The sequence below is a fragment of the Durotheca rogersii genome, assembly GCF_024521655.1.
Source record: "Durotheca rogersii strain YMJ 92031201 chromosome Unknown GGS23scaffold_72, whole genome shotgun sequence".
NCBI lineage: Eukaryota > Fungi > Ascomycota > Sordariomycetes > Xylariales > Xylariaceae > Durotheca > Durotheca rogersii.
Genome location: NW_026251303.1, coordinates 9,116 through 81,204, shown reverse-complemented (window position 1 = coordinate 81,204; position 72,089 = coordinate 9,116). Strand labels below are relative to the sequence as shown.

Here is a 72,089-nt window from a genome sequence, read left to right as displayed (position 1 = left end):
TTTATAAGATACGTAAAGATCGCCTTAGGATCGTTAATTACGTTACCTCGTTCTAGCTATACGAATTTACGTTTAACGTTAGCTTAACCTAGTTTATCGGTAATCCTAAAACGGTACTTTAGGACTATAACGATAACTCTTTAAATCGTTTAATCCTTCGTAACGTTATTAATACGCTCCTTAATAGTTTTAATCGTAATCCATTTACCGATCTTCTTAATCTTATCGTCGTCGCTTATACGGTAGCGGTTAAATAATCGATTTACCTTTTCTAATTATTAGGTTATATTATATTTATTAAACTTAAGCTTAAGATAATCGGTAGGGTTAAGGAACCTAATAATTAATATTACGATAATCGGGGTAGCTACCGGCATATTCTAGCTATAAAAGGCCTCGTTATTACTATTTTAAAATAATGCTATAGGGATTAACGGAATAAGTATAGAGCCGCGGGTAAGGGGTAGTTAAGTAGGAGTTTTATCGTCGTCCTCCTCCTCTTCGGGCGGATATAAGGACGGAAAGCTACTATCGACTCTTAAGGTCTTTATTAATAGTTTAGTCTTTATTACTTCAGGTCCTAACGGCGATTTATTCCGTTTCCTAGCTACGGATTCCGTTTAATCTATCGGTACGAGGTATAAAATAGAAAGGGAAGTAGTAAGGGTCTTATTATCTAATATAGGGATAAAGGTATAATAATTATTATCTATATCCTAATACTTTTCCTTTAATATAAGTATATTATTATTTATTATACTATCCCGATCGATAGGATCCGGGTATTATACGAGCTTCTCTAGTCGGCTAACGCCTAATTAAAGTACGATACGTATTCCCTAGATTAATAGTTTAATTATTATAAATAAGTCGACGATAATCCCTTCTATTAAGGTTTAAAACTCCTAACGTATAACCTTCGTTAAGGTAATACGTATAAGGAATAAATCCCGAGTAAAGGATCGCGTTAAATACGATACCGGTTATAGCTATAAGCCGGTTTCGATTTAACGGAGGCTATTTAATAATATTAGCGGTATTACCGCTAGGCGTCGTTTTACGTCTATGTTAGTACTTCTCGTTATACTAACTATTAATTAGTAATATAAGGCTAGCTTATATATAGGTATACCTATTAACTCGACTTTAGTTCCGTTTTCTTAATCCTTTATATCTACGTAATCTTATTAATATTAATTCCTAATTCTCTTTAAAATTATCGGTTACTAGTAGCTATTAGTTTATTAATTCCTATCTATGCTATTAATATAAATATCTATATTATATCGTATACTATATCGTCGAATCGCTACGCCTAGGTATCCTAAAATACCTTTAGTATAATAAGTTATTAATATCTATATATTTAATTTATATCGATTAATAGGTTTAGAGGGAAAAGAAAGCTATCGTAAGGTCGGCTAAGGCATAATTATTATTAGCCTTTATCCGCCCTTAGTATTAATAAGGGAGTAGCGGGTCGTATAGGTTATCGTAATTTATATTAAGGCGTTCGTACGTCCTCTATATAGCAGGTAAATAATTATAAAGGGACTGCCTTAATCGCTATAAGCTTTATTTATTCGTACGAAATATACTATATTATTAGCGGTTCGAGGAAGCGGTTAATATCGAAGGCTAAGTACTATCCCTAATAGCGGTTATATTACGACGAAAGTTCTCCCGGGTTTTACGGGTTCCTCCGTATAAGTAGGTAAATAACGATACGAGGAATGTCCTAATCGGTATAAACGCGGTTTAGTCGTCGTATTATATCGTAATATCGATAGCTTATTAATATTATAAGTATTAAGGGCTAGGTATTATCCTAGTAACGGTAGTATCGTTATAAAAGTTCCCGGGCTTATACGTACCTTCTTATAGTAAATAAATAACCATAAAGCGGAATACTTTATTTAACGTAAAACGCGGGCTACTTCGCGGGTTAAATAGCGGCGCCGACGGCGATCGGTATCCTTTAAATCCTAGTAACGTAATAAAAACTCCGTAAACTAAAGGTTAAGGGGTCGAAAAAGTTATAAGGTAATCGCTACTAAAGAGGAGCAAAGCGTACGCGATACTAGAAACCCGGATAGGTTTATTCGAAAGTATACTCTATCGAAGACTATAATACGTACGATAGTCTAAGATAAATAAAACTAATATCGCTATATTAATCGAAAGGTAAGGAATCTAATGTAGTTATCGTATCTTAGCTATATCCCTTAGTCGTAGAGATGTAGTAGTCGCTAGCCCGAAGGCATAAGAGGTAAGGGAAGAAAAGGGGTAAAACGCAAAAGTTACTTATTCGGCTATAGCGGTACGACGAAGTAACTTAAGCGCCTATAATTAAAATAGATATATTAATCGGAGAACGACGAATCTAATAATAAAAACGAATCTTTAATTAAGGTAAAAATAATAAAGATAGCAATCTAGCTAGGTAATGAACTAGATAATAAGCATAGCATGTCCCGTACTTACGGGAGCTATAGTTACTCTATATAGGCATAAGGCCTATCGTAACGTATCACGTAATGCATTAAGAGGGCATGTCTTACCGTACCACTACAGTACGTACTTATTACTTTATTAAGAGCATATAATAAGAAGCTATAAGCTAGCGTATCTCTTATTATAGCTTTATACGTATACGGGGGAACGCGCTTTCCTAAAGCGTTAGCCGTAAGGATATATTTAACTATATCGTCGATACGTCTCCCTTCCTCCCTCTCTTTTTCTTCTTTAGGTATTTTATTTCGAAAACCCCCTCCTATAATTATTATATTCTTATTAATCTCTAGCCTACCTTTCTTATTATTAATTTAAATTCTTATTTTTACCTTTAATTTAAAATCTTTTCTTTTCCTTTTCTTAATTCTTTTTTTTATTTTTATTATATCTTCCCCCCGCTCCGCCGGAATCCTTTCCTCCTTTTCCCTTTCCTCCGTTTATAGAAACGTACGTCGTACCGATCTAGCCGACTTAATAGAACTCCTACGGGAGATTTATAATAATAAAGATAACTAAAGTAATATAAAGAAGTATTAGTTTAATACTTTAGATAATTACGATTTAAGGAGGAGCTAAATCGAGTTAGGATCCGATATAGTCTAGGCCTTCCGGCTATCCGTTAATCGGCCCCGAACCATAAATTAATAGTAATAAGAATAAATAAAGGTAGCCTTAATTAACTCTTTCGTTTATATCGCCTATTACGACTACCTTACTAACGAAGATATCCGTATCCTTTATATTATAATAAACTACGACCTCGAAGATAAGAAGGCGGCCTTCGAAGTAAACCCGTATTAAATAATAAGCTACCGATCGGTAGAATCGTTCGACTTCCTAACCCGCCGGTACCTCTTCGATAACCCCGCCTTTATTTTAATCTTTACGATCTATACTGAACAGGAGCAGCGTGGGCACGCTGACGGAGGCACGAAACGGCTACCCAACTGCCAACAACTGGCCCAGTGCCGATCAACCAAGATCACAGCTGTAAACAGCTGTAATCGGTTGATCGGCCAGCTGAAACGGCAGCTAGGAAAGGGAGACTAGAAACGGCAAAGAGAGGATGGCTAGAAAGGCATGGCAAGAAACGAGTAAATGGCTGTAGGTCGTGATGTCTACAGGTCTAAGTCTGGCTAATGAAAATATGAGTACGCAACCTATATAAATATACATCGAAAAGGCTACGTGGCCTAGATCCACCGTACTACTACAGCCTCCCTAGTTCAATTAATCCGCAAGGAGTAATTAAACTCCCCATATAACAACAGGTGCGGTAGCTCTCGTTCCTATTAAACCTAATCAACCTAATCCCGATTAACCCTGATTAACTAAAAGCTAGCCAGTTTAATTAAAGGCTAATAGGATAAGTTAGGAAGAAACAGGGTCAACTAGGAACAATTGCAACAGTAATAAGTAGGTGGTGGGGTGGGTGACTACAACCGTGCCTAACTGTGCCTGATCCTAATTAATCCCGAACCTATTCAATCGCTGCTAACTGGGAGCTAAGCTAGTTTAATTAACGATTAACAGGAAACAGGATAGATCAATTAATAAGAACAACTGGGCTGGCGGAGCTGTAACTATAAACTAACTTAATCAACCTATTCCTAATTAACCCTAATTAATTAGGAGCGAGCTAGGTCCATTAGGGCCATTAAGAAATAACAGGAATCAATAGTTAGGAAATAGGAACTATAACGGGCAGGTAAAATAAGCGTAGCTCCCGTAAGAAACAAAGAAACAATCCCATACGATACAACGTAATCCCGTCCTTCTCGTCCATGACTGGCTTTGCCGATCCTTTTAACTAATTCCTGATCCTATAAACTAACTGATATATCCTATTCATGCCCGTTTCTGACTCGTTTCTGGCTGTTCTCGTGTAACCGTTCCTATATTCGTCCGGCAGCATCTACCGGGCTTTCCTTAACCCTCGATCCCTCCCCTGTACGTAATTCTAGGGGCTCTAGCTCTTCCTACCAACCACATATCGGTAAGGGCGACAAGAGGGGTCTCTAGGCATTACTATTCCTATAGCTGTTCTTAATCTTCTAGGCTATCTTATTTAATATCTTATCTATCTTATATCGCGGTATCGTCTATATAGGTCTTTCGCGCTAATCGGTAGGTCCCGATCAGGTTCGTAGGTATAAGGTATATCGGTATCTTCTTGGTAATTAAAGGCATCGTGGTACCTATCGGTTAGGGAGGAGAAACCTCCCTAGGTACCGTAACTGGCTGGAAGGGATAAAATAAGGGCGATTAAAATGGCAAGCCTCTTACGGTTGAAATAGATCGATCGGTAAAGAACGGATGCCTTCAAGCTCGTGCGAGGTTGTAAAAAAGGGTAGTAGCGGTAACGGTATTAAATCAACTGAGAAAACGGCCATCTAGGTACTGTTAAAAACGAAGGCGAAACCGGGTAAAACGGGTATAGCTCCTTTAAAAGAGATAACTAAGAAACGAGAACAGGGATTCCTACTAATCGGAGAACGAGCTTTTAGGTAAGTTAATCAAAAGCTAATGGGAGGGCGTGGTTATAATGGTCGCCATGGTTATCTGCCCTCCCTATTAATCCTGACCTAAAAAGCTAAGGCCAAAAGCCACGAAAACGGCTCTGGAGCCACGAAAATAGCTCCTAATTAACTGAAAATCAGGGAATCTCCTAATCGACGAATCCTAAACCTAATAACTATAAAAACGGTCGCAAAAGGTCACTCCTAAGATGAGGTAAGGTTCGAGCTACTGGGTGGTCGCTACTAAACAGGAGCAGCGTAAGTACGCTATAATGGAGGCACGAAACGAGGACTGCCTAACTGCTAATAACTAGCCTAGTACCGATCAACCAAGATTACAGCTGTAAACAGCTGTAATCGGTTAATCGGCCAGCTAAAAACGGCAGCTGGGAAAGGAGAGACTAGAAAGGCAAAGACGAGGATAGCTAAAAAGGCATAGTAAGAAACGAGTGAATAGCTATAGGTCGTGATATCTACAGGTCTAAGTCTGGCTAATGAAAATATAAGTACGCGACCCATATAAATATACATCGAAAAGGCTACGTGGCCTAGATCCACCGCACCACTACAATACGGATCTAGTAAATCCCGAACGAGCTATTACCGATCCCTCGAAGTTCTCTTAGGCTTATTTCGCCGTAGCGCTTTACCTCCCTAAGCTGCGAAAACTATATAGCTTTAATATAGTTAGGAACGGCGCCCTCGATCGGGCGGCGTACGCGCTCGGTTAATTATAACGAACTTAAGAAGGCGGTAGCCTCGAACCTGATATAACCCCTTAATCCGCTTACTACGTCGCGTTAGTAAACTAATAAGATAACTTTAATTACGGGTTTTAAAGCGGCATTTTATTATATCTTATCTTTAAACGACCGATCGAAGGCGCCTACTAAGCTTAAGAAAATAAGGAACTTAACCTCTTTAATATTATAAGAGAATACGTAGAGGTAATAAAGTAATTTTATAACGTTTAGGTTTTAAAGGAAGGAGTTAGTATCGTTAAGCGTCTTCGGTAAGCCGTAAATTATTAAAAGTAAATTAACCTTATTAACGTTATAACCTCGGCGTAAAATACGCCGATCGGCGAGCCCCCTAACCGTAAGTCCTCCGTTCGGTTTATCGCGTAAGCCGAAGTCCGCCGTTTCTTTATAGCCTTAATACCTAACCCCTCTTACTTCCTCGTATTAGCGAACGTAAACCTCTATTATAATAACCTCGTTAAGGTTATAACGCGCCCTCTCCCTTCTTCTAGACCAGAAAGAATTAAGGCTTTCTAATCGGGAAAGACCTCTATACCGTATAGGTAAAGAAAAGATACCTAATTAACCCTCGGAACGCGCCCTTTCCCTTACTATTCCCCTAACTAAGAAGGCTAGAACGAAACTAAGAAGAAGGTAGCCGAGATAGAAAAGGAAAACGCCGATCGAGTTAGATCGGCGAAGGTAAACCGGGCTAAGTTAGCCGTAAAGTAATAAAAAGGCCCCCTAATAATATTAAACGAGAAATTAAAGATACGACGGTAATAATTAAATAATAACTAATAAAATAAAGTTTCGCGGTAGTTTTTAAGGGGAAATATTAATCGGGATATACCGTATTACCCTTTTTAATTTAATTATCCCTTACGGTATAATTAAATTAAGGAAGCTATAATAATACGGTAAAATATATCCTCTTAATATATTATATAATACGCTACGATAGGCCTTATACCTATATAAAGTAACCATAGCTTCCATAAGTATAGGATATGCTATACTTATTATTTAATTTATTACCTAGCTAGATTATTATCTTTATTATTTTTACCTTAATTAAAGATTCGTTTTCATTATTAGATTCGTCGTTTTCCGATTAATGCATTTATTTTAATTATAAGCGCTTAAGTTACTTTGTCGTACCGCTATAGCCGAATAAGTAACTTTTACGTTTTGCCCCTTTTCTTCCCTTACCTCTTATACCTTCGGGCTAGCGACTACTATATCTCTACGATTAAAGGGCATAGCTAAGATACGATAACTATATTAAATTCCTTATCTTTCGATTAATATAGCGGTATTAGTTTCATTTATCTTAGACCATCGTACGTACTATAATCTTCGATAGAGTATACTTTCGAGTAAACATATCCGGGTCTCCAGCATCGCGTACGCTCTGCTCCTCCTTAATAACTATACCCGTTACCCGCTACTAATGGATATAACGTAGAATCGGTTCTACTATAAGAATAAAGAGCGACTATACTACTTCGAGAACGGAAACCCGAATAAGCTAAAGTTAATACTAATCCTAGGATCGATTATTACTTAAGCTAAGCGTAAAGGCGAACCGATCGCTTATTATATTTTATTTTACGTATATTAAAGTAAGGAATCTCTAGAGTAAGTACGTAGTATAATATATTACTATCTAGCCGGGAAGCTAAAGCTTATATCCCTCGACTTACGATACTTTAAAAACGAAGAAGTAGCGCTAAAGCAAGAAGAAATACCAAGAGCTATATCGGAAATTAACGTTATTTAAATAATCGAACGTAAATATAACTACGAATTATACGAGACTAAGATCTTAGGTTATAATTAAACTAAGGGTCTTATCGATAACGAAGGTATTTACTATAATAAAGATATTATTAAAACAAACTTAATTAAAGTTAACGTAATTAAGTAAGCTAAAGGTCCTAACGGCGAGTATATCGAAAGAAAAGTACCCGATTAAGAGGATATAAAAGTTCTATCGTTATAACCTAAGCGTAAACTAACTAAAGCCGATAAGAACGCTACTTCGAATACGAACGACTAAGTTAAGAAGGCGAAGACTATTAACGAGCTATTAAGAGAGTTTTAATTAAATAAGATTAATAAAAATAATAGAAAACGCTTCGAGGTTTCGTAGAACGACCTAATTAAGTTTATACCCGGGTTTTCGGAATAAGTAATTAAGTACCTTACGATACGCGCTATAGAGATTAACGAAGGTTAGCCTAATGTTATTAAGATTATAAAGAAATAGGTATAAAAGGATTAGAAAGAAAGCGTTAAAATACTTAGCGTACCGTAAATTACCGCCTCGTTTACCGATCCTTCGAATGAAATATCGGTAAATTCTATTATCGCGAAGTATATTAAGAACTATATCCGGCCTTTTTTTAAGCTAGTAGTTAACGTAAGACCTAACGGAAACGAAGCTTTTATATTTACGGTAATCGATATAGGAGCGTAATCTAATATAATCGTAAAAAGCTATGTAAAGAAATAACGTTTCCTTATAACCGGTACTAAAGCGATATAGCGAGGTTTTAAATCCTTTATAAAGACCCTATATATAGGAATAATCGACGGTCTTATTTAGTTTACCGATTACTACCTTCGCTTACCGACTTACGTCGTTAAAGATAGGTTTATTAGTTATCCTTTATTACTTGGTATAAACTTTATCTTTTAGTCTCGTATAAAACTTAAATTCGACGGAAATACCTTCATAGGAACCGTTAACTTTAACTCGGTACGGATAATAATTCCTCTCGCTATCGACTTAAGAAGCGATACGTTATTAAGCCTTATACTCGGCGATTAGGAAAACTAAATACCATTAATATCTTAGGCCGCTTTAATAACGTATATAAGCCAAAAACGCGTTCCTAGCCGAGTACTTGAAAACCGACGCTAGCCTTTAAGATAAAATTAATTATACCCGCTTTTACAACGACGATATAAAGGTAATACCTATTTCTAAAGCTAAGAACTTATCGGCCCTCGAACTTAGTTTAGATAAAGGAAATAAGAAGATCGCTAGATTAAGCGACGAAGAATTCCTTTACGTTTTTAGTAAAGCCGTTATAAAGGTAATTCGATATACGACGTAGGAATCGAAATAATATAAGCGAGACCTAGCCCTTATTTCGGAATTAGCTTATTAAGTTAAACGTACGTTTTTAGTTAATATTATATATAAACCTAAGTCGCGTAAAGTTTAACCCGTAAATAACGTACCGTTAAACGGCTAAACGCCGCTAGGAATATTCGATTAAAAAGATTAAGTATTAAAGGAAATTAAGTCGAAGTACGAACCGCTAAAGATATTATAACGCGATAAATCCTATAAGAATATCATATTAAGATTCGCTAGTAATCCCCGAGGTATTAAATTAATAACGGAAAGACTTAACGCTATTAAAGTAGGTTTATTAAATACGGAACTAACTAATTAAGAGAAAAACGTACTTATTAAGATCTTATACCGAAAAGAGATAGCCTTAGCCTAGGATTTCTTTAAAATCGAGAAAATCCGACCTAAGGTTTACTCCGATTATAAGATTAGAACGGTACTATATAACGCCTAATAAGCTAAGGATATCCTTATTTTAATACCCCTTAAGGAACGAGTAATCGAAGTCTTACGTATACGATTAAAGAACGGAATCTTAAAAGAGAGTTACGGTTTCTATTAAAATACGTAATTCGTAGTCGAAAAGAAAGATAATAATTTACGACTTATTAACTCTACGATAAAACTTAACGCCTAGATTATTCGCGACGCCTTCTTATCCCGAGATAGAGACTCCTTTACCTAAGAATTCGTTATATATTTAATCCTTATAATCGTCGACTTTTTCTTTAGGTATGACTAAATAACGCTAGCGGAAACGAACCGTAACCTAACTACGTTTGCTACTCCTATTAGCCTTTTACGTATAATAACTTTATTATAAGGCGCGACGAACTTAATTACCGCTTTTTTTCGAGCCGTTATACGAATTCTTTACGATTTAGTTCCTATTAAATGCGAGCCTTTTTTCGACGACGTTAGTATTAAAAGACCGGTATCGAAATACGATAACTAAGAGGCTTTTCCGGGAATACGACGCTTTATCTTAAAGTATATAGAGAATATCGACGCCGTTCTTTTAAACTTCGAATTAATTAATATTATTACTAGCGCCGTTAAGTCTACTTAGTATAAAAGTAATACGGTAATCGTCGGATATTTATACGGTATAAACGGTAGGAAGCCCTCGGAAGCGAAGATAGTTAAGATTATAAAGTAAAAGTTATATAAAAATATAAACGAAGTAAGGTCTTTTATCGGTATTACGGTTTTTTTTAGAATATAGATCGATTATTACGCTATAATCGTTAAACCCCTCCTAATATTAATACGTAAGAAAATATATTTTATCTAAGGTATCGATTAATAATATATTATAGATTCGCTTAAGATTACTTTTATTAACGTATCGGTATTAATTATTTTAAACTATACTATCGAATAATTAATCCGAATAAAAGTCGACGTATTAAGAAACGGTTAAGGCTACGTATTAGGTTAAGATAACGATAAAGGTAACTTTAAACCTTCGAGATACGAGTTAAGGATCTAAAGAGGGGCGGAGTTAAATTACGACGCTACGAAACGAAAGTATTTAGAAATCGTTAAGTTCCTACGACGGCTTCGAAACTACCTTTACGGCATCTACTTCGTATTTAAAACTAACGCTAAAGTATTAATCGCCTAGCTTAACGACGGATTCTTTAGTTTCCTAGGCGCTATCCTTACTAGGTAAATAGCTTATATTAAGATATTTAGCTTCGATATTTAATATATATCCGGTAAGAGATATTCCGTTACGGACGGTCTCTTACGTAAACCTAACGGCCTAAGCGACGACGACGACGATTAATAAGAAGGCGATATAAAAGACTTTATTAATATATAGCTTAATATAATATACGTAAATATAATCGTATTATTTAACGTTATCGAATAATCTAACGATAAAGCCCTACCGCTATAACCGCCGGAAGAATAATCGATAAAGTCGTAAGAAATAGCAACGTTTTTTACGCGATTTTAATTACTTATCCGATTAAGGGATAACCGATTAATAGGATATTAAAAGCGATAGATCCGGTTTAAGAAGGAAGCGTTTAAATACGTCGTTTTAAAGGATATCCTATAAAGAAAGCCCGAGAAATATAAAGGAATGCGACGAGTTATCGACTATAAGAAATTACGTAAAGCCGTAATTAAAGATTACTACGAGGATTTCGGCTATAGGGGACGTATTTCGACCTACGATCGGATAGCTAAACTATATTATTAGCGCGGTATATTCGAATACGTCGCCCGAGAGGTTAAATCGTATCTTAGATATTAAAAAGAAAATAATACCCGGAAAGTCGACCCCGCCTTATATAACGAACTAATTAACGTTCTTATTTATTAGGTAATAAACGTAAAGTATATATATTACGTAAAAAGCTACCTATATATAGCTCTTTATTTCTTCTCTAGTTACTCGCTTACCTAATATAGCTCCTAATTCGCTTATATAATATAACTCGTAGTTTCTTATCGTTTATATATAGGTAGCTCGTATTTCCTTTATTTATTTCCTTCCTTCTTAAATAGTTAATTAATTTACCTTCTTCTTCCTACTTTCCGTTATTCTTAAGAAGTAACCTTAATACCTACGTAGCTCTCTCGATTTACGTAATAATTATAAGCCCGGTAGTTCTTTTAAGAAGCTAGGTTAATTAAGGTTTTATTATATAAGCTTTCGAGTAATCTTATTATTTATTTCTATCTCTTTAATCTTTCGATTAATCGTTCTTCTTTTAAATATCGCTTTCGTTTATAACGCTTTCGTTTTCCTTTCGAGTAATATATTTATAGCGACTACTAGCATTAGCGGAGACTTCTTTGTTAAGAAGGTATCTATTAAAATTAACCTTTGTAACTTCGACGAACATTTACGATAGTTTATTACTTTTTAAAACTACGCCGAATAATTCGATATCTAAAAGGATTATAATAGGCTATGCCTATAGTAGGGCCCTGGCTAGTGCTAGGGCATAGTATGTAATCAGGCCCTTAGCACCTACGGCGGATAAGGCTAGCTATCGTAAGTGCGGCCTATAGGGCATACTTTCTTCCTTTTTTTTCTCGTTTAGCTTTAGTTTATTAACATACGGTTTTTACCTAGCGAATAGCTCGTAAAACCGTAATAAAAAGCTAGACCTACCTTCTTTTATCGTTTTACGGAAGTAGTAGTATCGAAGCGAGCGGAACCAGTAGTAAGAACGGCGATATAGCCCTTAGAAAAGCGGTATTAAGCTAATAGTCGGAGAGGCGGTATTAGTTTTAGATATACGCGCCGGCGGTACCTACGAAAGAGGACCGACGATAGCAGCAGATTAGTATCTTAGTACGCGGGATTAGTAATAAAAAAGGCGATACTATACGGTAGAGTTAGTAATCGGAAAGGCGGTATTAGTATGGATATACGCGCCGGTAATACTTACGGACGAGAACCGATATAAAATAACCTGAAGAAAACGACCGATAACCCCGAGAAAACGTAGTTTAGACGGTAATTTCGAGATAAAAGAACGACGAAATCGACGAAATCTACGGCTAAAAACGGCGGAAAATTTTTTTCCGGAGAAAGATAATAAAGCGCTAGAGCATAGCGCTTATCGACGAGTTAAAAACGCCCGAGGCGTAATATAAGGAAGGAACGGCGTTAGAATAGCGACGAAACGATAGGTTAAGCTAGGATAATAATACTTCGATAAGGGCGCTAGAGGCGCTAGCGGTTTACGGAGAGGCCCTAGGCCTTTTAATAGCAAACGGAAGGGCGCGTTCCCGCGCGTCCTTAGGCGGAGTCCTTTAAACTCCGTTAGCGGTATACGGATAGATAATAATCTTTAAACGAATCGGACGGCGTATTTTAATACGTTTTCTAACGGATCCGACGGAATCCGCTAGCGAAAGATAAACGATAGTCTTTAAACGAATAAGGACAGCGTATTATTAGTACGTCTTCCGGCGGAGCCTCGCGGCTTCGCTAGTAGTACGGATAAGCCCCTAGCCTTTAAACGGTAGTAAATAAAAAGGCGCGCCCTAACGCGCTTTTAGGTAGACCTTTTCGGGCTCCGCTAATAAACGGAAGATAAACGAAGGTCTTTAAACGGCGGTAAACGGACCGACGATTCCGTAGCTACGGGAGCTAGGCTAAACCTAGTAAGCGTTTATATACGACTTCGTACGCGGGGCTTTAGAGCTTTACGGTTTAATAAGAGGATCGGAACTAGCCCCGGGGAATAATAATATCCCGGGGAACGAAGATAGTAGCCCGGGGAGCGGATAACGTAACCCGGGAGACGGAAACGGCGGCCTTAAGGAAATGATATACCGGGGGGTTAAATAATACCCGGAACGCCGGTAGTACCCTAGGAGGAGAAGGAAAGGCTTTCGGGAGGGAATAGCTACCGGGAAGGCGTACCCGGTAAGCGAAGAAACCCGGAATATCTACGGAGGAAAAGGAGGAAGGAGAAGGAGGAAGGAGTAAGAGGAGGAAACCCCGGGATATAATATAACCGCCGGGAAGGAAAGGAAAGAAATAATAACCCGGGGAGCGATTAACGTATCCCGGGGAACGGAGGTAATACCTAAGGATACGGTATATATCCTAAGGCGTAAGGAAGGAAAACGGATTAGGTTATTAGGGCTAAACGCCGAAGAAAAAGGGCGGTAGGACTAGACGCCGAAGAAAAGGGCGGTAAGGCGTACTTTTTTTTTTTCCGGGAGGGGACCTTATATAATGGGCTATGCCTATAGTAGGGCCCTGGCTAGTACTATGGCATAGTACGTAATTAGGCCCTTAGTACTTACGGCGGATAAGGCTAGCTGTCGTAAGTACGGCCTATAGGGCATACTTTCTTCCTTTTTCTCCTCGTCTAGCTTTAGTTTATTAACATACGGCTTTTACTTAGCGAACAGCTCGTAAAACCGTAACAAGGATATTAACCTTAATACGAACGATTATAAGCTAAGCTCGGCGATACTTCTATCGCTCGAAGAGTTTATTATTTAGGAAAAGGAACGAGCGAGGAAGTAATACCTTTAAGTTCTTTACGAATAGGTTAAAAAAGATCCTAAGACTCGTAAGGTAGAGCTAAAAGCTTTAACCGAAAACCCGCGTTACCTTTTTATCGAAAAGTATAAGTAATTATTCGAATAAAATCGCTCTTAGAAGTTTTAAGTTACTATCGCCGGTAAAAGTTACCGAGCTTTTTATTATTAGATTATATCCTCGGTTTTTACTAATTACTTCGAGCTCGTCGATATATAACTTAAAGCTTAAGGACTTAAGCCGAACGTTTAAAATACTATAAGACTATTCCGCGATTACTTTACTTCTATCTTTATTATTACGTAAACGTTCATTCGCTAGGAGTATCGCGAGGTCTTATAAAAGATAAAGGCGGATACCTTTTACGGCGAGTAATTCTTTACCGCTTGGAATAACGCTTATTACCGAGCTCTCGCTTACGATATTAACGAGATCCGAGGCGTACTCGAAGCGAAGGACTTCCTCGAAGCTATTAAAGTTAAAATCGCTTTAAGCTAAGTTATTCGCGCGATTATTAAATTAATTACGGCGGACCGGCTTAAACGATAATTACTTTCCCTTATAGAGCTAGGTAAAGTATTCGGAGCTTTTATTTCCGAGGATAAGAAGATACGTAAATCGGGCCTTTATATCTTAGCTACGTATTAAAGAGTTACTTTAGGATATAAAGCCGGAGGGATTAGCGTTAATAGCTTTAGTAGCTCTAGTAACTCGACCGATAACGCTAAAGCTAATAAGTATTTATATAATAAATAATATCGTTAGGCTTTAGAGGCATACGCTAACCTTTAATTCGTTATTACCGGTAAAACGCTACGATAAATTTCGTATATGCCTAACGACGTAAAACTAGTTATTAAATAACGGTATAACTTAAGCGACTTTGCCTTATTCTGAGTTCTTATTAAGAGCGACGGATAAAAGGTTACCGTTCTTAATTAAGGTAGCTCTTCCGGAATTAATTTACCTCGGAATAAGCGTAATAAGAATAATAAGTAATCCGGTAATATTAACGTAACGGTAATCGACCTACGTATTATTTATATAACCTTTAGCGTAGGGGTATTTTTTATTATGGATCTAATACGATACCCCCTCTTCGAAAGTATTATCTTCGATAATTACGGAGCTATTTACCTTATTAATAACCGGGATTTATTAATTAAAGGCTCGTTCGCTTCCGCTAGAAACGGATAAACTATCGAAGCTAATATTATAAGCTTTCCTATTATTAGTATTAATACTCGCGTTATTAACAACTACCTTTAGGATAAATCGGGTAAGCTTACGATCGACCTTACGCTTAAAGACGTTATTTTCGTTAAAGATTTTTATGTTAATATTATTTCTGAAGTAAAGCTTCTTGTTATTAATATCTAGTATTATGGTTTTAATTACTTCTTTCGGAAGGGATTAATTAAGAACGGGTTTATTATAAGAAAGCTCGAACGTCGTTATAACCTAGTGTTCTTTAAATTTAAGTAATTTTCCGTTTATTCGTAAGTTCTTTCCGTAATATCGCTACGTACGCTTATAATAATATTATATAGCGTAATATCGTTCGTTATTATTCCGATTATTAAAAGAAGAAAGACCCGATAAAGAAAATCGAAAGATTAAATAAAACCGAGAGAAGGCTTCGAATAATTCTAGTACCTTAGAGCTAGGTACCTTAGCCCGGAGGCGCTTAAAGTACTTATAAAGCATGCCTAGAATATCGAGATTAACGGTATGCCTACGCTTAAGTACGAGTATTATAGGCTTACGATAGATAAGAAAGTAATCTCGCGCCGATTATTATTACATCGTTCGTTACGTCCTTTTTAACGTATATACTAGGATTTATTTAACTTTTTAAAAGAATACGACGGCTTTAAATAAATACTCGTTATTAGAGATAAATATAGCGGAATGCTTTAGATAAAGACCCTTAAGAGTAAATAAAGTTATTTAGTTACGAAGATTATTCGATTTTTTAAAAGATAAGTACGACGATAGTTCCGCTTTTCGATTTATAAGTTTCGATACGATAACGAACGAGTAGTAATCGGGATTAAAAGCCTAACCGGATATAAGATCTAGGCTTAGGAAAAAGGCATTAATTTCGAACTATTACCAGCGAATATTAAAAAGTTAATTAATAAGGGTAAGAGAGCTAGATAGTTTATTATCGTTAAATCGATTAAAATAAGGATAGGAGTAGGGTTCCTAAAGAAGCTATGGCTTAAGTACGTAAAGGCTACGGTATATTTAATAAATATAAGCCCGAGTTATATATACGATCTTTACTCGCCTTATAAATTACTTAATACTTAGGTTACCGTTTACTTTAGATGATATATACTTACGCTTATAAGGAAACTAACGAGCGACCTAAGGTTAAACTAATACGGAATTTATACGTACGGGTATCGCGCGTATCCTTTATTAGGAAAACGCGCTTAAGATTTCGATAGAAGAGGATTTAAAGTTAAACCGAAAGCTTACGTTAGTTATTTAATTAGATATTATATATTTAACCTATACCGTATATAGGTTCCTAGACTAGGGAAAGTAATACTAACTAGAGATATCGTTTTCGATAAAGAAACGTTTTATAATAAATCCGAAGAGCTATAAACCGAAGAGCTCGCTTAAGAGGAGCTAAACCGGATCGACCTTACGGGTAAAGTTATTAATAATGTAACGGAAGTTATTATCGAAGCTCTAGATATCTAGGATTCGTAAGCTTCCTTTATTATAGAATTTATTAACGAGCTACCTTAACTCGGGGGTAACGAGCTTATTCCGTGCGATAGTTTAAATATAATTTAGTTTATTAACCCGAACTCGGGAGTAAGTTAACCTAAACCGGAAAAAGCTCCGGAAGAAGGAGAATCCGTTACTTTAATTTAAAAGAAAGTTAGATTTATAAACGATTAACCTTTAAACGATTAACCGTAAACGCCTTTAGACGTTCCGATTTAATTTATAAAAACATCCCCGGAATTATTCGATTAGGAAAAAGAGATATAAGAATAACTTAAGGCGGAATCCTAAGCTCTAGAGCTAACGGAATAAGGGAGTAAGGAGAAATCGGATTAACCTAGTAGACTATCGAGTCTTAGGTTAATATTAGAGTTTCCTTCGGGACCGTTTAATAGCTAGAAAGCTTTTACGGGAAGTTCTTTACGACTAAAGCGAGGTATCGTAACAAAGAATCGCGTAAAAACTAATACCGATCGGATAATATATTATCCTAACGAAGCGACGATTAATAAAGAGCTTAGTATCCCTTAAAATCGAAAGCTATTTACTTAATCCGAGCTTAACTAACTATTAAGTTTATTTTTATTATCTAGAAAAGAGCGGAGGAAATATAACCGTAAAGTATATTCCTTAGTTACGTATTATAGCCGGAAGAAGCGAGGAGAAAGTCCCGAAGGAAAGGGATTAAATAAAGGATAGGCTAGTATCGGCGCCTTTATATCGGGTATAACTTTGAATAAGTTAATCGACTTAACGAGCGACCGAAATTAATTCGAATTTACTTCTATATTCTTACTTAATTAGCTCGACGGAACGTAAGACGACTAATCTTTTATTACGCTATATTTAATTATTATAGCTACCTTTATATAGGTATAAGCCGAGCGATTAAGCGTAGCGCCCGGTAAGATAATAATCTATCGCGATAAATTAACTAAGCTTTTAAAAACGTAGAAAGAGCTTAATAATTACCCCTTAGGGAATCGTTTTAAGGAAAACGCTAGGTTGGAAATAGATACCTTCTTAAGCGTTAGGATTTAGAAAGTTATTAATCGCGATTAAGCTTAAATTAAACTAATACCGTTAAAGTAAGTTTTCGATTATAAATTCGATAAAGATAACTATCTCGATAAATATAAATCGCGTTTAATTATGCGAGGAAATCTTCTTCCGAAGGGGTTACTCGAATTAACGTATATAATAACGCTTGTAGTAAAATCTTTCCGAATAATAATAATAGTCGCGGCTTATTTTAATCTTAAGGTAGATTAATTCGATATTAAGAACGCTTTTCTTAACGTAGCTCGACCGGAAGACGATCTAATATTAATCGAGCTATTAAACGGATTTAAATAAGAAGGGAAGTACGCGCTTATTATAAGAGTAGTATACGGGTTTCGAGACTTATCCCTACTTTAGTTTAAGGAACTCGAGAGTACCTTTATCCGTTTAGGACTTTAAAGTTCTCCGGAAGAGCTATATATATTTTATATATTAATAAAGGAAGTATTCGTATTAATATACGTCGACGATTTACTACTTATATACGATAAGAGTAATAATTTTATGGCTTAGAAGATAGCTTAAGGGTTAAAAACTACCTATATAGTAAAAGAGTTAAGGCTAGTAAGCTAGTATTTAGGAATTCGGGTAATACGTAATTACGAAAACCGAATGATAACCTTAATATACGACGCCTACGTCGAAAAGATCGTAAGTCGCTTTAATTTAACGGATAATAACTAGTTCCTTATAATACTACTACCGATTATCGAGCTTATGAAATTTATAAACGTCGCGTCGAAGTAATAAATTAAAGAATATTAAGAAAAAGTAAGGTCGTTACTTTATAGCGTAATTATAATCCGCTCGGACGTAGCTTTCGTTACGTTATAACTCTCCTACTTTCTTACTAACCCGGGACCTTAGTATATAAAAACCGTTAATTAAGCGATTAAATACCTTTATGTTACGCGTTACCTTAATATTAGGTATAGGGGTAAGAATAATAATATATAAGCGCTATTAATCGCTAGCGATGCTTCTTTCGTAAACGATTTAGAAACTAGAAAATCGTTATAAGGCTATATTATATCGCTCTTTAAAAGCCCGATAATATAAAAGGTAGCTCGTTAAGCTATAGTTTCGACGTCGATAACGAAAGCTAAGCTCCTAGGATTAAAGTATATAGCTAAGGAAACGATAGCTTTTAAACGCTTCTTTAGAGATATTACCTTAGATCTAAAAGGATTATAGATTATCTATAGCGATAATTAATAAACCATTAAATTAATCATAAAAAATAAGGAAAGAGTTAATATATAAGGCTCTGTTATATAGATATATAATATTTATAGCTCCGATAAGAGCGATAAAAGGGCTTCTTCGAGGTATTTTATTTACCTATAGGATAGATACCGGCGGATAAACTAACTAAAGCTTTTCTTTGTTAATTATTCGAGTACTTTAAATCGTTATTTAACCTTTAAGATATAAGAGGAGAGATAACGATATTAAAGCTTTTAAATAATACGAAAGTAACGTAGGATTTTAGTTTAACTATGAGAAAAATTAACTTAGAATAATATACTTTACTCGAAAGCGACGTAGGGGTATTAATCTAAAAAAGAATCTATACGTAATAAGACTTCTTCCCTTAACGAAAGAATTAACTTATATAATAGAATTAATATAATACTTTTAAAACTTCTGAAACCCTAATAACTTCTAGAGTTACCGGCTTTAGTACTTATTCTAGGGTTATATTTATTCTTTAGATTACTTACCTTAACCAGAGCTAAAGTACGGCTGGTTTTATTATTATTAAACCGTATATAATTATTTAAAGCTTAATCCGGTAATATCTAGATTCATAATAACGGGAATAAAGCTTTAAGCTAAAGTAATTCCTCGTTTAATATTAACTTATATACTTTAATGGAAACGAATAAACCGGCGAGGAATACGGGTAACTTATTATCGGTTACCTTTATTACGGGTGCGATTATTACGAGTACGGAAGCTAGGAAGGGAACGGGTCGGAGTTAAGACTTATTTACGTTTAGTAGGAAAGCTATCGTTTTAAGCGAGAGTATCCGTAGTCGCTTATTCGCGTAAAATTTCGCTAGTAAGCGGTAATATAAGCTAACGCTATTACTCAGGATAATACTAACGAAGTAGTTCTTTTATTTCCTCCCGAAAAGCGGTAGTTTAAAGTAATATAATTAAAAAAGCGACTTACGATAAAGAAAGCTTAGAATTTATTACCTTAGAGTTAGTATTTATTATTTAAGCGGCGATAAGCCGCTAAGTAAGACGTATAACGCGAGGGTAATTATAATTAATTAACTTACGACGAAAGCTTATATAATTTTAAGGGATACTTATAAAGCTACGTAAGAATAGTTACGCGAATAACGTAAGTAACGATTAATAAAAGCTAGAGATTAGAAATACTTTCCCGTCGAACGATACTAAGTAGCGTTATTAATATACCGATAGTAAGGGATATTATTACGCGGGCCGTATTCCTTAGTAATAACGGGAAATAGCGAGGCTATATTATTATTAGCTCGGGTAACTCGACCGATTCCTTTAAATGTAAGCAATATTTCGGTAGTTCCTTAGGAGCTAGATCGTATTAGAAGTTCTCGAGAAGCGCGAGTAATAAGGGTAAAGCTTAGCTCGGTTAATTAACAAATAATAATAGGAGTAACGATAGGAGTTAGTTCGAATTTAAAAGCGCTACCTTTATTAAAAGCTTACTCTTTAGGCGCGAATATAAAAAACGGAACCGAGCTAGGAACGAGAGTTAAAATAACGGTAGCGCTAGCGCGGTAGCGCTTTTTAAGGCTCGGTATAGTATCGTTTACGATAAACGAACGATTATTAAGCTATCCGTAGCTTAAAAGAAAACAGGAACCGCCGGCTTTCGTTAAACGGATAAGCGTCGGCGCGACGGCGGTAATAATAATAAAGGAATTATCCTTCCCGCCCCGAGCTTTCGTAAGAATACCTAAAGTATATAGTAACGACTTTATAGGTATTTTATATTCGTTAATGGTTTCCTTAAGAGCTATTAATACGGCGGCGGCCTAGGCTTTCGAAATAAAAGCGATTATTAGCTTTTATTTAACTATAATAATCGGCGCTTAGCGGAATCTCGGGGTAATTTAAATAACTACCTTTAAGTCGCTCCCGGAGTCGCCTTTTATAAAGTTATCCGTAATTTCTACGTCCCGAGGTATAAACTCGGAAGTATTACTATTATTATCTAGCTTTATAGCTTCGTATTCGCGAGTAACGCGACGGACCTCCTTTCGCTTTAGATCTTTACGTACTTATTCCCGGTTAATATATCGAGCTCGCTACTTTCGAACCTTACCTCTAGAGCTATTATCCTTACGAATCCGTTTACGTATAACGGCTTTAGGCTCCGGCTTAACTAAGAAAGCTCGAGGGAACGAAGGAATACGGCGGATTATACGACGCTCGAGGAAACGTAGCTCCGTAATATTTCATACTATAACTAAACCTCGGCCGGAAATTTAAAGTAAATAATTAATTAAAGGCTTATAACTTATAATAACTATAATACGAAAGCTAACTTATATATCGGTAAATAAATTACTTTCCCTTATCGCGGTATATAAAAAGATTATTAATACCGGCGTTAAAAAGGAAGCTACCTATAATAACTACTGAAATATACGTATTAATTACGATATTACGGATAAAGCTATTAAAGCGAGCGATAATTATATCGAGGAACGTATCGCGTCGCTCTTTAGCGATATTAGGAGTAATAATAAAAATAATCTTAATAGCCGCTAGAATATCTAGGATAACGGTAGCTTTTTTTATTAAAGAAGATTAAGTAATTAGCTTTACGTATTCGGCCGAAGGTCGGTCGCGCGTAATAATATCGTAATTCCGCTTTTCGACGAATATTTAAGCGTAGTTACGGAATTAGCTTATGCCGTCGCTTAATATCTTAACCGCGTTATCGATACTAGTAAGGATTTCGTAAGAGCTAGGACGATCGGATATTCTATCGAGCTATTAGCTTTTAATTACTTATACCCGTATTAATATTATAAAAACGTAAGCTTATCTTACGCCTCGCGCTTATTATATTAATATATAGCTTACGTTAATATCCTATTATAAGTTCGCTACGAAAGCGAGCGATAGTAAGGGAGTATTATAGTTAAAAGAAGACTTACTTAAATAAAGTACGAACGGATAAAGTAATATATAAGTTATATTCGTAATCGAAAGTAATGGGGAATTAAAAAGAAGCGTATTTAATTAGCTCTAGATATGCCTTTATAAAAGAAAAGAGGAGAGGGAAAGAGCTACTACGAGAGAGTAGGAGAATTTTCTCTTATAGTATAGGAGCTCGAGTATAGGGAGAAACGTTACCGGGTACTAACCTAGTAAAGTTACGAAAGGATTCGCGTACGATAATAATAATATAAAGCGACGTAATAAGAGCCCTTATACGCGTATAATAAATACGATAAATATACTTAATTAAGAGCTACGATATATTTCTTTTATCGGGATATTAGGAAGAGTTAATATAATTATTAATTAAGAGAATACTTTAAGTTATTAGGAGTATTATATAGAAGCGTAAGTAACTAAAGCGACGAATAAATTACCCCGGAGAATTAGCGAAGCGAATAAGGCTCGAGCTAACCTAGGACTTTTATTAGAAAGGTAGCTAAGCTAATTATCGCGAGTCCTTTAGCTAAGCTATTATTATGGTTTAACTAAGCTCGCTATCGCGAGCCTAGCTAGGGGGTATATTACGTAAAGAGCTACCTATATATAGTTCCTTACTTCTTCTTTAATTACTCGCTTACCTAACATAGCTCTTAGCTCGCTTATATAATATAGCTCGTAGCTCCCTATCGTTTATATATAGGTAGCTCGTATTTCCTTTATTTATCTCCTTCCTTTTTAGATAGTTAGTTAATTTACCTTCTTTTTCCTACCTTCCGTTACTCCTAAGAAGTAACCTTAGTACCTACGTAGCTCTTCCGATCTACGTAATAATATATTAATAAATAACGGATTTATCGTAATAATCGAAGTACGAAACGAACTATCCGGTTTTCTCGAAGCCCGAGTCATTAAAAAGATAGATTCTAAGACGATCGCTAAGTTCCTTTAGAAGTAAATATTTCTATAGTACGGCGTACCCCTAGTAATTAAGTATAATAACGGTTCCGAAATTAAAAAGAAGATCCGCGAAGTAATAAAATTAATCGGTACTAGAGTTAAAATCGGTACTACCTATTTCCCGTAATCCTAAGGTATAATCGAGGTTAGGTATAAAGTAATTCGTAGAGATCTTATAAAAGGTATAAACGGTAATAATCAGGAATAAACGAACCTATTAAGGGTAATTATATAAATAGATAAAACTTCGACGCGCTTATACGGAATATCGCTATACGAATATTATAATATATAAGCGTAAGGTTATTATTCCGATAGAAACCGTTATCCCGACCTAGCGTATTATAAATTAAAAAAATATCCCGGACCGAGAATCGCTTTTAGCTATACGCGTACGATTAATTAAGAGACGTTAGGAAGATATATTAGCCGTAGTTAAGGTTCTAGCGGCTAAATATAAAAAAGCTACCCGGTACTAGGACGAGAAAAACGCTTACCAGATACGAAAAGAACCCTTAAAAACCGACGACCTCGTGCTACTATACGATACGTTACGATATATAAATAAATCGATAGCCGTAAAACTAAAGTACTATTAAAAGGAACCGTACCTAATCGCTGAAAGTCTAGGCTATAGTCGTTATAAACTTAAAGAACCGGATAAATTTACGCTATTATACCTAGTTTTAGGCTATAAATTACGGAAATTTATTTAAAATACTAACGGGTTTTAAAAGCTAGAGAACTCGGAGGAAGACGAATAGATTATACGCTTACTACCGACTAAATATAAGGACTAGGAATCGACGACTATTAACGACCCCTAAGCTAAAGGAGGCCTAAAGCTTATGCCCTCGGTAATCGACGACGAAGAAGAAAAATGATTAGCCCCGAACGATAAGGCGCGAATTATAATAGAAATACTAAATAAGAAGCTTAAAGGATACGAAGTTATACCTAACGATAAACCCGGATTAAGAAGATCGACCCGATTATATAAATAACCGTCCTACCATAAAACGATAAGGCTATAGTACCGTAAAACGACCTACCTATACCGATCGAAGAGTAATAAAACCTAAGAGCTTAAGATATAGTCGCTTTCTTAAGTAGGAAAGGAAAGAAGTTATTCCTATATAGTTATTAAACCGGTAGCTTATATACGAAATTAGTACCTTAAATTATGATATTAAAAAATACGTTCTTCCTTATTTCTTACCTTAAAAGAAAGTATGTCTCTATAGATTATTAACGCCGATTAACGCGTTTTTATACTTAGATAAGTTATCCTTTGCGTTTATCGTTAGAAATCCGGGATATTAATATTCTAGTATTATAAAACTATTACATTTTAATATAGGTATATTTTAATATTTAAAGAAAAAGTAAGGAAAGTAATTTATATTAATAAAAGTAAAAGAAAAAAGGAAAGAAAAGGAATACGCGTTTAAAAATAAGCTAGAAGTAATATATATCCGCCGATTAATACCTTTCTTTTCCTCTTACTCCTCATATCCTATCCCTTACTTATTAGTTACTAAGAAAACTAAAAACTTACTTACTCTCCGACCCTCGGAACGTAGCGATTTTTAAGTCTATTATAGCTAGTAACTCGTTACCCGTTACCCGTATCATAAGCGGATATACGGCTTAGCTTAAATTCTTTACTAAAGGGAGGTTACGATTTATCCTCGCCCGTAGGTAGGTAAACCGCTTATCCCGAAATTTATAACGTATTCCGTTAATAGAAAAAAGGTAGATACCGTAGGAGTACCTAAAGATACGATCGAAGGCTAAATATTAATAGGAAAAGAATAGCTATATACCCGCGTATTTAACGGTATCGGAAGAAGCGAGCCGGCGCTCGTAGTACTAGTAGGATACCTCGTTAAGTACCCTATATTATTAAACGAATAAACTAACGACGTAACGAGGGTTCGTCGTTAATCGACGGAAATATTTATTAACGGGGCCCTTATTATTAATCTTTATAAATAACGTCCGACGGCGAGAGGATTAAACGTAACGGGTAAGGGATATAATATAGCTTTAGAAGTAAATAACCTCCTAAAAATCCTTACTTAGGATTTCTTACGTAATATACCGGCCGGCCGCCGGCCTACCTAGAAAATAAAACCAAACGTTATAAATTATTTTACTATTAATTAATTTAGCTTTCGATTAATAGATCTTATTAATATTAAAAGCTATATACTTAGCGTTATTAGTTTATTACCCGAATTCCTTCGATACCTCGGAACTACCGGCCGATAATTACTTTCGGGCTTTAGTTTAAGGGACGGAAGTACGGGATATACGGTACCTACTAAGGCTTAAGGATTAGCCGATTAACGTCCCGGAATTCCTCGGTAAAGGATAAGTAATAGAAGGATTCGTTAGGCTATTTATTTATTAGGTTTACCGGCAGCGGCATCGACTTAGCCCGCTAATGCGTTATGGCCTTCTTTTTATCGTCCTTAGCTTTCTCGGCCTTCCCGGAAACCTCGGCGATCTCTTCGTCGGTAATCCCCGTAGCCTTAAGCTATTCGAATAGCTTAAGGGCGAACGCCCGGTCTAGTTTCAAAAGTTCCTTTTAGAAGGTAGGGTTTATTATATATATATATATAAGAGAAAGAGAGATAGGAACGACGAAATTATAAATCTAGAATTAAGAAAAATCGAAAAACGAATTAAAACGAAGATAAAGGGCCTAATAAGAGGAAGAAAGGAAATAAATCAGAACCGTAGAATGGCGAAAAATAAGAGGAGAGGTCGGACGAAAACGAGAGAGTCGAATACGTTACCTAGGTCGTAAGTACCGTACTTAAGAGAGTCTCGATAATACCTACCTTAGCCTACGTTTAATTACGAGTCTACGAACGTACGTATTTATTACTTTATTAAGAGTATATAATAGGAAGTTATAAGCTAACGTATCTCCTATTATAGCTCTATACGTATACGGGGGAACGCGTTTTCTTAAAACGTTAGCCGTAAAGGTATATCTAACCATATCGTCGATACGTCTCCCTCCCTCCTTCTCTTTTTCCTCTTTAGGTATCCTATTCCGAAAACTCCCCTCTTATTATTATTATATTCTCATTAATCTCTAGCCTACCTTTCTTATTATTAATTTAAATTTTTAATTTCATCTTTAACTTATTCTTTTTTCCCCCTCTCTTTAATTCTTTTTTATTTTATTTTATTTTTTACGATATCTTTCCCTCGCTCCGCCGGCGTTCCCCTCTCCTTCTCCCTTCCTTCCGTTTATAAAAACGTACGTCATATCGATCTAACCGACTTAATTAAACTCCTATAGGAGATTCACGGTAATAAAGATAACTAAAGTAATATAAAGAAATACTAGCTTAATACTTTAGATAACTACGATTCGAGAAGGGGCTAGATCGAGTTAGGATCCGATATAACTTAGGCCTTCCGGTTATCCGTTAATCGGCCCCGAACTATAAACTAATAATAATAGGAATAAATAAAGGTAGCCCTAGTTAACTTTTTTATATACCTCGCCCGTTACGACTACCTTACTAACGAAGATATCCGCGTCCTTTATACCATAATAAGTTACGACCTCGAAAATAAAAAGGCGGCCTTTAAAGTAAACCCGTATTAAACGATAAGCTATCGATCGGTAGAATCGTTTAACTTCCTAATCCGTTAATACCTCTTCGATAACCTTACCTTTACTTTGGTTTTTACGATCCATAGGAATTTAATAAACTCCGAACGAGTTATTACTAATCCTAAGAGGTTCTTCTAAGCCTACTTCGCCGTAGTATTATACCTTCCTAAGCCCCGGAAACTATTTAGCTTTAATATAATTAAAGATAGCGCCTTCGATTAAGCGGCGTACGCGCTCGGTTAATTACGGCGAGCATAAAAAGACGGTAATCTTAAGCTTAATATAATTCCTTAGTTTATTTATTACGTCGCGTTAATAAACTAATAAGATAGCTATAGTTACGGTTTTTAGAGCGGCATTCTACCGTATTTTATCTTTAAATAACCGATTAAAGTCGCGTACTAAGCCTAAGAAAATAAGAGGCTTAATTCCCTTAATACTATAAAAGAATACGCCGAGGTAATAAAGTAATTTTATAACGTTCGGGTTCTAAAGGAAGGGGTTAGTATCGTTAAGCGTTTCCGATAAGCCGTAAATTATTAAAAGCGAATTAATCTTATTAACGTTATAATATTCGTTTAAAGTACGCCGATCGGCGAATCCCTTAGCCGTAAATCTTCCGTCCGGTTTATCGCGTAGGCCGAGGTCCGCCGTTCTTCCGTAGCCTTAGTACCTAATCCCCTTTACTCCTTCGTATCGGTAGATACCGACTTATGCTACGACGACCTCGTTAAGGTTACGACCCGCCCCTTTCCTCCTTTTAGCCTAGTAAGGATTAAAGCTTTCTAGTCCGGTAAGACCTCTATACCGTATAGGTAGAAGAGAGATACCTAATCGACCCTCGGGACGCGCCCGCTCTTCTGCTATCCCTTTAATTAGAAAGGATAAGCCGAAACTAAGAAAAAGATAACTAAAATAAAGAAAGAATACGCCGATCGGGCTAGATCGGTAAAGGTAAACTAGGCTAAGTTAGTTATAAAGTAATAAAAGGGCCTCCTTATAATATTAAACGATAAGCTAAAGACGCGGCGGTAATAGTTAAATAATAGCCGGTAGAATAAAGTTTCGTAGTAATTTTTAAGGGGAGATATTAATCGGGATATACCGTACTATCCTTTTTAATTTAATTATCCCTTACGGTATAATTAAATTAAGGAAGCTATACTAATGCGGTAAGACATATCCTTTTAATATATTACGTAATACGTTACGATAGGCCTTATACCTATATAAAGTAATTATAGCTTCTGTAAGTACGGGTTATACTATACTTACTATTTAATTTATTACTTAATTAGATTACTATCTTTATTATTTTTACCTTCATTAAAGATTCGTTTTTATTATTAGATTCGTCGTTCTTTAATTAATATATTTATTTTAATTATAGGCACTTAAGTTACTTCGTCGTACCGCTATAGCCGAATAAGTAACTTTTACGTTTTACTTCTTTTCTTCCCTTACTTCTTATGCCTTCGGGCTAGCGACTATTATATCTCTACGACTAAGGGGTATAGCTAAGATACGATAATTACATTAGATTCCTTATTTCTCGATTAGTATAGCGGTATTAGTTTCATTTATCCTAGACTATCGTACGTACTATAGTCTTCGATAGAGTATACTTTCGAGTGAACCTATCCGGGTCTCTAGTATCGCGTACGCTCTGCTCCTCCTTAGTATTTAATAATCGTTATTACGAACTCGTATTTCCCGGGGTCTAGGTAAAGGCCGGCTTCGTAAAAGCGCTTTAAAATTATACGTACTTTAATTATATAGTTCTTATAGGATCCGCTCGTATAAATAAGGATATCGTTTATATAAGCGCTAACGAAGTCGTTGAGAAACTCCTTTAAAACGTTATTTATATATCTTTAGAAGGTTACCGGGGCGCTTATTAATCTGGAGGATATTATTAGCTATTCGAATAAATTATATCGGGTTTTAAACGCCGTTTTAAATTCGTCGCTTTCCGCGATACGGACTTTATAAAAGGCCGCGATTACGTCTACCTTCGTAAACTACTTTACTAACGTAAGGTTACGTAAGGTATCGCCGATAAGCGGAAACGGGTAGCGGTTTCCTTAGGTTAAGCGATTTAACGCCCGGTAATCGTAATAAAATCGGAGGCTTTCTCTTAGCTTACGGGCGAAGAGAACTAAGGCTTCTACTTCCGAATTACTAGCCTAGATAAACCCCTTATCTAATAAGTCGCGGAGCGTTTTCCGTACTACCAGAAGCTCTTTCCGGGATATCCCATATAAAGAACCCTAAGGTAATAGTTTCTCTCTTCCGTCTAGTCCTTTTTTAATATCGATTTTATAATTAACGCCTAAGCGATACGGGGCGAAACGGTCGGCTTCTTCCTTTTTCTATAGCGGAAATAGGTCGTAAAACTCCCATAGGATTATTTCTCGTAGCTCCGTCTCCGTTTTTACAGGCTTCGGCTTTAAGGCTTTTTTTATATCTATTAAGGAAGTAACGAATATCGATATACCCTCCGTATCTATTCCTTTTCTCTTACGGCGGCGCATCCTCTTAGCTAAGCCTATAAACGTATTAGCTAATACGTACTAAGCCTCTTCTAGCTCTTTCATAAGCGGGGTCGTACGTTCCTTTCCCTTATATTATACGCTTATTCGTACTCTTCCGTATTATAATCGATTCTCGTATAAATACGAAACTACCTCGTTATATATCTATTACGGTTTTCCTAGAATTATTAGGAATTCTAGTAACGGAATAACGTATACGTATATTAACTACGTATACTCGTTAATCTCTAGGGCTATATAAGTAATTCCTTAAATTACTACTTCTTTTATAGCGCTTAAAGCGCCTTTAATACTACGGGAAGGGATAGGAATAAGGAATAGGTTAAGGGATTTAAATAAGTCCTTATTAATAGTTATAAAATATAAGTAACCTTCGTTTATAAGGGCTTCCGATAGCGACGTTTTATTAACTATAACTAATAATAACGAGGGGCTGCTTTTTATTTTATCCTTATAGGTTTTTTATTTATTTATTACCTCCTAGCTAAGCTCCGTCGCTCGATTTTATAACAGAGTTATTCTTTTCCCGCCGTTATATTAACTAATATATCCTTTAATTCTTTTAGTAATAATTTAATAACTTACGTTATTCGTACCGGTACGAACGGGAACCGCCTTTAACTACTCGGGCGAGTAACCGGTAGGTAGGGGTAGTCCTTAACCTAGTACTAGCTAGCGCCGTAGCGGAAGTAACTATCCTAGACCTTTCTTTTTTCGTATTCCTCTTAAGGTACCTACCTTATCCGTCGGATATTATTATTATATCCGTTATTAGACCCGCCGTAAGCTTAACGGAGCCTCCCTTACGATTTAATAAAGCCTATTATAATCGTATCGCCTTAAGTATTTATCCGAGCGCAGTCCGAGCGTTAGGTAACGGATATTAATTCGTAGCTCGGGGTCGTTAAGTAGCGCTTATTTTCGCCTAACTCCCTCGCGAGCCGCTTAAATTCGGTAGTTTATTCGTAGCGCGATTAAGTAAATTTAAGCGATAAAAATATCGTAATCTTAAGATATTTAAATCGGAATTAATATATTTTAAAAATAGTTAGATAGTATTACTTTTAATTACGTTAGCTTATTATCGTTATCCTAGCTAAAGCCTCTAGCGTTTATTAAGACCTCTTCGAAGTCGGATAAGAAGCTCTCGAAGGTTTCCTTCTCTTTCTACCGTAGTTTCTATAGTTTTTATTACGCGTCCTCCTTAACCTAAATATTATCGAACGTTTCTTTTATATATCTTAGTAAGTCTTTAGGTTAAAATCCGTTCCCTAGACCGCCGGATTTCTAGAAGTATTTTATTTTCCGCTACCGATCCTCGGGTATCGTACCGAAAATAAAGTACCATATCGCGTTATTATTATCGAATAAGCCGTCTAGAGCGTCGATTAGGATTTTCGCCTATAGCTTTTCTAAGTAGAAGTAAAACGATATAACCTTCCCGTCTTATTCGTACTACTTAAGAGGTTTTCGTTAAGTTCCGTTTACGTCCGTAAGTAAGGTAACTATAACCTTAGGTACGGGTACGAGTACCGGTAGTACGGATATTAAGGAATTACTTCGTAGGAAATCGGTTATATATTTTCTTATGGAATTTAAGAAATAAAGGTCTTATAATAATACGTAATAAGCTAGCGTCGCCTCTTAAGCGCTCGATTACGCCTAGGCCTTAGACTTATCTTCCGTTATCTAGAAGTCGGATATCGGATATTTAAGTACTAACCTTACGGAGAAGATAGTATAGTTTTTTATTACGGTTTTAAGAGCTATTCGCTAGGTAAAAGGATATAAATTAAAGGAATAAAGCTATACGAGGAGGAAAAGAAAAAAAGGTACGCTTTACTAAGGCCGCGCCTTTAGGAGCTGGTTATATACGGGAGGAGCGGTTACGTACTGAATAGGAGCAGCGTAGGCACGCTAACGGAGGCACGAAACAAGGGCTATCCAACTGCTAACAACTGGCCTAGTGCCGATTAACCAAGATTACAGCTGTAAATAGCTGTAATCGGTTGATCGGCTAGCTGAAAACGGCAGTTGGGAAAGGGATCTAGAAAAGGGTAACGAGGATAGCTAGAAAGGCATGATAAGAAACGAGTAAATAGCTATAGGCTGTGATAGCTATAGGTCTAAGTCTAACTAATGAAAATATGAGTACGCGACCCATATAAATAGATATCGAAAAGGCTACGTGGCCTAGATCCACCGCACCACTACAGTACCCTGGTGCTATACCAACTAGGGTTCTATGACTAGGCGCAGCTCATTACATAATCGGAGTAAACCTTAAGTTAGATTTTTCCGATTTTAAAGAAATCCTAAGTTAAGGATATCTCTTTTTAGTATAAGATCTTAATAAATACGTCTTTCTCTTAATCAGTTAATTCCGTATTTAATAAACCTATATAAATAACGTTAAGCCTTTCCGTTATTAATCTAGTACTTCGAGAGTTACTAACGAATCTTAATATAATATTCTTATAGGGTTTATCGCGTTATAATATATCTAACGGCTCGTACTTCGACTCAACCTCTCTTAATATTTAATCCTTTTAATTTAATATTCCTAACGGTATTTAGCCGTTTAACGGTACGTTATCTATGTATTAAACTTTATGCGACTTCGGTTTATATATAGTATTAATAAAAACGTATGTTTAATTTAATAAATTAATTCCAAAATAAAGGTTAGGTTTTATTTATATTATTTCGATTCTTACGTCGTATATCGAATTATCTTCATAACGGCTTTACTAAAAACGTAAAGGAACTTCTCGTCGCTTAATCTAACGATTGCCATATCTCCTTTATCGAGACTAAGTTCGAGGATTAATAAGTCCTTAGTTTCGAAGATAGATACTACCTCTATATCGTTGTCGTAAAAGCAGATATAGTTAATTTTAACTTGAAAATTAACGTCGGCTTTTAAATACTCGACTAGGAACGCGTTTTTAGGCCTATATACGTTATTAAAACGGCTTAAGGTATTAATAGTATTTAGTTTTCTTAATCACTAAATATAAGGCTTAGTAGCGTATCGTTTCTTACGTTGATAACGAAAGGGATTATTATCCGGGCCGAGTTAAAGTTAACGGTTTCTATAAAGGTATTTAATCGATATCTCTAATCTTATTATAATTATAATTTCGTATCTTATAGAACTTTATAATTACAAATATAAGGAATTTATCAGTCAAGCGTCTTACTTTCTAGAGAAGCTCCCCGTCGTCGTTTACGAGCTTAGAAAGACGTTTATAGTTTATGAGATAGGTAAAAATCGCCTCAAGATTATGAATTACGTTACCTCGTTCTAACGTTACGAGTTTTCGTTTAATGTTAATTTAACTTAGTTTATCGGTAATCCTAAAACGATACTTTAGGGCTATAATGATAACTCTCTATATCGTTTAATTCTTTACAACGTTATTAATACGCTTCTTAATAATATTAATCGTAATTTATTCTTCGATCTTCTTAATTTTATCGTCGTCGTTTATACGGTAGCGGTTAAATAGTCGATCTACTCTCTCTAATTATTAAGTTATGTTACGTTTATTAAACTTAAGCCTAGGATAATCGGTAGGGTTTAGGCATCTAATGGTTAATATTACGATAATCAGGATAGTTACCGGTATATTCTAACTACTAAAGGACCCGTTATTATTATTTTAAGATAATACTATAGGAATTATCGGGATAAGTATAAAGCTACGGGTAAGGGATAGTTAAATAGGAGTTTTATCGTCGTCCCCCTTCTCTTCGGGCGGCTATAAGAACGGAAAGCTAATATCGATTCGTAAGGTCTTTACTAATAATTTATCTTTACTATTTTGGAGGCCGATAGCGATTTATTCCGTTTTCTAGCTGTAAATTCCATTTAATCTAACGATACGAAGTAGAAAGTAGAAAGAGAAATAATAAAGATCTTATTATCTAATATAAGGGTAAAAGTAAAATAATTATTATTTATATCCTAATACTTTTCTCTTAATATAAATATATTGCTATTTATTATACTATCTTAATCAATAAAGTCCGGGTATTATACGAGCTTTTCTAATCAGCTAACGCTTAATTAAAGTACGAGGCGTATTCCTTATACTAAAGTTTTAATTATTATAAATAAGTCGACGATAATCCCTTTCACTGAGGTTTAAAACTCCTAACATATAACCTTCGTTAAAGTAATACGTATAAGGAATAAATCCTAAGTAAAGGATCGCGTTAAATACGATACCGGTTATAGTCACAGGCCGGTCTCGATTTAATAGAAGTTATTTAATAGTATTAACGGTATTACCGTTAGGCGCCGCTTTATACTTATATTAATATTTCTCGTTATATTAAATGTTAATTAGTAATATAAGGTTAATTTATATATAGTGTAGTAGTGCGGTAAGACATGCCCTCTTGATATATTACGTAATATATTACGATAGGCCTTATACCTATATAGAGTACCTATAGCTCACGTAAGTATAGGCTATAACATACTTATTATTTAATTTATTACTTAATTAAATTACTATCTTTATTAATTTTACTTTAATTAAAATTTTTTATTATTATTAAATTCGTCGTTTTCTGATTAGCATATTTATTTTAGTTACGAACGCTTAAGTTATTTCGTCGTACCGCTATAACCAAATAAATGACTTTTACGTTTAGCTACTTTTCTTTTCTTACCTTTTATACCTTCGAGTTAGCGACTATTACATCTCTACGACTAAGGAGTATACCTAAGATACGATAACTATATTAAATTCCTCGTTTCTTAATTAATATAACGATATTAGTTTCATTTACCTTAGACCATTATACGTATTATAGTCTTCGATAAAGTATACTTTCAAATAAGCTTATCCGGGACTCCAGTATCGCGTACGCTCTGCTTCTTCTCAATAGGTATACTTATTAATTCGACTCTAGTTCTATTTCCTTGATTCTTTATATTTACGTAGTCTTATTAATACTAATTTCTAATTTCTTTAAAATTATCAGTTCTTAATAGCTATTAATCCATTAATCTTATTCATATTATTAATATTAATTATAGTTATTAACACTATATATAGGTAGCTTTATATATAAGTACTAAGTATATCATAAAGATTTTTACATTTTAATTTAAAGAAAATTTTATGTTTTTAAATATTTAGAAAAGTTATTTATTACTTACTTTTATTTTTACTTTAGCTTGTTCTTTCATTTATTCATTCCCTCTTCTTTTCTCTTTCCGTCTCCCTCGATATATATTTTTTTTCTCTTACCGATCCTTTATCGGCACCGCACTACGAGGAGCTGTTGGGATCGGATCGGCTCCATCTTGACTCTGGTTGGAATCCACCTATTGCGCCTACCTCTGGGGTCTCCCTTATCTGCTTGAGCTCAGCTCGTGGTCTGTTTTCTGCTTCTCTTTCTTGATCCTACGCATTGAACGTCAACTGGATCTTCAGTCGCTCGTTGCAGCAGTAGTCGTTCGGCTAGCCACCGCCCTCTTAATTTCTCGATCCCACATTTATGACACTCGATTTTAACAACTGTTCTAGCCAACCCCCCCCTTCCCCTTCCCCCTCCCCTTTTTTTATTATACTCAAACCTGTACAGCCGCCCCAACCATACGGAACCCCCCCCCCCCCTAATCTCGAAGCTACACCGAGCCAATTCGCGTCGGATCGTAATTCTCGTTTCGTATCGTCTTCCACGCCGTATAGCACATCCTTGATCGCAATATGTCGAACCAGCAGTCTCCTCCTCCTCACATCGATCGTTACGTCGTCATCCACGTTGCTACCACCTGCGATGAACACGGTGTCTACGTAACGAAGGACTCTGCCGAGGTAATTGAACTCGGCTGGATTCTCCTAGACGCCAAGTCGCTCGAAGAGGTATGGAAACACGAACAGTGGGAATGATGCAACTTGTAGCTTTGTTACCGGAACTACCGTATGCTGACGGTCCTTTTCTCCCTCGACGTTAGATCCACCGCGAAAGCGTTCTGGTGAAGCCAATCAACACACCAATCACCCCTTTATGTAGTAAGTCGTCAGTACGGGTAATGGTGATGAGGATGGCCACTTAGTCATCGACGGGAATCAACACTACAGGCCCCTTGGAGCTAACGTATGCCCCCCGTGCTTGTAGCTAGCCTGACGACTCTTACATGGGAACACGTTCGAAATGCTGGAACTTTCCGAGATGCGGTCAACCGGTTTGATGCTTTTGCTTCTGAGCATCTAACCTCACAAAATCTCGATTTTGTTTTCGTCACCCTGGATGCTTGGGACCTTCGTGTTCAGCTTCCTCGAGAAGCGCGAGATAAGGCTGTCGTGCTCCCGCCCTACCTCCAACACTCGAGAACGTTCGACCTTCGTACCGAGTACCAACGCTGGCAACAGCACCACCCCGAGTCACTCCCTTTTGGGCCCTCAATGCTCTCGAACATCTGCGCCGCCCTCGAAGTCGAGCCTGTTCAATCGAGCGCCCCGATCAAGCACAACCTGCCCTTTCACCTGCAGGCTCTTGCGCCGGCCTCACCTCGACGTGCCATGGAGGAAGCTGTAACCCTCGCTAGAGTTCTTCGCGGTTTGATTAGGAAATCCCAACCGCCCCAAGAACATCCGGACGTGCTAACGCGCCCCATGGATGCCCGCGCTGACGTGCGCGCTTTTCTCTCCGAGCGAAGCAAGGTGCTACACATGTCCGGCCTACCTCATGACACCACTCAGTCCGAGCTTGAGAGCTGGTTCACACAATTTGGTGGCCGCCCGATTGCTTTCTGGACCTTGCGCACTCCGGAACAACACAAGCCGACAGGTACCGGCTTTGCCGTATTTTCATCCCATGAAGAGGTACGTGCAGATCTCTCTAGGCCGAGACAACCTCTGGCTTCCGTCTGGGGCTGCTTTTGTGCCTGGTCCCTCGCCTTGTTAAATCGGTATATGGATTGCTTCGGGTCGTCATTGCCATGTTGCTTTATTCCGGACACTGAACGTTGATACCTATTTAGGCTGCCGAAAGTCTCTGCATGAATGGACGTGCCTTAAACGAGAAAGCTATTGAGGTCTCGCCGTCTTCTAGCCGAGTCCTCGACCGTGCTGCCGAAATCCTGACCCCATTTCCCCCGAGCAAGAACCGCCCGCGCCCTGGCGACTGGACGTGTCCCTCGTGTGGCTTTTCAAATTTCCAACGACGAACAGCCTGCTTTCGATGCTCCTTTCCAGCAGTCAGCGCCGGGCCGCAGGGTGATATGGGATACGGCTATGGGTACGGGCCACCGGCCATGATACCCCCACCACATCACGGTGGCCATCATGGCAACATGGGGCATGGCGGGGGTCGCATGGGTGGTAGTGGTGTCGTGCCTTTTCGAGCTGGTGACTGGAAATGTGGCAACGAAGTATGTGGTTACCATAACTTTGCCAAAAATGTCTGTTGCCTTCGGTGCGGTGCCAGCCGCGCTGGTGCCGCGGTCGTTGCCGACTCGGGGTATCCTTCACCAATGGATAGCGGGTCCAGTTATGGTATAGGCTCCGGTTCTATGGCCGGAACCCCGGGTCCAGGGCCGTTCGCATCCGCAGCCGGGCCCTTTGGAGCGTCCGGCGGTTATGGCCACCATTTCGGGGGACCACCTAGCACGTATGCCTTACCCTCAGGAATTGGCGGAGGTGCGGCTCCGTATCCGTCCATTAATGCTCACTTTGGACCTGCCCCCGGCTCTCACTCGGCCGGTCCGTTCGATAGCCGAGCTGCTGAGGCTGCTTTTCAATCCGCCAGCAATGGCCCCGCCTCTGCTGGCCCATCCAACAATTTCTATTCGTCACAGTCAGAAAATGACCCGTTTGCCTTCCTATCTTCAGGCATTGGAGGCCTGTCCGTCAGTGGCAGCGACACTCGTCAGAACGGTGCTGGCGCGCCTCCTAGCAAGTCTCCGGCCTAATCGCGAGCCCTCTCCGACATTTGTACTGAGTGTTCAGTATCCGATTTGATCATCACCGACCTAGGGACGTATTTGGAGTGTTCAGTGGGATGTAGATTATCGACGAATATCAACATTGGTGGTACTTCTCTGGACGTAACATGGCACTGTCAAAGGCGTGCGCTCGCCTTTGAGGGACGGTATAAGGAGTCGAGGATACCTAAGGATTAGCGGGGTGTTGCACGGGACCTCTTTCACAGAAGGGATAAAAAACTGCGCGGGAATGTTCGAGGAAGCTGGGAAAGAAAAAAAAGGGACCAATTTCTAGAACGGACATCTAGGACTGGTTGGTTGGTACTGGTGGACTCTTTACTACGAATCCTCTCTCGACATTATTGCCCGATATACATTGAACGTTCTGGCCATGGTGGACGGACGAACTTGTACAAATGAATGGCTATGTGTAGTCAGGTGGGATTTGAATGGAGGTGCATAGCGCAGGGAGTGTAAATGGTATACCTGGCCTCATTTCTCAAGCTCCAGACTTATTCCCCAGAAGTTCTTGTATCTCAATTCCATTGTTGTCATGCTATTTGTCTTGTTATTTTTTCCCTTCGCGCCTTTTTCCATGTCGTCGGTACATTTTCATTCCCCCTACTATCATCGCGAGAAAATCCCTAGTCATTAAGGGCAACCACGGGGCGCCGAGGAGGGCGATCGTCGGTAGTTGTTAATATGAATTTGGTTGTATAGATGGCTTGCACAAAATGAAAATACACCTCTTGGTCAGCCATCTCACGGACGGGGGTTAAGTAGAAAACCACTCACAGTACACTGTAGCTGTTAATGCGCTGGTCCTCCCGACTCCAGGCTCCTGGCTAGCCAGGACAGACGCCGGTTCGATGAAGATTGCGGACGCCCATATATACCAGTGCAGGTCCTATGTATGATTATGCCATTTTATTATCGAGACGTTGGTGCTGCCGGGTAATCCGACTTTGATTTTCGAAAAGGCTCCAGGCGACTGTTAGGTTTAGGGGAGTGACGAGATAGATACGCTGTTGATAGTAGAGGGTGGGTGGATGTCAAAGGTTGCGGTATTTAAAGAGACCTATAGTGCTGCCGAGGAGAACCGCTTCATAAGGATCGTTAATATATTGGTGTAGCAGTCATCCCTTTTAGCAGCGCGTCTTTAATCCGGCTCGCTGATTCAATAAGTTCTTGCTCTATACTGGCTCGAGGATATTAAGAGTTTATACCGACCGGCGATTGTATCGAACGATTAAGGATGTACATGGTAGACTCTATCCCGACCTCCTTCACAACCTGTAACCACCTAAGGTAACTGGCCGGATTCTTTAAACCCCCTTCTAGTGTACAATTGACGTACCACGAGACCCTCTCCCACGTACACGGCCCCTGCTGCTGCGAGTGTCCTCTACAGTCGGTGGCAGCATGGGACTGTAGGCCGGATTCTGAGGAGCCTCAGTAGCTTCCGACACCACTCGACTATCGAGATTTGGCTTTGGCTGTGTCTGATCGCTACCTAAGTTAAGCGAAACACCCCTACCACCACGATTCCCTCGACCCGCTCGATACGATCCACCACGCCCGCGCCAAGGATTGCCAGCGACTAGTTGCGTCGTATTGCGGTTGTGTATCTGCGGCCTATGGTTGTTTGGCGCTGGGGGATGATATACAGCGCTACTATGGCGAACCTGAGGAACAAGGCCGGATGCTTGGTTATGAAGGCCCCGTCCTTGGGATGAATGCCGACCAGTGCCCACGACAGCACTTCGCCAACTCCCTTGTAGAGAAGCCGGTGTTGATGCATCTCGGAGCTGGCCTAGACCCGGGCGTGTAGATTCGTTAGAGCGTAGAGGCAGTGTTTTTCGAACGGGTTGTCTCTCTAGGCTCATCTTGGAATCTGTAATAAGTTGCTTGTCCGTCACATTGAGTACCGAGGCGGCTGAAACCGTTTGCCCTCGGAACGGATTGCATCGGCCACCTAAAGTTGTACCGTTGATGAATGCGTCATCGCAAAGGATATCGAGCATGCGGTGATTGCCGACTATGTTTATGCCGACAACCGTTCCCCTCGAAGCGATAGGTATTTTCCCCGAGGCCTGCGCATAGACGACTCGGTCACCCAAACTGAACTTTTGGTTACCAAGTCGCTGCTCGGCATCTTTCGGGTTCAGTAAGGCGGATCGGGGAACTCCTTTCAGTCTCTTTCGTTGGTGTTTCGGACAAGACTTAATTAGCCTGTCTACTTCTCCTTGCAGTTCCATAACGACATTGGAGTCCAACTGCTCAGCATCGAGCGGAACCCTTTCGAATTTGCTCGTCTCCACAGTCCTGAGCCACGCACCAATCTCCTTGATTCTATCACTGGCAATCTTGCTATCGGGCCAGAGTTGCGTCTCGTCGAGTTCGGCCCCCGAGGGGTTACGCATGATGGCCGCGAAGAAATCCGGGAATGAGGTCATATAAGCTGTGAGTAGCCGAACCGCAGCAGGACTGAACTCCCACCCCGAGTTCGATTTTCTTGAGTACCCTAAAACTTTCTGCTTCCTTCCTTCAAATTTAAGGTTGAGCCCGAGATTGACCTTCATGCTTCCTCCTATCGTGTGGATATAGAAAGAGGAAGTAATCTTACTCAATATAAGGGGGTGGAGTCCCAGGTCTTTTGCTACAGTGTATGAGGGCCGGTAGTGATTTTGTTGTTCGGCACGATGGATAATTGGTGTCGCAAACTCCGATTCCCGGATATATGATAATGTGACCTCAGCTTGGTTGTTGTTGTGGCCAGAGATCTCTAAGGGTCGTCCATATGCATAAGCCCCTAGGAAGAAAGCATGGGACCCTACAGGAAATTCTTCCTCTAGCGGGGGCGCAGCTCGTTCGAGAAATCTTTCGTCTTCGCTGATGACCTCGTCCACGACGACTTGCGCCGCGTAATCCGTTTCCATGCCTGGTATGGACCCATATTCTTTAATGGTGGCGCCCTCGTCCGTCTTAACGAGTCCCTTCAGCATCTCAACATGGATGATGCATTCAACGGTGCCAATGGTGATACCGAGTCGTTTTCCGTAGAATTTTTCGATGTGGGATGCCTTCTTATTCCACCCTTCAATATCCCTCGCCGAATGGTGAGTTTGGATCTCACGGTTAGGGCCATCGCCAGCGAGAGTGTAATCGAACAATTCGTCCGACACGCGCGTTATTTTAGCCTCTTGCAAGAAGGGGTATCCAACATGACATTTTTGTCCCAGTTTGGCCCTCGCCAGCTCCACACTGCTTCGAAGTCCTACGTCGGCAAGGGTTATGACCATACTCTCGTTTCGACTTTCTTGCTGGAAGACGTTGATACCATGGAAGCCTAGGTTGGCAATATAGGGCAACGTAGCGAGGCTCGGGAACCCCGCCAGGGCATCGACGCCGAGCTTGGTACCATCCAGCAAGCCAACGTGGAGCTCCCGCCCCTCGGTTGTGGGGAAATCAAAGATATTCTCGACACAGTGGCAATGTACCACATCTGGGAAGATCCCAGCCATGGAGGACGGGTAAGTGAAGTCGATATGCGCGTCGTAGGTAAACTTTAGTGAAACGCCGAAATCGTTACGAGCTTTCTCCTGTAGTGTGAGTAGTTCATTCTTAGGCGCCATTGCAGATAGCAATCGATCCTCGTCGATGAATGGAATCTTAACGACAGCCTCCCATTCCATCTTCTTACCATTCATGTCTAATTCGAAGTCCCTGGGGTAGAAATCGATAATTGGCGACTTCGGATCTGTCATGAGTTCATGATACACAGAAGGAACAATTTTTTTGCTTCTGTCGGGGAGGACGCCCATAAGCTGCTCAAACGGTCGGAATGGTTGACCGAGCTTGAAGTTGAGATCTGCATTGATCCCTTTCATTACGTCTAATTTGGTTAGCAACGCGCCGCAATGGCCCCAACACGGTGTGTCAAGACTTACCAGATATCATAGGGGAGTAGTGATAGCCATAGAACCACGGCCAAGACGCCACCCCTTTGTAATAGTAGTGTAATACCCATTGGAGCCCCTGGATATAATTCTCACAAAGCTTCGTCAGTTCTATATCTCTGGCTTCGGGAGCCCACCCGAATTTGCTATTGTAGTAATTGTCTTTCCATTCTAGGAATTTCTGCCTGTATCTGGTCTGCGAGGCTGCCTGGGCTTCCTCGGCGGAGAAGTCAACAATCTGAGCCTGGTCGTATCGCTTCACCACACGAAGCACGGCAATATGGCTTTCTTCTTCTTCCTCGTCTCCGTTTTCGTCGCCACCCTGATCGGCGGGGACTATCACCCACAGATGACGTCGTCCATCAGCGTCTTCGATGGTACGCCACTGAATATGAAGGTTATCAGCGACGTCTTGGACGAATTTTCGATCAGCAGCGGTAACGTCGTAACCGAGATCGAGAGGGGCACTCGGCCGCTTATTTACGAGCATCCGTATCTTCTTCCATAGCTTATTCTGAGAGCTTGTCATGACAAGACCCCTTCTTGGTTTCGTGGGCTCATCATTACGAACTTCCGCTAACTGCTTGCTCTTCAGCCACTTGGAATCAGCATGCTCGTGCTCGAAATATCGATATTCTTCCTTGGAAAGTTCTTCGAGTAGCAGCCTTAAACGGCCAAGGTTGATAACCCCTCCTTCGTTGATATAACCATCACACGCGGGCAGGACCTGTTTATAGATACGGAACATTGTTGCCAAAGCCCCCTCATTGATGTGAAGGTTGGGTAGATTTGGGAGAAAGTCGTTGCCAACAAAGAATGCCATGAGAATGAAATCGTCTATGATTCTCTCCATATCGAAGGGCACCTTTATAGTCCCTTCCTTCTTTAAGTCCTGGAACTCGAGCTCGAGATATTCGCGGACCATGCAAAGGTGCATCAAATAAAAGCTCTGATGCTCTAATTCTTTCGATTTCGTTTTGGAGGCGCGACCGAAAGTTACCTCTTCTCGAAGTAAGCAGAAGTGAGGATCGTGGCTTGACAGGCCGAGCATGATCAGGTCGGCATCCAGTCCATACAAACAATGGCGCATGTTGGGGTGGTAATCCTGTTGAGCCTTTGCATTTCTTATGTATTCCATAATCTTGTGCTCGCCTTCCCCGGGAACTTCGTGGCCAGATAGAACGATGTCACAAACCTGCCAATCTGAGTCTTCGGATATTTTTTTGCTGATGAAATATTTGAGCTGCTGCGTCAGCTTGGCCATGAATTCCGTACCTGGTGTTATGCAGTTGCTGTCGAAAGGATCTTCTTTGGGCAATGTTTGACCTTCACGGATTGCCTTCTCGCGCGCTTGTTCCGCATCCAAGGCTGTTCGAAAACGACGTGCCCTCTGCTGGTTCATTTTGGCTCTCGGGGCGACTCCATCAATGGCCATGAAGAACAATTTCTTCGGCTTGATTTTCCCGAAGAGGTGCTCTATGTAGTTGAATATGCGTCTGAACATTTCATCTTCACTAAGGCGGAATGTGGTATCATGCGTGTCTTTGTGGGTACAATTGTGTATGATACCGTTCATGTCCAACTAATGTTACTACGTCAGCAAGGGATGACGACGTAGGGTTTCGTGGGAAGTCGTACGTAAAGGTTGTCGAACTCGGGGATTCGATTCTCTGCAATAAGCTGGGATATTGCTGGGTATCGCTCTGAGAGCCATCTGAAGAACTTGGGCACACTGTTCCAAGGTCAGTATCTCATGAATACGGACCCTGAGAATGTCAACGCACCCCATGTCCACGAGTTGATGTCGTCGATGAATTATGTGCAGGGTTGTCTGATCATCCGAACGCGAAGGATAACGCTGAAATGCCGCGTAGTTCTACTAGTATCTTAAGGAGAAGGTTTAATAGTAATAAGCGATAAAAATCGCGGGTTCTTACATGTACCGAGATCTTAGATAAAGATATAATAAAGAAATAATAATAATAATAATAATAATAATAATTATTATTATTATTATTATTATTATTATTATTATTATTATTATTATTATTATTATTATTATTATTATTATTATTATTATTATTATTATTATTATTATTATTATTATTATTATTATTATTATTATTATTATTATTATTATTATTATTATTATTATTATTATTATTATTATTATTATTATTATTATTATTATTATTATTATTATTATTATTATTATTATTATTATTATTATTATTATTATTATTATTATTATTATTATTATTATTATTATTATTATTATTATTATTAAGTTATATAATTTAATATAATTATTTTTTATTAGTATCTAAAGTAGATTAATAATAATCCTAACTTTTATTATATTACGCCTCGCTATCTACCTTCGTACTTCTTAAACTAAAAAACTTTACAACGCCTTCTTTAGATTCTTTGTGTTATTAAATGCTACACCATATAGAGACCAAAACACAATTCAGCATGGCCCCGGCCCCTGTGGCTGACGACGTCGAGAGTTCGTACTAAGCTAACATCGTTATCACTCTACAATATGCTAACACTGAAATGCTAGTGGACGCAGGTGTTCAGGAATACGATGAGGATGAAGAGCAAAGGCTTATTAACGAAGGTAATATCTATACACTAGGACCCGTGTCCTTAGGCCTAAGGTGTTGGCTAACAACGACTAGAGTACAAGACATGGAAGAAGAATTCTCCCTTCCTCTATGACATGATCTTGAGGTAAGTCTAAGTTGATGGTTATGCTTACGTGGTATTCACAAAATATAGCACCGCTCTCACATGGCCTACTCTGACGGTTCAGTGGTTTCCCGATGTGAAGGAGCCAGATGGCAAGAACTGCCGCGTTCACCGTCTTCTAATCGGAACACATACTTCGGAAGGCAAGCCAAACCACGTACAAATTGCTGAGGTCGAGATCCCTAAGTCTGTCTACCCGAACGCAAACGACTATGACGACGAGCGCGGCGAGATTGGCAGCCATGGAAAATCAGCAGCTACTACTGGGACGGTATCTATGAATTGGAACATTGTCCAGAGAATCGACCACCCTGGTGAGGTAAACAAAGCACGGTATTGCCCACAGAATCCCGATCTTATCGCAACGCTTGCGATCGATGGCCGAATCCTCATCTTCGATCGAACTAAGCATAGCTTCGAACCGAACGGCAAGGTAAACCCTCAAGTTAGTCTTGAAGGTCATCAACAAGAGGGGTTTGGCCTCAACTGGAGCTTGCATAACGAAGGCGCTCTGGTATCAGGGAGCGAGGATCAGACCATATGCCTCTGGTAGGCCCCCTCGCTTCATTTACCACGAGCAACACCTTGGCTAACGGAATGGGGTAGGGATCTCAAGTCTCTCCAAAATAACGGCAATATTCTCAGCCCTATTCGCCGCTTCACAAACCACAGCAACATTGTGAACGATGTTCAATTCCATCCCATTTCCAAGAGCTTCGTTGGCAGCGTGTCCGATGACCTCACACTTCAAATTGTGGATGTGAGACAGCCGTCAAACTCTCAGTCATCTTTAATCGCCAAGGATGGCCATAGCGATGCTATCAATTCTCTGGCCTTTAATCCGTCCACAGAAGTTCTTGTCGCCACTGCCTCTGCGGATAAAACGATTGGTATTTGGGATCTGCGTAATGTGAAAGAGAAAGTCCATACACTGGAAGGCCACCAGGACGCTGTGACATCTCTTTCTTGGCACCCTCATGAAGCTGGTGTTCTCGGTAGCGCTAGCTACGATCGCCGTATCGTTTTTTGGGACTTGAGCAGGGTTGGCGAGGAACAGCAACCTGATGATCAGGAGGACGGACCTCCAGAGCTGTACGTTTCTCACTGTTGCATGAAATCACTAGCTAACACTCTCAGGTTGTTTATGCATGGTGGGCACACCAACCACTTGGCAGACTTCAGCTGGAATTTAAATGATCCCTGGCTTATGGCAAGCGCTGCAGAGGATAATATGGTGCAGATATGGAAAGTTGCAGACTCCATCGTCGGCAAAGATGAAGCAGATCTGCCTCTCGATGAGCTAGGTAGGTAAATCCGCCAACAGCTCGCATAAGGTAGCACCTGCGATTGGGGTAACAAAGTAACCTAGCCTTCAGCTGGTGTTGTTATGTAATACATATAAGATGCGTAAAAATACAAATGCAGTTGTGTTTTAGTAAAAGTGATAATTTAAATTTCTTTATTTTAATTGATTAGTATAAATAATATCTGATGAAAAGTATTTTTCTATTAAATACTATATTATATTATATAATGAGAAATATATATAATTTTATTTCATGTAGTTTTCTTTAATGTTTTTCTAGTTGGAACCTATAATTGACCAGTCCTCAATTAATATCTTCTTGGACCAATCTACACCTCCAAAGTGGCTCCTCGTCCTTAGGACATGATACCGATACAGGAATGCCGCCGTTGACCTCATACCATCCTACCCAGCCGCCAGACTCTCCGGTCAATAATTCAGATTCCGATGTTGACCTGAACCTTGACGAGCTCGACCCTACTGGTTCGTCACATGTCCAAACCACGCGGCTGTTAGGGCATAATTCCAGCTCCGATCATCAACCACCACGGATTGCATTACGGAATATTCGCATGGGAGGCCTGAGGCGACCAGGGAATCGATATCGCGGCTATGGAGAGCTCGGTCACAATAGAGACGGACACGGGGATACTAGAAGGCTCTTGGAGGATTCACAGAACGAGCAGTACTCCGATGGAGATGGAGGTAATCGTGTCGGCGATGAAGAACCTCTCCTGGATGAATATGCCCCTCACTCCCGGCGGCGATCTTTCGCAAGCAACAGGCTTCAGAACCTAGCCTATATCGGTTCGCTCTTCAAGTTTATATTAAATACGAAGGCCAGCAAAGTCGGCGACGATGGGGGTGACGACGACAAGGAGGATGATCTATCAACGTCGAGACTAATCGTTGTTGGCTCACCTCAATCTGCCCGGTATCCACCGAATCTCGTCTCAAATGCAAAATACACGGCGTTCACCTTTCTCCCTATCACGCTATACAATGAATTTTCTTTCTTCTTCAATCTGTACTTTTTACTGGTCGCCTTATCACAGGTCATTCCGGCATTAAGGATAGGCTATTTGTCTACCTATGTCATTCCGCTTGCCTTTGTCCTCGTGATCACAATGGGCAAGGAGGCATACGACGATGTAGAGCGACGCCGAAGAGATAACGAGGCAAACTCTGAGGAATATGTTGTTCTTCACTTTGGCGATCCTGGACGCCAGCACACATTATCACCCTCTCGGAACTCCGAGTTATCCTTGAAGAGTATCCCGCGCCAACCAGTGGCTCAAAAAGACCGATTGTCGGCTGTTCAGGAAGAGGAGGACCAGGCAGAAAGCCAACGGCGGGGCCATCCGTCGTCCACCATCTGGGAAATCAGGAAGAAGTCCCGGGACCTTAAGGTTGGCGATGTTCTTAAGCTCAGCAAAGGACAACGTGTTCCCGCGGATGTCATTATACTGAAGTGCTCCGCCCCTGAAGGTGCACATGGCCAAGCTCAGGCCGCCGGAGGTACAGGGCCGAGTTCATTATTGGCAGAACCGTGTGATTCATCGTCCCAGAAGGGAAAAGGCCTCGAGCTGGGAGGTACACAAACGGCTGGGGGCAAGTCACTCGGGGAAACATTCATCAGGACAGATCAGCTCGACGGTGAGACGGATTGGAAGCTTCGACTGGCATCTGCCCTAACTCAGACCCTACCCGTGGAAGAGTTCGTGCGTATTAGGGTTACAGGAGGGAAACCGGATAAGAAGGTTAATGAGTTCCTTGGCAAGGTTGAGCTCATGGCAACGGCACACCATCTCAACGATATCGCTGGCGAGAGCAGCGAAAGTGGTGTGGACCACTCGGCCCCCTTGACGATCGACAACACCGCTTGGGCAAACACCATCATTGCCTCCCACGCAACCACGATGGCTGTTATCATTTACACAGGGCCACAGACTCGATCTGCTCTTTCCACCTCATTGTCACGATCAAAAACTGGGCTACTAGAATATGAGATCAACTCCCTAACTAAAATACTTTGTGCATTAACGCTAGCATTGTCGGTCGTTCTCGTGGCACTGGAGGGATTCGGCAACACCGAAGGCAATATATGGTATGTGAAAATCATGCGATTCCTCGTATTATTTTCTACCATTGTCCCGATTAGTCTTCGGGTCAATCTTGATCTCGGGAAGAGTATATATTCCTGGTTCATTCAACGGGACTCGGGCATTCCGGGCGCAGTAGTACGAACCAGCACAATCCCGGAGGATCTCGGGCGCATCGAATACTTACTTAGCGACAAGACGGGCACCCTAACACAGAACGAGATGGAAATGAAGAAAATCCATGTGGGAACTGTGTCTTATGCCAACGAAGCAATGGACGAAGTTGTCGCACACGTCAGGCATGGCTTCTCCAACGCGACGAATGGTACGGCGCTCGCCACGCCCTCATCCTTGTGTATCCCGGCAGCCGGGGCTACTGTTACTCGAACCCGGCGAGAAATTGGATCGAGGGTCAGGGATGTAGTTTTGGCTTTGGCTCTGTGTCACAATGTGACTCCGACTATGGATGAAGAGGACGGGCAAGTGCGTATTTCGTACCAAGCCGCCTCCCCGGACGAGATAGCCATTGTCCGGTGGACTGAATCGGTAGGCCTTCGCCTCGCGTATCGAGACCGAAAAGAAATCGTCCTTGAATCAACAGAGACCGGGAAAGCGGTCGTGCGGGTTCAGATATTGAACATTTTCCCCTTCACCTCTGACGGGAAGCGAATGGGCATAGTTGTTTGCTTCCACGAACACTTACATACCCCTCCATCCGGCCTGCAAAACGGCGAAATATGGTTCTACCAGAAGGGTGCCGACACAGTAATGGGGCCTATCGTCGCTGCGAATGACTGGCTCGAAGAGGAGACCGCAAACATGGCTCGCGAGGGCCTAAGGACTCTAGTAGTTGGGCGTAAGAAGTTATCCCACGAACAGTATCAAGACTTCTCCGCCAGCTATCAGGAGGCTTCTCTAGCGATTGACAGGCGTGACGCCAGTATGCAGGACGTGGTCGCGGAGCTGCTTGAGCATGATCTCGAGCTGCTGGGAGTCACCGGGGTAGAGGACCGACTACAGAGGGATGTAAAGCCTTCCCTTGAGCTTCTCCGCAACGCCGGTATTAAAATTTGGATGTTGACGGGCGACAAGGTCGAGACGGCAAGATGCGTGGCTGTCAGCTCGAAACTCGTTTCGCGGGGCCAATACATTTACACCGTCTCGAAGCTGAAGCATAAGGACAATGCTCGAGAACACCTGGACTTTCTCAGAAGCAAACCTGACTCCTGCTTACTCGTCGATGGCGAGAGCTTGTCCCTTTTTCTGACGTACTTCGGAGTCGAGTTCATCTCCGCAGCTGTACGATTGCCAACAGTTGTGGCTTGCAGGTGCTCGCCCACGCAGAAGGCAGACATCGCGAAGCTGATTAAGGAGTTCACCAAGAAGCGAGTCTGCTGCATTGGCGACGGCGGAAACGACGTGTCGATGATACAGGCTGCGGATGTTGGTGTGGGCATCGTTGGCAAGGAAGGTCGTCAGGCGAGCCTAGCAGCGGACTTTTCCATCGAGCAATTCTGCCACCTCACCAAGCTCCTGGTGTGGCACGGTCGGAATAGTTACAAGCGAAGCGCTAAGCTTGCTCAGTTCGTCATCCATCGCGGACTCATCATCGCCATGTGCCAGACCATGTACAGCATTGCTATAAAATTCGAGCCAGAAGGACTGTTCAAGGTATGTTGCTCACTAGTCCACTCTGTAGTTTCACTGTCTTACCACCGTCGCCAGGATTGGCTCCTGGTGGGATACGCGACCGTCTACACGGCCGCGCCTGTGTTCTCCCTCGTCCTCGACAAGGATGTCGACGAGAATTTGGCAAATCTCTATCCCGAGTTGTACAAAGAGTTAACCTCTGGGCGCTCCCTGTCCTACCGCACCTTCTTCATCTGGGTCTTCGTATCGGTATATCAGGGCGGCATTATCCAGGGCTTGGCTCAAATTCTAACCGAAGTGGACGGTCGGAAGATGGTAGCTGTGAGCTACACGGTTCTCGTACTGAACGAACTGCTCATGGTCGCCATCGAAATCACGACTTGGCATCCGGTGATGATTCTGTGCATCATCGGAACTTTCTTATTCTACGTCGGGTCGATGCCATTTCTCGGCGGCTACTTCGATCTCGAGTTCATCATCAGCTGGTAAGTGCGCATTCCTTGGCCGACGCCGAGAGCGCTGCCGCTCGTCGCGAGACTAACAGATGCAACCACAGGGGTTTCGTCTGGCGCGTGCTAGCCATCGGAGCCATCTCGCTGATCCCGCCATACGTTGGGAAGTTGATTAGGAGAACCATGAACCCGCCGTCTTACCGAAAGGTGCGAGGTATCTAGGGCTTGCTTCTCTAACTAGGTGGTAGGTAGCCAGGCGTCAGGTTAGGCTGTTTTGGGCGCTATAGCAGCAGATCATTACTATTCCTCCTATTATTATTGCATGTAACATCACAGAGATACAAAATGCGCAACCGACCAGGAAACCACTGTTGGCACGTGTTGGGTAGGTATAACTAATATCACGCCTCCTCCCTCCAGGCAACCTTGGGCGTTAGGCGGCGGGTTCTCGATCCGAACCTAACGTAGGTACCTAAGGCACTGACGGGTTAATAGAGGCATGGGTGCCCATGTGTTGCCCTCAGATAACGATGCTTGCGTCGATGTATTTTTATTGTGCATACAGTCCGATACAGGCGGCCGTTCGTAGTAGAGGCATTCTACCATAGCCAGTCCGACAATTCCCACCCTCGGCAGGGCTTAGGTCCTAATCCCACCACACATATGTACCTAACAATGCACACCTAACGTACCTGATATGACCTAGGGTTAGGTGCCTACCTCTAACCCAGATCGTCGCGCATCCGATACATACATCGTCGGGTTAGGTCCCGAGCTTCTTGTCGGTTCAGACGTCGGCGGCAGGGAGACGACGCCCATGCAAGTGCCTAACAATGCCCAGGCACTATAGAACAGGCTCCGCGAGAGTCTTGTATCGGGCACCCGAGAGCTTCTTAGAGATCTAGATCCTATAGGGCTCCACCTCCCCTCGTCCGGCGGCGGATGCGATGGGCAGTGAGTGTGCGCCGGAGGTAGGTACATATGTATCTCTGCCCGCCTACCCATTATTCCATAACCTACCAACCCCTCCTTATCCGCCCATACATACGTACCTTACACAATTGTCCCTCTCTCTATCTCTCCCTCCCTCTATCTCCCTCGACCTCGTTTTTCGTCCTCTCTCTCCCCCCCTCTCTCTCTCTCGCGCGTGCTCTCTCGATCAAAGTAAGCCCCGCCTCCGTTGCTCCGGCTCACACACGTCCGGGAAACTCTCGCGCTGCTTTGGCTCCAAATCGTTTCTCCAGGTGAGCTGCTCTAACCCCCCCCCCCCCCCCCCCAGTTCCTCTTTTTTTATTTAAAATATCATTAAGGGGCAGAGGGGGGAAGGCTACCTTACTCGACGATGGCTGTGCCGCCAGGAATCCGCGGCGCAACCTCCCCCCCTCACCACTCCCCCGGACTACTACTCTTTTTCCTCCCCATCCCGTGCCATATGACTGGTCTTCGGTTCTTCTACTAAGCTAACTAGGGGGAATACTCGCTTCTTCTAGCCTCGGTTTGGGCACTTGGCCTCGCTACCGTGGTGGTTCGTCGCTTTGCGCCTTGCTTTGCACCAGTGTGCAATTCCTACTCTGCTACCTTTCCCGTCAACCATGGCCAGCGAAAGCGGGGAGAGGATCCCTCGCGACGTCAAGAATCACGTACTCTTCGAAGTTGCAACCGAAGTGGCGCACCGCGGTATGCTCTGGACAAGAGCTGACGCAAGCATTGCCTCCACTGACTCTTCCTCTTAGTTGGTGGTATCTATTCCGTCATCAAGTCCAAGGCCCCCGTCACCACTGCTGAATATGGCGAACGGTACACGCTCATCGGCCCTCTCAACCATCAGTCCGTATGTTGCTCTTCCAACCACGGCGCTTTTTATCTACGTATCCCGTCCTAACCAGCATAGGCCGCCGTCGAAGTCGAGGAACTAGAGCCGACCATCCCCGAGCTCGCCAAGAGCATCGAGGCCATGAGGAACCGGGGTATCGGCATCCTTTACGGACGATGGCTCATCGAAGGCGCGCCGCGGGTATTACTCATCGACACCAAGACTGCGTACCGATATATGGATGAGTGGAAATCAGATTTGTGGAATGTCGCCAGCATACCGTCCCCTCCCGGCGACGACGAAACAAACGAGGCAATCGTCTTCGGATACTTGGTAGCCTGGTTTCTCGGAGAGGTATGTCCCTCGCATGTATGACGGGCCCGGGCAACTAACACTCTGGCCTAGTATGTCTGCCACGAAAAGAAGAAAGCCGTTATTGCTCATTTCCACGAGTGGCTCGCCGGTGTTGCTCTGCCGTTAACGAAGAAGCGTCGCATCGACGTGACCACCGTCTTTACCACCCACGCGACCTTGCTCGGCCGCTACCTCTGCGCTGGCTCCGTCGACTTCTACAATAACCTTCAATGGTTTGACGTCGACGCCGAGGCGGGGAAGCGCGGCATTTACCATCGCTATTGCATAGAGCGTGCCGCAGCGCACTCGTGCGATGTATTCACGACGGTCTCTCATATCACGGCCTTCGAGAGTGAGCATCTGCTTAAGCGCAAGCCCGACGGCGTCCTACCGAACGGGCTTAACGTGACTAAATTCTCTGCCATGCACGAATTCCAGAACCTGCACCAGCAGTCCAAGGAGAAGATCCACGACTTTGTTCGTGGCCATTTCTATGGACACTACGATTTCGTTCCCGAAGACACCCTCTACTTCTTTACTGCCGGCCGTTACGAGTTTCGAAACAAGGGTGTAGACATGTTCATCGAATCCCTCGCTCGTCTTAACCACCGACTAAAGAGCTCCGGAAGCAAGACCACGGTCGTAGCCTTCATCATCATGCCGGCGCAAACCACTTCGCTGACAGTCGAGGCATTGAAAGGCCAAGCTGTCATCAAGTCTCTTCGCGACACCGTCGATGTAATCGAGCGCGGGATTGGCCGCCGCATCTTTGAGCGATCTTTAAAGTGGCACGACGGAGACCCGATGCCCGACGAAAAGGAGCTGATTACAAGCGCCGACAGGGTTGTCTTGCGCCGTCGTCTCTTTGCCATGAAGCGACACGGCTTACCCCCAATCGTCACGCATAACATGATCAACGATCACGACGACCCCATCTTAAACCAGGTGCGGAGGGTGCACCTCTTTAATCACCCGACAGATCGAGTCAAGATAATCTTCCACCCCGAGTTCTTGAGTTCGGCGAATCCCATTCTGCCTTTGGATTATGACGATTTCGTACGCGGCACGAACCTGGGCGTCTTCGCGTCCTACTACGAACCGTGGGGCTATACCCCGGCGGAGTGCACTGTCATGGGCGTCCCTAGCATCACAACCAATCTGTCCGGTTTCGGCTGTTACATGGAGGAGCTCATCGAGAACTCGAGCGACTACGGTATCTACATTGTAGACCGACGCTCAAAAGGTGTGGACGACTCGGTTAACCAACTGACTTCGCACATGTTTGACTTCTGCCAAAAAAGTAGGCGGCAGAGAATAAACCAGCGAAATCGGACCGAGAGACTCAGCGATCTATTGGATTGGAAGCGGATGGGAATGGAATACGTCAAAGCCCGACAGCTGGCGCTGCGGCGAGCGTACCCGACTTCCTTCACCGGCGACGAAGAGGATGATTTCATACCCGGAGTCGAACAGAAGATCTCTCGGCCGTTCTCAGTCCCAGGTTCACCCCGTGATCGAGCCGGTATGATGACCCCGGGGGACTTTGCCAGCCTGCAAGAAGGGAGAGAAGGTCTGAGCACGGAGGACTATGTGGCATGGAAACTACCGTAAGTGCGCCGATGAAGTTGCCTACATATTCAAGAGCAATGGAACCCTGCTGACGCATGCAACCCAGTGAGGAGGAAGACCCTGACGAGTATCCGTTTCCGTTAACGCTTCGGACAAAGAAGGCAGGCTTCTCTGGTCCGGCTTCCCCTCTTGATCTTACTCAAGTAAATGGACACTAAGAAAATGTGTATGTACACGGGACTAATTACACCAGCCTAAGTAAGCATTGGAGTACAACGTAACCTTAAGCAGTATATAAAGGTTTTTAAGTAAATAAATTTCATATTCATTTTACATATAATAAAGTTAATAAAAAAATTTAATGTTTACATTAAAAATGTTCCTATGTTAATTAAATAATAATAAAAATAAAAGGTAAATATTATAAACTTATAATATTATAATTTTACTTATTACGTAGCTAGGGAGCTATGTATACGCGAGAGCGCGCGTGAGGAGCTATCTTACAAGCGGCGAGTAACGGGAGAAGGAGTAAAGGGAGGGAAAAAGGTTTTATTCAATTTAAAAACTAGCTAAAAAAAAGAAAATAACGGAAACGTATATATAAGAGCTCCTATTACTAAAATAAGCAACGAAAGTAACCAACCTAAAGTATAACCTCTACGTAACATACCCCTTAATCGACGGCGTATAACAGCGTTAACTACTTTCTTACATAGAGCAAGAGAGCTATGTTTATCTATATAGGAGATATAGGGAAGCTACTTTGAAAACTAATAATAAAAGAAAGATAGCTCGCCGTCGAACTATTAACTCCTGTAAAACGTCAGGAAATTCTTCTAAGTAAGTCGCTCTCGTATATATACGAGCCCAGGAGTATCGATACTAGACAAGTCGCTTCTCTTACGAGCCCAGTAGGTAAGGCGCTAGGTAGGTCGCTTTAATACAAACCCGGCAGGTTAAACGGCGTCCGTTACTCTCTGATAAATTAGGCCTCTCTTTTGTAAATTTACTTTTATTTAAAGTCTAATTAACTATGACAGGATATGAAGAATGAAAAGGATATAGTTACTAAGCTTATTAGCTCCCAGGTAGTAGCTCTTTCGTTATACGACCCTACTAATAAAGCTAGCGTAACTATCCAAAAAAAGCTTCGAAACCTAAGGAAAAGCGCGGGACAGGGGGTCCCCGAAACGGGAAAGGAGTTCCCTAAAAGTACCTCTTAATAAGTAAAGCTCTTAGGGGTATTACTAATAGCTCTAAACGGCGTAAGAATATTCATATAACAACAAAAAGGCTCTCTTTCTCGCTCGTTTCCTAAGGGCAAGCTATCGTCGTAGCTCGCCGTCGTTTATTTTTTAAGAACGAGATCGAGAGATATTTAAAAAATTTTTTTTTTCAAAGAACGGAAGCTCTCCTACTGTACCTTACTACCTGTATAAAACGAGCTTTAAAGTAACCGGTAAGAAAGCAACGAAAACGCCCCGGGAATAACTTCCAATAAAGTAAGGCGGTCTACTATCCGGAAGTAACGCCTCTCAGGGACTTTAAAAACCTACGATCGGAAAGTTAATCAGGTATCTTTAAAAGTAGTTTCGAAAACCCCGGAAGTAACTCTCTGTGAAAATAATCGAATCTTTTTCAAAAGCGATTATTAAATAGGAGCAGCGTAGGTACGCTATAATAGAGGTACGAAAAGAACTGTCTAACTACTAATAACTAGCCTAGTACTAATTAAGCTAAATCATAGCTATAAATAACTAATTAGTTAATCGGCTAGCTAAAAACGGTAGCTTAGAAAGGACTAGAAAAATGGATAAAAAAGAGGCTTTAAGGAGGCATATCAAAAGGAGTAAATGCTATAACTAGTAATAGCTATAGGTCCAAGTCTAACTAATGAAAATATAAGTACGAGACCCATATAAATATATATCTAAAAGGCTACGTAGCCTAGATCTACCGTACTACTATAGCCTCCCTAGTTTAATTGTTCTATAAGAAGCAATTGAGCTTTTAATAATAGGTACAGTGGCTCTCGTTCTTATTGAACCTGAACCTAATCCCGATTAACTCTAATTAATTAAAAGCTAGCCAGTTTAATTAAAGACCAACAGGATAAGTTAGGAAATAGGGCCAACTGTGAGCGATTACAACAGCAACAAGTGGGTGGTGGGGTGGGTGACTGACTGCAGCCGTGCCTAACTGTACCTGATCCTGATTAATCCCGAACCTATTCAATCGCTACTAATTAGAAGCCGAGCCAGTTTAATTAGCGATCAATAGAAAATAATAGGAAAGATTAATTAATAAGAATAACTAAGCTGGCAGAACTATAACCTATAAACTAACCTGATCGACCTGTTCCTGATTAACCTTAATTAACTAAGAGCGAGCCAGTTCTATTGAAGGGCTACCAAGAAATAATAGGGATTAATAGTTAGAAAACAGGAACTGTAACGAGGTAGGTAAAATAAGCGTAGCTCCCGTAAGAAATAAAAGAAATAATCCTGTATGATATAACGTAATCTCCGCCCTTCTCGTCTATGGTTATTACCGATCCTTTTAATTAATTTTAATCTTATAAACTAACTAATATATCCTATTTAATGCCCGTTCCTGACTGTTCCTATGTAACTGTTTCTATGTAACTGTTCCTATACGTCCGGCAGTATCTACCAGGCTTCCCTTAACCCTTGATCCCTCCTCTATACGTGGATCTAGGAGCTCATTACGGCTCTTCCTACTAACCACATATCGGTAAGGGCAATAAGAGGAGTCTCTGGGCATTATCCTATAACTGTTCCTATCCTGTAACTATTCCTAGGCTATCTTATTCAATATCGTATCTATTTCGTATCGCGGTATCGTTTGTATAAGTCTTTTGCGCTAATCAGTAGGTCCCCGATCAGGTTCGTAGCGAAGGAGTGTCCGTATCTTCTTGTAAAGGCATCGTGGTACCTGTCGGTTAGGGAGAAACCTTCCCAGGTACCGTAACTGGTTGGGATAAATAAGGGTAATCGAAATGGCAAGCCTCTTGCGGTTGAAATAGACTGATCGATAACGAACAGATACCTTTAAGCGCATGTTGTAAAAAGGGAGGGGTGGCGGTGACGTAGTTGGTTGAAACCCGTTATCTAGATACTTGTTGAAAACGAAGGCAAAACTGGGTAAAAACGAGTATAGCTCCTTTAAAAGAGATAACTGAGAAACGAGGATAAGGTAGATCTCCTAATCGGCGGACGAGCTTTTCGGTAAGCTGATTAAAAGCTAATCCTTCCGTTGATCCTGCTACCTGAAAATTTAAACTAAAAGCTACGAAAACGGCTCTAGAGCTACGAAAATAGCTCCTGATTAAACAAGATACTAGGGATCTTCTAATCAACGTATCCTAAACCTATTAACTATAAAGCGGTTATAAAAGGTTACTCTTAAGATAAGGTAAGGTCGAGTTATTAGGTGATTACCATTAAATAGAAGTAACGTAGGTACGCTATAATAAAGGTACGAAAACGGCTACTTAATTATTAATAACTAACTTAATACTGATTAAACTAAATTATAGCTATAAATAATTAATTAATTAATTAGCTAGTTAAAAACGGCAGGTAGAAAAAGAATTAAAAAGAAAGGGAAGTATGAAAAAATGAGGCTAGAAAGGCATAGTAAAAAACGAATAAATAGAGCTGTTAGATTATAATACCTTTAAGTCTAAGTCTAACTAATGAAAATATAAGTACGAAACCTATATAAATATATATTCAAAAGCTACGTAGCCTAGATCCACTGCACTACTATAGTACTCCTTTTATCTCTATTATTTAAGGCTTAATACTTTTATCGTTATTAAAGTTTTAAGATTATCGTAATTTAAGTATACCTTTATTTATTTTAATAGTCACAATAAGTATTATTCTTATTTTTTAAATTCTTTAATTATTACTATTAGCTTCTTATCGTATAAAAGGTATTGTAACTCTATTTCTTTAAGTATCGAGAAATAATAAGTAATTAAATACTAGATTCTATCATCTTTTAATTATTCTATAGTTCCTCTTAAAGCCGTATTTAAAGCGTTAAGCTTTATTCGCTTTTTCTTAAATTAGGTAGTTTATAAACTAGGTCCGACGTAATTAATCATTTTATCTTTTCGAAGTCTTAGATAGCTTCTAGAGAAAGCTATATTTTTGTAATAGGCTATGCTCATTATAGGGCCCTGGCTAGTGCCAGGGCATAGCACGTAATTAGGCCCTCAGTATCTATAGAGGATAAGGCTAGCTATTATAAGTACGGCCTATACGACGTACCTTTTTTTCCTTTTTCTCCTCGTCTAGCTTTAGTTTATTAATATACGGCTTTTACCTAACGAATAGCTCGTAAAACCGTAATAAAAAGCTAGACTAACCTTCTTTTAATCGTTTTATAGATTAGTATTAAAGCGAGCGGAATTAATAATAGGAACGGCTAAGGAACTCCTAGAGAAGCGGTACTAAGCCAGCAGTCGGAAAGGCGGTATTAGTTATTAGATATACGCGCCGGCAGTACCTACGAGAGAGGACCGACAGGAGATAGCAACGGACCAATATCTTAACGAGCGGAATCAATAGTAGGAAAGGCGATACTAATACCTATAGCTAAGTCAGCAGTGGGAAAGGCGGTATCAGCTTTTAGACATACACGCCGGTAGTAATTACGAACGAAGACCGATAAAGATAACTAAGAAACGACCGATAACCTGAGAAAACGTAGTTTAGACGGTAATTTCGAGATAAGAATAACGAAATCGACGGCTTAAAAAGGCGGAAAAACTTTTTCTTAAAGAAAGATAGTAAAGCGTTAAAATATAACGCTTAACGAAGAATTAAAAACGCTCGAGGCGCGATATAAAGAAGGAACGGCGTTAGAATAATAACGAAATGATGATTTAATTAAAATAATAATACTTTGATAAAGGCGTTAAAGGCGTTAGTAATAAATAGGAAAGCGCGTCTTAATACGTCTTTAAACAGAGTTCGAAGGACTTTATTAACGAACGGATAAGTCCTTAGCCTTTAAACGAAAGGATAAACGATAGTCTTTAAATAAATAGAAACGGCGTACTATTAATACGTCCTCTGGCGAATCCTCACGGCTCTGTTAGTAATACGGAAAGATAAGTCCCTAGCCTTTAAACGGAAGCATAAGCTCTTAACCTCTAAACGGTAAGAAAAACCTTAAGCCTCTTAATAATAAACGGAAAGGCGCTCCTTAACGCGTTTATAAGCGGACCTCCTTTGGGTTCCGTTAACGGAAGATAAACGAGGATCTCTAAACGGCGGTAAACGGCGGTAAACGGACCGACGATCCCGTAACTACGAGAGTTAGGCTAGACCTAATAATTGCCCTATAATTACGACTTCGTACGTAGGGCTTTAAAGCTTTATAATTGAATAAGAGGATCGGAACAGTAGCCCTAGAAAAGTAGTAATACCTTAAGAAGAGAAAGAAAGCCCCGGGAAGTAGTAGTACCCCGGGGAACGAAAGTAATAGCCCGGAAAACGGATAACGTAACCCGGGAAACGAACAAAATACCCGAAGGCGCGAAAAACCCCCGGGTAAGCGGAGACGGCGGCCCTAAAGGAATAGCATACCGGGGGGATAGATAATACCCGAAGCGCTGGTAATACCCTAGGAAAAGGAGGATAGGGAAAGGGCTCCCTGGAAGAGTAACTACCGGGAAGGCGTACCCGGTAAACAAAGAACCCTAGGAAACTTACGGAGGAAGAGAAGGAGACCCGGGGATACGAAGCGGCTCCCGGGTAAAAGGATAAGAAGAGGAAACCCGGGGAAGCAACAGTACCTCGGGAAGCGGAAGTAATACCCGGGGGTACGTAGTAACTCCCGGGTAAGAGGATAAGAAAAGAGTCCAGGGGAAGAATAAAATACTAAAGGAAGAACATCCGGAAAGCCGGAGGTACCCGGTATAATACCCCGGGAAACGAAAGGCTCCGAGAAGGAAACGGAGGTAAAAAAGGAGAAGACCCTAAGGAAGTAATAATATCTTAAAGGACGGAAGTAGTACCCGGAGATACGAAGCAGCTCCCGGATAAGCGGATAAGAGGAGGAAACCCCGAGGTATAATATAACCCCTGGAAAGGAAATGGAGACCCTACCCGGAGGGCATTAATATCTCGGGGAACGGAAAAGACGAAAGAAGGAAACCTAAGGAAATATTAATACCCTAAAAAGCGAAAGCAATAACCCGAGGAACGAATAGCGTACCTCGGAAAACGGAAACAATACCTAAAGGTACGATACATATCTTAAAGCACGGAAAACGAATTAGTTATTAAGGCTAAACAAAGAAAAAGTACGATAAGACGTACTTTTTTTTTCTCGGAGGGGACCTTATATAATAAACTATACCTATTATAAGGCCCTAGCTAGTATCAGGGCATAGTACGTAATCAAGCCCTCAGTACCTACGAAAGATAAAGCCAGCTATTATAAGTACGGCCTATACGGCGTACCTTTTTCTTCTTTTTCTCCTCGTCTAGCTTTAGTTCATTAATATACGGCTTTTACCTAGCGAACAGCTCCTAAAAGTGTAATAATTTTCTAGCTTGCTTTTTTCTTTTCCTTAATTAAATATATTAACTGTTCCATTTCTTTTTTGAAGTTTTAGATTAGTAGTTTACTATAATTCGTCAATCTATAAAAGGCTCGTATATTCGTAACTATCTTGAATAATAGCTAGTTTTTTACTACTTCTGTTTTCAATTTTTAGATTTCAATTTACCTTAGGGATATTAAAAATCCTATGTAATTTAATTCCTAGATATACTAATCGCCTTTCTTCGGATTTACCGATAGCTTGGCTTCTTTTAATGCTTTTAATACTGTAGTGGTGCGGTGGATCTAGGCTACGTAGCCTTTTGGATGTGTATTTATATGAGTTACGTACTCATATTTTCATTAGTTAGACTTAAACCTGTAGCTATTATAGTAGCTATTAGCTATTTACTCGTTTCTTGCCATGCCTTTCTAGCTACCTTATTGCCTTCCTTTTCTAGTCTTTTCCTAGCTGCCGTTTTTAGTTAGCCGATTAACCGATTATAGCTGTTTATAGCTGTAATCTAGGTTGATCGGTACTGGGCTAGTTGTTGGTAGTTGGGCAGTCCTTTTCGTGCCTCCATTAGCGTGCTTACGCTGCTCCTGTTCAATAGCGACTACCTAGTAGCTCGAGCCGTAACCTTACCTTAGTCTTAGGAGCGACCTTTTGCAACCGTTTTTGCAGTTAATAGGTTGAGAATACGCCGATTAAGAGATTCCCTGGTTTTTAGTTAATTAAGAGCCGTTTTCGTAGCTTTTAGATTGAGCCTTTTTAGGTTAGGATTAACAGGAGGGTAGATAACCATAGCGACTATTAATAACCTACGTCCTCTCATTAGCTTTTGATTAGCTTACCTAAAAGCTCGTTCGCCGATTAGTAGATTTATCCTATCCTCGTTTCTTAGTTGTCTTTTTTAAAGGAGCTGTGCCCGTTTTCGTTTGGTTTTGCCTCCGTCGTTTTTTAGTGCCTAGATGGTAGTTTTTCTTAGTTAATCTAACTCCGTTACCGCTATTCCCCCCCCCCCCTTTTTTTATAATATACGCTCGTATACGCTTAAAGGTATCCGTTCTTTTACCGATCGATTTATTTTAGCCGCAAGAGGCTTGCTATTTCGATTGCCCTTATTTATTCTAGCTAGTTACGGCATTTGGGGAGGTCTTTCCTTACCTCTCTAACCGATAGGTACTACGATGCCCTTAATTACTATAAGAAGATACCGATATACCTTATGCCTACGAACCTAATCGGGGACCTACCGATTAGCGCGAAGACCTATAGACGATACCGTAATACGAGATAGATACGATATTAAATAAGATAGTCTAGGAAAATAGTTATAGGATAAGAACGGTTATAGGATAATGCCCGGAGATCCCTCTTGTCGCCCTTACCGATATATAGTTAGTAGGAAGAGCCGTAAATGAGCCCCTAGAATTACGTATAGAGGAGAGATCGAGGGTTAAGAAAAGCCCAGTAGATGTTGCCGGACGAATAATAGCTAGAAACGAGTTATAGTCGGGTATGAATAGGATATATTAGTTAGTTTATAGGATTAGGATTAGTTAAAAAGGATCAGTAATAGCTATGGACGAGAAGGACAGAGATTACGTTACGTCGTATGGGATTGTTTTTATTTCTTACGAGAGCTACGCTTATTTTACCTGTCCTGTTATAGTTCATATTTTTTAACTATTAATCCCTATCGTTTCTTTGTAGCCTTTGATGAAACTAGCTCGCTCTTAGTTAATTAAGGTTAATTAAGAATAGGTCGATTAGGTTAGTTTATAGGTTATAGCTCCGTTAGCTTGGTTGTTTTTATTAATTAATCTTTCCTACCGTTTTCTATTAATCGTTAATTAAACTAGCTTAGCTCCTAGTTAGTAGCGATTAAATAGGTTCGGGATTAATTAGGATCGGGCATAGTTAGGTACAGTTGTAGTTACCTACCCTACTATCTACTTGTTGCTATTATAATTGTTCCTAGTTAACCTTGTTTCTTCCTAACTTATCCTATTAGCCTTGAATTAAACTGGCTAGCTTTTAGTTAATTAAGGTTAATCGGAATTAGGTTAGTTAGGATTAATAGGAAACGAGAGTTACCGTACCTATTATATTAGAAGTTTAATTATTCCTTATAGAATAATTAAACTAGGGAGGCTGTAGTAATATGGTAGATTTAGGCCACGTAGCCTTTTGAATGTATATTTATATGGGTCGCACACTTATATTTTCATTAGTTAGACTTAGACCTATAGCTATCACGACCTAACAGCTATTTACTCGTTTCTTGCCTGCCTTTTCTCGCCATCCTCGTTACCTTTTCTTTTCTAGTCCTTTCCTAGCTACGTTTTTCAGCTAGCTGATCAACCGATTACAGCTGTTTACAGCTGTGATCTTGGTTATTCGGCACTGGGCCGGCTGTTGGCAGTTGGGCAGTCCTTGTTTCGTGCCTCCGTTAGCGTGCCCACGCTGCTCCTGTTCAATACTAGCTTAACGTACTGTATATATTCTTCGTAGTATAGTAGTGCGGTAAGACTAGGCCATGTAGCCTTTTGGATGTATATTTATATAAGTCTCGTACTTATATTTTTATTAGTTAGACTTAGTTCTATAGAGTTTACGACCTATTTACTCGTTTCTGATATGCCTTTTCGCGCCGTCGTCTTGTCCTTCTAGTTTTTCCTTAACTGCTGTTTTTAGCTGGCCGATGAACTGATTAGCTGTTTATAGTTATAATTTGATTCAATCAGTACTAGGCTAATTATTAGCATTTAGGTAGTCCTTTTCGTGCCTCCATTATAGTATGCCTACGCTGCTCCTATTTAATAGTAATTACCTAGTAGCTCGTCCTTACCTCATTTTAAGAGTGAGCTATTATAACCGTTTTATAGTTAATAGGTTTAGGATACGTCGATTAAGAGATCTCTAATGTCTCGTTTAATTCAGAGCTATTCTCGTAACTCTAGAGCCGTTTTCGTAGCTTTTAAATTAAGCCTTTTCAAGTTAAGCAATAGGATTAATAGGGAGAGTAGATAACTATAGCGACTGTCTCTTAATAAGCCCTCCTAATAGCTTTTAATTAGCTTACTTAAAAGCCTATTCGCCGATTAATAGGAATCCCTATCTGTATTAGGCTATGCCCATTGTAGGGCCCTAGCTACTGCTAGGGCTTAGCATATAATCAGTACCCCCGGAGGATAAGGCTAGTAGTTATAGGTACGGCCTATAAGGTATACCTTTTTCTCATTTTTCTCCTCGTCTAGCTTTAGTTTATTAATATACGGCTTTTACTTAGCGAATAGCTCGTAAAACCGTAACAAAAAGCTAGACTAACCTTCTTTATCGTTTTACGGAATTAATATTAAAGCGAGCGGAATTAGTAGTAGGAACGGCGATATAGCCCTTAGAGAAGCGGTACTAAGCTAGTAGTCGGAGAGGCGGTATTAGTTTTAGATATACGCGCCGGTAGTACCTACGAAAGAGGACCGACGAGAGGTAAAGGTTTAGTAGCTTATTAGCGAACGGGATTAGTAGTAGGAAAGGCGATATTGATACGGTAGAGTTAGTAGTCGGAAAGGCGGTATTAGTACTTAGGTATACGCGCCGGTAGTACTTACGAGAGAGGACCGATAAGATAAGTAACAGACTAGTATCTTAGCGAACGGGATTAGTAGTAGGAAAGGCGATATTAATATGGTAGAATTAGTAGTCGGAAAGGCGGTATTAGCTTTTAGATATACGCGCCGTTAGTAGCTTACGAACGAGGATCGACATAAGATAACCTAAAGAAACGACCGATAGACCCCGAGAAAACGTAGTTTAGACGGTAATTTCGAGATAAAGAACGACGAAATCGACGGCTAAAAAAGGCAGAAAATTTTTTTTCCTAGAGAAAGATAGTAAAGCGTTAAAGCATAGCGCTTATAAAGAATTAAGAGCGCCCGAGGCGTAATATAAGAAGGAACGGCGTTAGAATAGCGACGAAACGATAGGTTAAGCTAGGATAATAATACTTCGATAAGGATACTAGAGGTACTAGCGGTTTTCGGAGAGACTACCGGTCTCTTAGTATAATATCGATAAAGGCGTTAGCGGCGCTAGTAGCAGACGGAAAGGCGCGCTTCCGCGCGTCCTTAGGCGGAGCCCGAAGGACTCCGCTAATAGATACGGATAAACGATAGTCTTTAAACGAGTAGGGACGACGTACCATTAGTACGTCTTCTAGCGGGGCCTTACGGCTCCGCTAGTAATATAAAAGGATAGGCCTTTAGCCTTTAAACGGTAGGAGAGGTCCTAAGCCTTTTAGTAATAAACGGAAAGACGCGCCTTAGTATGCTCTTAAGTAGAGCCCTTAGCTTTACTAGTAAAAGATAAACGATAATCTTTAAACGAATCGGACGGCGTACTTTAATACGTCCTTTAGCGGGTCTAACAGGATCTGCTAACGGAAAATAAACGAGGGTCTTTAAACGGTAGTAAACGAACCGACGATTCCGTAACTACGGGAGCTAGGCTAGACCTAATAAGCGCTTATATACGACTTCGTACGCGGGGCTTTAAAGCTTTACGATTTAATAAGAGGATCGGGATTAATAGCCCGGGGAGCGGATAACGTAACCCGGGAGATAGAAGGAGGCGGCCCTAAGGGAATAGTATACCGGGGGGCTAGATAGTACCCGGAACGCCGGTAGTATCTTAGGAGGAGGAGGGACTCTCGGGAGGAATAGCTACCGGGAGAGCGTATCCGGTAGGCGAAGAAACCCGGGAGACTTACGGAGGAAGAGGAAACCCCCGGGGAGTAGTAATACCCCGGGAAGCGGAGGTAGTACCCGGGGGTACGTAGTAGCTCCCGGGTAAGGAAAAGAAAGAGGAGGAGATCCCGGGGAAGAGTAAAACCCGGGGGAAGAGCGCCGGGAGGGCTAGAGGTACCCGGTATAGTACCCCGGGAGACGAAAGGCCCCGGGAAGGAAACGGCGGAGAAGGAAGGGACCCCGGGGTATAGTATAACCGCCGGGGAGGAGAGGAAGGAGGCCATACCCGGGGGGCATTAATACCCCGGGGAACGAACGAAAGGAGGCCTAGGGATATATTAATACCCTAAGAGGCGGAGTTAATAACCCGGGGAGCGAGTAGCGTATCCCGGGGGATAGAGATAGTACCTAAGGATGCGGTACGCATCCTAAGGCGTAGGAAGAAAACGGGTTAGGTTATTAGGGCTAAACGCTAAAGAAAAGGGTAGCAGGGCGTACTTTTCTTCCGGGAGGGGACCTTATATATTAGGTTATACCTATTATAAGGCCCTAGCTAGTGCTAGGGCTTAGTACGTAATTAGTACCTACGGAGGATAAGGCTAGTAGTTATAGGTACGGCCTATAAGGCATACCTTTTTCTCCCTTTTCTCCTCGTCTAGCTTTAGTTTATTAATATACGGCTTTTACCCAGCGAATAGCTCGTAAAACCGTGACACTCTCCTCGTTTTTAGTTATTTCTTTTAAAGGAGTTGTACTCGTTTTTATTCGGTTTCGCTTTCGTTTTTTAATGCCTAGATAGCAGTTTTTAATCAGTTGATCTAACTACGTTACCGCTACACCCCCCTCTTATAATATACGCTTAAAGGTAGTTAATCTTTTCCGATTAGTTTATTTTAGTTGTGAGAGGCTTGCTATCTCGATTACCCTTATTTATCCTAGTTAGGTACGGTACTAGGGAGGTCTTTCCTGTTAGGAATTACGGTTCGAGAGAATACTGATAGGTATAGGTCAGAAGATATAGGAGGGAAAGAACGAAGATACCTAGGGAATAAAAGGGTCTTATTTCCCGATAATACAGGCGACGTTTAGAAATATTAAAAACGTCGCCCGTTAAACGACGCTAAGAAAGGAGGGGGATAATCGCTTATAAAGCAATAATCGCCCGCCTTAGAAGTAATCGCCTGTTAAAAGGATACCTTCATATTCTAACTATAAATTATTATATAAAATTAGATATATTTCTATATTTTAATAGTTATTCTCTTAATTCTTTAGTAATCAATTTTAAATATATAGTTCACTTTTAATAAATACTTTAAAATGTGAGATTAAGAAATATATAAAGTATAGATTGTATAACTATAACCGACTCCTTAATATATTAAAATAAGTATTACTACCTAATAATACTAATAAGTATAATACGGTTATGATACTTTAATAGCTCCTTAATTTTAAAGTTAAATAAAAAGAAAATAAACGATATCCTTTAAGAAAACGAATAATTAATTAGTAACTCTCCGGTAAACGAAGAATAACTGCAGACTTTATTAATTAATAACTTTTTAAGTAATTTAACTTTTTCAGAAGAAGAAAAACTATGTAAAGAAAACCTAAGGAACGTAAAATAAATAAAAAGCCTCGAAGGAAAAGAAACTAACTTAATCTGAAACCTATAAGAACTAAATATTAATAATAATATGAGCAAAGTATTTACCTTAGAAAATCTAATACCTATAGGATTAATGATAAGCGGTAATAACCTTATAATACCTTGAACGGTTAAAGGATATTAAGGAGGAGTAGAGCGTACGCGATGCTGGAGTCCCGGATAGGTTTACTCGAAGGTATACTCTATCGAAGACTACGGTACGTACGATAATCTAGAATGGATAAAACTAATATCGCTATACTAATCAAGAGACGAGGGATTTAATGTAGTTATTATATCCTAGCTATGCCCTTTAGTCGTAGAGATATAGTAATCGCTAGCTCGAAGGCATAAGAGGTAAGGAGAGAAAAGAGGTAAAACGTAAAAGTTACTTATTCAGCTATAGCGGTACGACGCAGTAACTTAAGCGCTTATAACTAAAATAAATATATTAATTAAAGAACGACGAATCTAATAATAAAAACGAATCTTTAAATAAAGTAAGAATAATAAAGATAGTAATCTAGCTAGGTAGTAAATTCGATAATAAATATAGCATAACCCGTACTTACGAGAGCTATGGTTGCTTTATATAAGTATAAGGCCTATCGTAACGTATTACGTAATGCATTAAGAGGGTATGTTTTACTATATTATTATAACCTCTTTAATTTAATTCTACCATAAGGAATAATTAAACTAAAAAGAATAATACGGTATATCCTAATTAATATCTCCCTTTAAAAAAAACTACCGCGAAACTTTATTCTACTGGTTATTATCTAATTACTAAGGCCGCGCTTTTAACTTATCGTCTAATATAACGAAGGAATCCTTCTATTACTTTATAGTTAACTTAATCCGGTTTATCCTTACCGATTTAACCCGATCGGCGTATTCTTTCTTTATCTTAGCTACCTTTTTTTTAGTTTCGGCCTACCCCTCTTAATTAAAGGAATAGCAGGGGAGCAGGCGCGTCCCGAGGGTTAATTAAGTATCTCCTCTCTACCTATACGGTATAAAGGTATTCCCGGTCTAGAAAGCTTTAATTCTTACTAGGCCGAGGAGAAGAAGGGGACGGGTCGTAACCTTAACGAGGTTATCGTAACGGAGCTCGGCGTTTCTTAATACGAGGAAGCGAAGGGGATTAGGCATTAAGGCTACGGAAGAACGGCAGACCTTAGCTTATACTATAAACTAGACGGAGGATTTACGGCTAGGAGGCTCGTCGATCGGCGTATTCTAAGCCGAGGCTATAGCGTTAATAAGGTTAATTTACTTTTAATAATTTACGGCTTACCGGAAACGCTTAACGATACTAACCCCTCCTTTTAAAATCCGAACGTTATAAAATTATTCTATTACCTTAGCGTATTTCTTTATTATATTAAAATAATTAAGCCTCTTATTTTCTTAGGCTTAGCGGGCGACTTCGATCGGTCGTTTAAAGATAAGATACGGTAAAATACTGCTTTAAAAACCGTAACTATAGCTATCTTATTAATCTACTAACGCGACGTAATAAGCGGACTAAGGGGTTATAATAAGTTCGAGGCTATCGTTTTTCTAGGCTCGCCGTAATTAGTCGAACGCGTACGCCGCCTGATCGAAGGCGCCGTTCTTAACTATATTAAAGCTAAATAATTTCCAAAGCTTAGGGAGGTATAGCGCTACGGCGAAATAGGCCTAGAAGAACTTCTCGGGGTTAGTAATAACTCGTTCGGGGTTTATTAAATTCGTATATATCGTAAAAACTAAAGTAAAGGCGGGGTTATCGAAAAGGTACTAACGGGTTAGGAAGTAAAACAATCTTACCGATCGGTAGCTTATCGTTTAATATAAGTTTACTTCGAAGGCCGTTTTCCTACCTTCGAGGTCGTAATTTATAATGGTATAAAGGGTACGGATATCCTCGTTAGTAAGGTAGGCGTAACGGACGAGATATACGAAAGAGTTAGCTAAGGCTACCTTCGTTTATTCTTATTACTATTAGTTTATAATTCGGGGTCGATTAACGGACAACTAGAAGGACTAGGCTATATCAAATCTTAACTCGATCTAATCCTTCCCCGAATCGTAGTCGTCTTAAGTATTAAGCTAATACTTCTTTATATTACTTTAGTTATCTTCGTGTAATGGGCTGTGCCTATTATAGGGCCCTAGCTAGTGCTAGGGCATAGTACGTAACCAGTACCTACGGAGGATAAGGATAGCTGTTGTAAGTACGGCCCATACGGCGTACCTTTTTTCTCCTTTTTCTCCTCGTCTAGCTTTAGTTTATTAATATACGGCTTTTACCTAGCGAATAGCTCTTAAAACCGTAATAAAAAGCTAGACTAACCTTCTTTTATCGTTTTACGGAAGTAGCAGCATCGAAGCGAGCGGAATTAGCAGTAGGAATAGCGATATAGCCCTTAGAGAAGCGGTACTAAGCCAGTAGTCGGAAAGGCGGTATTAGCTTTTAGGTATACGCGCCGGTAGCCCCTACGAAAGAAGACCGACGAAAGGTAACGATAGCGGCAGACTAGTATCTTAGTACGCGGGATTAGCAGTAGGAAAGGCGATGCCATACGGCAAAGTCAGTAGTCGGAAAGGCGGTATTAGCTTAGATATACGCGCCGGTAGTACCTACGAAAGAGGACTAATATAAGATAACTAAAGAAAACGACCGATAAACGCCGAGAAAACGTAATTTAGATAGTAATTTCGTGATAAAAGAACGACGAAATCGATAAAATCGACGGCTAAAAAAGGCGGAAAATTTTTTTCCCGGAGAAAGATACTAAAGCGCTAGAGCATAGCGCTTACGGAGTTAAGCCGCGCCCGAGGCGCGAGTTAAGAACGCCCGAGGCGTAATATAAAGAAGGAACGGCGTTAGAATAGCGACGAAACGATAGATTAAGCTAGGATAATAATACTTCGATAGGGGCACTAAAGGTACTAGCGGTTTTCGGAAAGACTACCGGTCTCTTAGTAGCATCGATAAGAGCGATAGCGGCGCTAGTAGTAGACGGGAGGGCGCGCCTTAGCACGCCCTTAGGCGGAGCCCTTAGCTCCGCTAGCGGAAGATAGACGATAGCCTTTAAACGAGTAAGGACGGCGTACCTTAATACGTCCTCCGGCGGAGCCTCGCGGCTCCGCTAGTAGTACGGATAGGCCCCTAGCCTTTAAACGGTAGGAGAGGCCCTAGGCCTCTTAGCAGCAGACGGAAGGACGCGCCTTAATACGCCCTTAAACGGAGCCCTCGCTCCGTTAGCGAAAGATAGACGAGGGTCTTTAAACGGCGGTAGACGGACCGACGATCCCGTGGCTACGGGAGTTAGGCTAGACCTAATAGGCGCCCTATAATTACGACTTCGTACGTAAGGCTTTAAAGCTTTACGGTTTAATAAGAGGATCGGGATTAGTAGCTCCCGGGAAGTAGTAATATCCCGGGGAACGAAGATAGTAGCCTAGGAAGCAGATAACGTAACCCGGGAGACGGAAACGGCGGCCCTAGGGAAATGATATACCGGGGGACTAGATAATACCCGGAACGCCGGTAATACCTTAGGAGGAGGAGGAAGGGCTCTCGGGAGGAAGTAGCTACCGGGAAGGCGTATCCGGTAAGCGAAGAAACCCGGGAGACTTACGGAGGAAAAGAAAGGAGGAGAAGGAGGAGGAAATCTTAGGGAAGAATAAGACCCGGGGGAAGAGCGCCGGGGGGCTAGAGGCGCCCGTCGTAGTACCCCGGGAGACGAAAGGCCCCGGGAAGGAAACGGAAGAGGAGGAGACCCCGGGGTATAGTATAACCGCCGGGAAGAAGAGAAAGGAAGCTATACCCAGGAGGCATTAATACCCCGGGAAACGAATAAAACGGAAAAGGAAGAGGCCCTAGGGATATATTAATACCCTAAGAAACGAAAGTAATAACCCGGGAAGCGATTAATATAACCAGGGGAACGGAGGTAGTACCTAAGGATACGGTACGTATCCTAAGGCGCGGGAAGAAAACGGGTTAGGTTATTAGGGCTAGACGCTAAAGAAAAAGGACGGTAGGGCGTACTTTTTTTTTCCGGGAGGGGACCTTATATAATAAGCTATACTTATTATAAGGCCTTAGCTAGTACTAGGGCATAGTACGTAACCAGTACCTACGGAAGATAGGGCTAGCTATTATAAGTACGGCCTATACGGCGTATCTTTTTTCTTCTTTTCCTCCTCGTTTAGCTTTAGTTCATTAATATACGGCTTTTACCTAGCGAATAGCTCTTAAAACCGTGATACTTCGTTACCGTAAATCTTCCGTAGGAGTTTTATTAAGTCGGCTAGATCGGTACGACGTACGTTTTTATAAACGGAGGAGAGGGAAAAGGAAAGGGGGGATTTCGGCGGAGCGGGGGGAAGATATCGTAAAAAATAAAAAAAAAAGAATTAAAGAGAGGGAGAAAAAGGTAATAAGTTAAATGTAAAAATAAGAATTTAAATCAATAATAAGAAAGGCAGGCTAGAGGTTAATAAGAATATAATAATCATAGGGGGGGGGGTTTTCGAAATAGGATACCTAAAGAGAAAAAAAAGAGAAAGGAAGGGAAACGTATCGACGATAGAATTAGATATATCCTTACGGCTAACGTTTTAGAAAAGCGCCTTTCCTCGTATTAAGGAGGAGCAGAGCGTACGCGATACTGGAGACCCGGATAGGTTTACTCGAAAGTGCACTCTATCGAAGACTATAGCTCGTACGATGGTCTAAGATAAATGAAATTAGTACCGCTATACTAATCGAGAGATAAGGAATCTAATGTAGTTATCGTATCTTAGTTATACCCCTTAGTCGTAGAGATATAGTAGTCGCTATCCCGAAGGCATAAGAAGTAAGAGGAGAAAAGGGATAAAACGCAAAAGTTACTTATTCGGTTATAGCGGTACGACGAAGTAACTTAAGCGCCTATAATTAAAATAAATATATTAATCGGAAAACGACGAATCTAATAATAAAAACGAATCTTTAATTAAGGTAAAAATAATAAAGATAATAATTTAGCTAGGTAATAAATTAGATAATAAATATAGTATAACCCGTACTTACGGGAGCTATAGTTACTTTATATAGGTATAAGGCTTATCGTAACGTATTACGTAATATATTAAGAGGGTATATTTTATCGTATTATTATAGCTTTCTTAGTTTAATTATACCGTAAGGGATAATTAAATTAAAAAGGATAGTACGGTATATTTCGATTAATATTTCTCCTTAAAAACTACCGCGAAACTTTATTTTATCGGTTATTATTTAATTATTAAAGACGGGCTTTTAGTTTATCGTTTAATATAATAAGAAAGTCCTTTTATTATTTTACGGCTAACTTAGCCCGGTTTACCTTTACCGATTTAGTTCGATCGGCGTATTTCTTCTTTACCTCGGCTACCTTCTTCTTAGTTTCGGCTTAGCCCTCTTAGTTAAGGGAATAGTAGGGTAATAGGCGCGTTCCGAGGGTTAATTAAATATCTTCCCTTTACTTATAGGATATGGATATCTTCCCGGACTAGAAAGCTTTAATCCTTACTAGGCCGCGGGAAAGGAAAAGGCGGGTCGTAACCTTAATAAGGTCGTCGTAACGTAGGTCGGTATCTACCGATACGAAGGAGTAAGGGAGGTTAGGTACTAAGGCTATAGAGGAACGGTAGACTTCGGCTTACCCGATAAACCAAACGGAGGATTTACGGCTAAGGGGCTCGCCGATCGGCGTACTTTACGCCGAGGCTATAGCGTTAATAAGGTCGATTCGCTTTTAATAATTTACGGCTTACCGGAAACGCTTAACGATATTAATCCCTTCCTTTAAAACCCGAACGTTATAAAATTACTTTACTACTTCGGCGTATTTTCTTATAATATTAAAGGAATTAAACTCCTTATTTTCTTAAGCTTAACGCGTAACTTCGATCGATCGTTTAAAGATAAGATACGGTAAAATACCGCTTTAAAAATCGTAATTAAAGTTATCTTATTAATTTATTAACGCGACGTAGTAAGTAAATTAAGGGGTTATATCGGGCTCGAGGTTATCGCTTTCCTAGGCTTACTATAACTAACCGAACGCGTACGCCGTTTAATCGAAGG

The 72,089-nt window shown here is 40.4% G+C and overlaps 4 protein-coding genes across 4 annotated transcripts; 3 read left to right on the top strand and 1 right to left on the bottom strand.

Moving 5' to 3' along the window:
* The first annotated feature begins 34,638 nt into the window (after positions 1–34,638).
* On the top strand, positions 34,639–37,249 carry GGS23DRAFT_502416 (uncharacterized protein). The gene is made up of 4 exons (XM_051514485.1): positions 34,639–34,967; positions 35,060–35,117; positions 35,215–35,930; positions 36,089–37,249. Exons 1-4 carry the CDS (start codon positions 34,812–34,814, stop codon positions 37,016–37,018), a joined length of 1,860 nt encoding a protein of 619 aa, XP_051367008.1. The 5' UTR covers positions 34,639–34,811; the 3' UTR covers positions 37,019–37,249.
* Positions 37,250–38,084: 835 nt separating this feature from the next.
* Positions 38,085–42,905, bottom strand: GGS23DRAFT_502363 (exoribonuclease 1). Its single transcript, XM_051514484.1, has 3 exons — positions 42,774–42,905; positions 40,981–42,721; positions 38,085–40,925 (listed from the first exon to the last, which is right to left on the bottom strand). The coding sequence occupies exons 2-3, from the start codon at positions 42,563–42,565 to the stop codon at positions 38,368–38,370; spliced, it is 4,143 nt and encodes a 1,380-aa protein (XP_051367007.1). The 5' UTR covers positions 42,566–42,721; positions 42,774–42,905; the 3' UTR covers positions 38,085–38,367.
* A 559-nt stretch (positions 42,906–43,464) lies between these two features.
* GGS23DRAFT_601679 (uncharacterized protein) lies at positions 43,465–49,475 on the top strand (the record flags this gene model as incomplete). Its single annotated transcript, XM_051519224.1, has 9 exons — positions 43,465–43,498; positions 43,556–43,612; positions 43,674–43,725; positions 43,774–44,292; positions 44,350–44,835; positions 44,881–45,047; positions 45,428–48,822; positions 48,877–49,286; positions 49,358–49,475. 9 exons carry the CDS (start codon positions 43,465–43,467, stop codon positions 49,473–49,475), a joined length of 5,238 nt encoding a protein of 1,745 aa, XP_051367006.1.
* Positions 49,476–50,845: 1,370 nt separating this feature from the next.
* On the top strand, positions 50,846–53,207 carry GGS23DRAFT_601678 (glycogen synthase; the record flags this gene model as incomplete). Its single annotated transcript, XM_051519223.1, has 5 exons — positions 50,846–50,930; positions 50,987–51,084; positions 51,145–51,420; positions 51,472–53,027; positions 53,096–53,207. 5 exons carry the CDS (start codon positions 50,846–50,848, stop codon positions 53,205–53,207), a joined length of 2,127 nt encoding a protein of 708 aa, XP_051367005.1.
* Between the last annotated feature and the right edge of the window lie 18,882 nt (positions 53,208–72,089).

Excerpts from the sequence above, each read along its gene's own strand:
- GGS23DRAFT_502416 (XM_051514485.1), top strand. The coding sequence starts at position 34,812 with ATGTCGAACCAGCAGTCTCCTCCTCCTCACATCGATCGTTACGTCGTC. Across the intron at positions 34,968-35,059 it reads ACGCCAAGTCGCTCGAAGAG|ATCCACCGCGAAAGCGTTCT; the intron begins GTATGGAAACAC and ends CCTCGACGTTAG. Across the intron at positions 35,118-35,214 it reads ACCAATCACCCCTTTATGTA|TGCTTGTAGCTAGCCTGACG; the intron begins GTAAGTCGTCAG and ends GTATGCCCCCCG.
- GGS23DRAFT_502363 (XM_051514484.1), bottom strand. The coding sequence starts at position 42,565 with ATGAACGGTATCATACACAATTGTACCCACAAAGACACGCATGATACC. Across the intron at positions 40,926-40,980 it reads CTACTCCCCTATGATATCTG|ACGTAATGAAAGGGATCAAT; the intron begins GTAAGTCTTGAC and ends TAACCAAATTAG.